Source organism: Antechinus flavipes, chromosome 1 (genome assembly GCF_016432865.1).
Source record: "Antechinus flavipes isolate AdamAnt ecotype Samford, QLD, Australia chromosome 1, AdamAnt_v2, whole genome shotgun sequence".
NCBI classification, from domain to species: domain Eukaryota; kingdom Metazoa; phylum Chordata; class Mammalia; order Dasyuromorphia; family Dasyuridae; genus Antechinus; species Antechinus flavipes.
Genome location: NC_067398.1, coordinates 381,753,916 through 381,826,004, shown reverse-complemented (window position 1 = coordinate 381,826,004; position 72,089 = coordinate 381,753,916). Strand labels below are relative to the sequence as shown.

The 72,089-nt window shown below is 34.7% G+C and overlaps 1 long non-coding RNA gene across 2 annotated transcripts; it reads left to right on the top strand.

Annotated features, from left to right (window-relative positions):
* The first annotated feature begins 32,788 nt into the window (after positions 1 to 32,788).
* On the top strand, positions 32,789 to 65,816 carry LOC127561164 (uncharacterized). Of its 2 annotated transcripts, none has more exons than XR_007953477.1 (4): positions 32,789 to 32,917; positions 64,241 to 64,318; positions 64,745 to 64,969; positions 65,611 to 65,816. It is a non-coding gene; the product is annotated as an uncharacterized LOC127561164 (long non-coding RNA). The 2 variants fall into 2 exon arrangements; XR_007953483.1 differs by lacking the exon at positions 32,789 to 32,917 and adding an exon at positions 35,168 to 35,223.
* The last annotated feature ends 6,273 nt before the right edge of the window (positions 65,817 to 72,089 follow it).

Sequence of the window (72,089 nt, the reverse complement as noted above, 5' to 3'; positions counted from 1 at the left end):
ATAAGTATCACAGTCTCATTATAACCCTAATCTCTTCTTCTATTACTCTTTCCACTACACCTCTTTGCCTCTCAATGGTTCAGTTCTAGAGGGTATTTGTTTAAGATTTAGTGGGCTAGAGGGAGGATGCCTTTCTTTCTTCTTCTTTTTTAATATGTATAAAATAAATCCTCTTTTATTCTGAACTTGGCCCCAAATACAATGCGCCTTTAGACGTGGAAAGGACAAGGGAGAAAGGGTTGTCCATGAAACTGTGACTCTTTCTAAAGAGTCTGGTATAGATTTTTCATCCACTTTTACCCAGACACATCTCTCCATTATGCCATAAGCTCTTGAAGGATAAGGACTATGGGACTGGGTCGTATGTTTCTGAATATGATTCACTGGAACAGGTAGGTGGTACAGAGGATAGATTACTGGGTCCTTAATCAAGAAGACCTGAGTTCAGATTTGGTCTCATTTATTTACTTGTGGTGTGACTTTGGGCAAATCACTTAACCCTGTTTACCTCAGTTTGCTCACCTGAGAAATGAACTGGGGAAGGAAATGGCAAACCATTTATCAAGAAAACCCCATAATGTGTATAGTTATATATAAATATATAGAAAACATACCTATTATAGATTCATATGTTTACTTGAATTATACACATACCTATTAAACATACACATAAAAAATTGGACATAGCTAAAACAACAACATACAAAATTAATTTAACACTGGCTATATGCAAAACACTATGCTAGACTTTGAACCAAAGAGGGAAGTAACCTTCATGAAATGAGGAATAGCATGATGCAGTGGGGAGTGAATCAGTCAACAAGCATTTATTAAGCACTTACTGTATGCCAGGCAAGGTTCTAAGCACACTAGGAGCAGCAGGATGGGTGGAAAAGAAAAACAAAGGAAGTAAAAATTAGTCTTTGTCCTCAGGAACTTACATTCTAATGGGGGGGGGGTAAGATAAAATACAACAAGGATCTATAAGTAGAGGGGGAGGATGGTAGGGAAAATCCTAGGTGAGGCTGGAGTGCAGCCTGGATCAGAAAGAGGGTGTGCATGGCTTGGACCTCCTCATTAAAACAGTGGTACTGTAAGGAGCCATCCAATCAGAGGAAGAGGCTATAAGGATGGAGGGCCCTTCCAATGTCACATGGTAGAGAAAGTCCTGTGGAGACAAGCCGGCAGTGTAGCTTGTTCAGGAATGAAGAGATAGGGCACTGGACCTGGAGCTGGGAAGACATGTTCAAATCCAGCCTCAGATATTGAAGAAGCTGTGTTATTCTGGGAAAGATATCCAACCTCTCTGGGCCTTAGCTTTCTCAATTGCATTATAAGGGATACACACACATGTGTGCATATTATATATTCATATGTATATTTGAATTATACATATACATAGTAAATATTACATAATATTACATTACATATTACATATACATATTCCACTATGTGCATGTACATAGGAGCATACAGGTACGCACATATGCATATATACATGCAATATGCCTATTATATGTTCGTCTGTATATTTGAGTTATATAACATATATTAAATATATGTTCACATTATATATTATATATACATATTACATTATATGTATATATTTGTATGTGTGTACATGCATGTACATGCATGTACATAATGTGTATAGTTATATATAAATATATAGAAAACATACCTATTATAGATTCATATGTTTACTTGAATTATACACATACCTATTAAACATACACAATACATTATACATGCATATGTGCATATATGTATGTACATCTCTACTACATACATATGTCTATTACACATACATATGTTTGAATTATACATATTTAATACTACATATAAACACTACATTGTATATTCCAAATATGCATTGTATTATGTGTATATGTATGTGCATATGTGTGTATATATTCATGTGTATATATAAACACATATGCATATCTTTATATGTATATTTGAATTATACAGAAACCTATTATATGTTGCATATACACATTACATTATGTATATTTGCATATGTATGCAATGCATGTGTGTATGTATGCACATGCATGCATACATGCAAGCATACAATCACATATCTTACATATGGTATCTGAGGTCCCTCTAGTGCTACAGTTACTATGGTATATCTTTCTAAATTTAAGAATACCTCAGAATGGGGACATGAGAATGGACTATTACTACTTCCAGGTCTGCTCCCTGCAGGGACTTGGTCCCATGTAGATTGACAGGGACTCTTCAAGCACAAACAGGAAGTATTCATGAAAGAGCTTCACAATTCTTTTCCTAGAGAGGAGAACCTATCCTTACAAAACCTCTAGTCCCAAAGAATTTGTTTCTTATCTAAATTCTGGTATCAATTGTTATCCCTTATTTAATTTAATTTAACTTCATTATGTTGTCCTTTATTTGTGTCTTATGTGGGTGTTTTGTCTCCCCAGATTAGATTGCAAGCTCCATATTTCTTATTTCTTATTTTTCTTCATAGTGGCCTGGTACATGGCAGATAGTGGACCCTTAATCTTTAATAATGCTTTGATATAACACTCAGTTGAATTCTTGACTGCCTGCCTGAACTTACTGGATATATCATTTTCTAGATCTGGGGGTGGGGTGATAGGGTAAGAATCAGGTTCATCTTCATATCTCCAAAAGAGAAGGGGGTTTGTTTTAAGGAGAGACCACTGTTTCATAAAATCAGCATAGCAAGATCTCTCTTTTGGTTTTTGTTTTTACTGATGCCAAATGAAGATGTTAGCTTGTAAACTTGTTGAAGCTACAGATTTGCTCACTTGTGGGACTTTAAAAATGTGTCATAATAAAACAGTTTGGAGGAAAACATCTGTGATGAGACATTTTTAAACCTCATAATTTACAGAGAAAGAATGTACAATATTATCCCTTTGTTCTGAACCAGATGTGGAGTGCCATCTGGAGAAAGTGAATGAAGAGGACAGTGTAATAAAACTTTTTTGGAGAGGGGAGGAGAGAAGGAGATTTCTCAATAAGGGCTTGAAATTTTCTTTTTCAAATGAAAAAAATAAAATCTGTCAACTCTGACCTTGCATTAGGGTAGTTAAGTAACTAGTAATAGGCTATCACATTCTTCCAGGTGCACAAAAACAGCAGAGATTTGACCAGGTGTGTTTTTGGAGGGGAAAATTACTATGTATTCTTATCTTTGAGTTACACAAGTCCGTTGGGAAATACTGGAAAGCCTATACAATTCACATGGATGATCAAAATATTTAACAGTGCATCATGCCAAATAGGCAGGGAAAGAGTGATTGAAAAGCAGGGTTTTACTTGAATAGTTTTAGTGATTATCTGCAAAAACAAAAACAAAAACGGGAAGTTTGCCATCTTTTTTCCTTGTCTTAGGAGACAAATAGGGCATAATTCATGGGCCAGTGGAAAAAACATTGGTTCTATAGTCAAAGGACCTGGGTTGAAATTTCAACTCTGATGATTCCTTTCTATGTGACTTTGTATATGTGACTTTCTATCTGACTTGTCCTTGTAGTACCTCATTTTTCTCATTTGTTAAATGAGGGGTTTGGATTGGATGGCCTTGAAGGTTTGTTTTTTCTAGCTTTTCTAGCTTTAGATATAGGATTCTCTGACTGCATATCATCTTTGGAGATACAGACACTAAGGTAGAAAACTGGAGTTTAAAGGAAATAGAAACCACAAATAACACACTCTCCTTAGTGTGGCACGGAAGAAAGGTTTCCCCATTCATCTGATTTGGAAAAGTTCAGAATTTATTCTGTAATTGATTGAAGGTTGCTGACTAAATCACTTTTTTTTTTTTTTTTTTTTTTTGTGGGAACTTTGAGGCAATAACTATGCAGGCAGTTAAATAGAGTTTATTGTCAGATTGCATGAGGAAGTTGTTCTGATTCTTCATTCTTTCAGGAAACTGCTGGTGAGGTTGCCTCAGTCACTCAGAGAGGTAGCCTTAATGTTCTTGTAAGGCTGTACTATGTCAATCAATCAACGTTTATTAAGTACCTCCTATGATCAGTCATTGAGCTAAACACTGGAAATTTAAAAAGAGAAAAAGCGAGGAACTTATAATCTAATGTAAAAAACAACATGCAAACAAATCTATAAAAAGTCAGCTATGTACAGGATAAATGGGAAAAAACAGGGGGAAAATACTGGAATTAGAAGGCATTGGGAAAGGCTTCCTATAGAAGTTGGGATTTTAATTGGGCTTTAAAGTCAGGAGGTCAGCGGTGAGAGTGGAAGAGGAAGAGCATTCTGCTGTAGAGGACAGCCTGAAAGTGTCTGGAGCTAATGGATGGAGTGAATCTTATTCATGGAACAGTCAAGTTACTAGTATCACCGGATTCAAGACTACCTGTTAGGGAGTAAAGTGTAAGAAGACTGGAAAGATAAGAGGGGGATAGAGTTATGAAGGGAGTGAATACCAAGCAAAGCACCCATTATTTTCCAGGAACTGTGCTAAGCACTGGGGATGCAAAAAAAAAAAAAAAAAAAAAAAAAAAAAAAAAAGCAAAAGATAGTACCTGCCCTCAAGGAGTTTATAATCTAATGGGGGAGACAACCTACAAACAAATTTATGTAAATCAAACCACATACAAGAAAGACATTAACATTAAGAGGGGTTGGTGAAGACTTCCTATTGAAGGAGGGGTTTTAATTAGAACTTAAAGGAAGTTAAGGAGGTCAGTAGCTGATGAGGGAGAGGGTTCTAGACTTGAGGGAAAACTAGAGAGAATGACTAGAGGTGAGAGATAGAGTATATTATGAAGCAGATTCAGTGATCTGGGCTGACCAATGAATAAGATAATAGAGTCAAAAAACAATCTTAGTGGCCATTTAATACAACTCTTCCTTTTTTGTTTGAGGAATCCCAGACCATGATTTCAGAGACACAATATTCTTGTCCATCTCTCACTCATGAATTTCATGTGTCCCTAAATACATGGCATCTCTGTTTCTTTTGTATTTATTCTCTATTGATTGGACAATTGAATATCCAGAAAGGAAAGTACTCATGTGGCCAGTAAGATGAGAAGAACATTAGTAACAGCATTGACTGAGCTTAGGGAAGAACCTTTATGGGAATGAAGTTAATTCTTGGATCCAGCCCAGAAAATAATTGACATGTCAGATAGGACATGGCCTCTTTTAAAGAGTCAACCCAGTTGAGAAAGAGGAGACATGTCCAAAAATGATAAATTGCCTTGAAGTAAACTTGATGGGGATACTGAAGAGAGAAAAGAACTTCCAATGCAGAGTCATTTGTTCCATCTTGTATATTCCTTACATGTATACTAATTCTTTTAAGCTTTAATATGCTCTTCAGAGACCTTCCATATGTAAGAGGAGAGTATACTTCCTAACTTGGGGGTGGGGGGTGGGAATGGTTGTTTCATAACTATTGTTTCATATACCTTCTCAGTAAATAAGTAACCCCCCAAAAAACAAACAAACAAACAAACAAAAACCCTGATACAGTTGTACTGGTTGGTTGATATTTAGAGAGCTTACCATGGTGGAGTTCATGGACTATAGTACTAGAAATTCCTGCCCTTCAGAATTACACCTAGAATTCTGAGAAGTGATTGTGCTTTGGAAAACTAAACTACTAATTGTGTGTGAATTGAGTGAATAAGTTCAAAGGGGATGCTATACTGAGTAGAGTCTTTAACCAAATTTTCTTTAAATTAGTTTTACCTTCTACTGCTTCTCATTATATTATGATTAGATGCTTCCATAATCATCCTTTTCTGTAGAATTTTATAGCTAGATTCTAGACAGATGTATCCCTAGCTATCATACTTCTGACTTGGGAAAGAGTTAAATTGGGCTTGTTGACTGGGAGTTTTTTTTTTTTTAAGACTTCTTTGTTCTCTTCATTAGATCAACTAATTTATGCCAATTAAGCTTCTTTAGGAAGTTACACGGAAAATCAAATACAAAGCAATTTCTGGAATGAGGATCCTGGCAACTGGAGAGACAACATTTAAGCTGAGCTTTGCTAAAAGCTAGGAATCTGGGTAGGTGATATGAGAGACTGCATTCAAGTGTATGAGACAATTTGAGATGTATAGGGAATAGCAAACAGGCCATTTTGGAAAATAGTGTGAAAAAGAAAAATATTCATTAAGTCTGGGAAGATAATACAGAGTCAGATTATGAAGAGCAGCAAAAGACATAGAAAAATTTGCATATTTTCTAGGTGGCAAGAGGGTGTATTGAAGTTTCTTGAGCAGAGCAGTGATATCGTTGGACATGTGCTTTAGGAATACTGTTGGGCAATTATTTGGAGGATAGATGGAGAGAAAAGAAACTTAGATAGGAAGGCCAGTTTGGAGGCTATGGCAATAGTCCAGGAGAAAGGTGTTGACTGCCTGAAGTAAGCGAGTTGTGGCGTGAATGGAGAAAAGATGACAGATGTGAGATATATTGTTTTGGGATGGGGGAACCAAAATGAAACATTAGTTTTAAAAGGTTCCCTTTTCCTTCTTTGCTCTTCTCCCACTGTCACTAAAGAAGCAGAAGGGGTGGCTTAGGACTGATGATCATTGAACATTTTTCTTCTGTTCCACTGGCTATTCGAATGAAACCTCTCTCTAATAATCCTCAGAAATCAGATATACTGCATAGCTGGAACCATATTTAAATCATTTCCAGTATGAGAGATTCTACTGGGATCGGAGCTCTCTTAGCAAAGTCTTTAAGGTCTCAGGATCACTTCTACTTTATTACGAGCCATTGCAATAGAACTTTGTTAAAAGCATCAGTAGATGAGGGAAACTATATTAGATGGCTTTGAAGTTTTCCAATAAGTAGATCTTATTTGCTGTTTGGGAGATTTGAAATCAGGATGGCGAGGGGGCAGGGGAAAGAGAGAGAGAGAGAGAGAGAGAGAGAGAGAGAGGAGAGAGAGAGAGAGAAGAGAGAGAGAGAGAGAGAGAGAGAGAGAGAGAAAGAGAGAGAGAGAGAGAGAGAGAGAGAGAGAGAGAGAGAGAGAGAGAGAGAGAGAGAAGGCAGACAGAGACAAAGAGGAAGACAGAGACAGAGACAGAGACACACAGAGAGACAGAGACAAGGAGAAATAGAGACAGAGACACAAAGTCAGAGAAACAGTGAGAAATAGACAGAGACAGAAAAACAGATAAAAACAGAGATAAAGAGAGAGACAGAAATATAGAAAGAAAGTGAATTCGGGAGTTTATAAGAAAGGAATGTTATTTCTTTTTGAGAAGAAGTAAGAGCAAATTTTAAATTATACAGAATGAATCTATATGGTAGTGCGTCTTCTTCCAGTAGTATAAAGTCTAAGAGCTGATGTAAAGGAAGTAAAGAGGAAAGTCTGATTATGAGTTAAAAGCTAACTCCTTAAACTATTTAGTAGACTGAGGGAGTCTGATGTCATGGAGAAGATGAAAGAGAAATAGCCTGACTCTGAGCTCAAAGGTGATAAATAAATCTAGATTCTTTTGTTTTCTTTTCCCTATGTAAATAAGTATGAAATGATTATATTGGATCTAAAAATATGGTGCCTTTATACATGATTGAATTATAGTTGTGAAGGCAGCTTGGTAATGCAGTGGACAGAGTACTGGAGTCAACCTCAGGAAAACTTGAGTTTAAAACCTATTTCAAATGCCAACTGTGTGACCTTGCACCAATTACTTAATTTCTTTCAACTTCAGTTTCTTATCTGTATAATGAGAATAATAATAGTGCCTGTCTCATAGAGTTATTATGAAGATGAAATGAGATTATTAATATAATATGGCAAACAAAACATAATGGAAAGTAACATAGCATTAATGGTACGATATTTGACATGGCACAATATAATTAATATAACAAATGGAATGTAATAATATATGATACTATACCATAATAATGAATATAAATATTATATAGTGAATATAATATAAAATTACAACGTAATAGTATGTGATATCATGTAATATAATACTATACCATACTACACTTTAACATAATAATGAACAGAATATAAAAAAGGTAAAATACATTCTGAATGGTCAGGATGTCTTTTGCAGTGGTATCTTATACCAGGTGGTACAGTCTCAGATAGCAGGTAGAGGGGTAAACTGGAAGATTAGGATGATAATTTCAAGGAGTGAGTGTACTGCTTAAAGAATATTCATGGAAGTAGCAATATCATCAGGAATATGGAGTGTCATATCCCTGTTTCTTACTTCTGTTCTCACCATTTCCACTGAATGTGGTCACGGCAGAGTTATTTTCTAGTTTCTCTGCCTGCTGATTCTCGTATGCCTTTTTTTTTTCTGGTTTGTGTCTAGGATGGCTGGCCCCACTTTCTTTTCCCAGTTACTCCCTGGTGACTGATGAAAAATATTATTTTTCAATGTTTGAAATCATAACTGTATTTTTGTGTCAAGACATCTGTTAAATTATTTTCCTTTTTTCTGCCTTTAAGGTATTATTCTTTTGTCAGTAGGGCCTCTCACAAGTTGGTCCTGAAGGTCAGGTTAATTTTCTCACCCAAAAGAGGACATTTCCATATCCAGGCACAGAGACAGATGAAAGACTAAAGAAGAAAGAGAAGGGGTTACTGCTTAAAGTTTGAACGTGCTGGTTATTTTAAGTTTCTGGAAGCATTTGTGATTGATGATAATTTCTCAACCAATACTTAAAAGGAACAAGTGGTGGCTCAAAGGAGTTGGTTTTCCTTGTCCTCAGAAGAACGTCAAGGGAATGTAGAAAAGAAAGTTTTGCCAAGTCTTCTTATTTTTTATTTTATTTTATTTTTTTGCCAAGCTCATTTCTTGTTCACTCTAGCATTTAGGCTTATAATAGAATTTGACAAAAATCACAGAATCATAGAAAAGTTTGACAGAGATGCACCAATATGTGTCAGGGTTATGGAATCTAGCACCCTATCACTGGACAATAATGGTGGAAATTTGGCACACTAAGATAATACCCCTTGTATATACTGGGGGTAGATAAAAAATTTAGTTAAGATGTATTTCCACTCCTTGTGAGTTCACATTTAGATAATCCCTTCACATGATACTTAACAAGCATTTTAAACTAATGATGGATGGTACTGACCAAGTCCTTCACCCTATTCAGTGAAAAGGTTAGGTCAGTCACACATTCACTCCCAGAGTTATGTCCTTGACCTAACACCAGAGGGAGCTCTGGGCCAACATCAAGCTCTCTAAGACTCTCAACAAGCTGACTATCTCCCACCTTTTTGTAGGTATCAAAGCTAATCTCACCAGTCTAAAGCTATGACCTACAAACTTTTTTTGATCGCACATCCTATTTCCTGCACATGTTATTTTGAACTTATAACTCATGTAAACATTTATCTTTACATTAAATTAATGCACACAGTTTTAATTTGTTTATTTTGTTACTTGTTTTTAGTGATTGCTATAGCTAAGAAAGTTACCGAAGATGTATCACTCAACATCGAGGAAGTGTATCATTAATTGAACTTAAAAAATCATGATACTCATTTTTCATTCCCATCTATGAATTGTGTAAAGATTTTTTTGTAAATTTAAAATTTAAAAAATACATATAGCTAGTAAAGAACATGCTCAACCGCTCTTAATTAAGAAATAATGAACTCAGTAGATAGAATGAGATGTATACTTTTTGGCCATAAGGAATATAGAACTTTGCTTGGTTTTGCTAGGCATATTCATTGTAAGAGTTTTTTTTTTAAGCAAATAGATTTTAAGCCCATTGAAGCTAATCATTTGGAAGACTTTTAACAGGTTAGAAAATTCCATCCCCAAGATTAAGTGTACCTATATGAAAATTTTAATAGATGAAATATACATTATTTTTGGTAACAAAAACCCTTCCTTCACATAATGATGATTTCCAAACATCTTTAAACCCTCTCTCTATAGCACTCTTCTCTTTCAAAGGGTAGTTTCTTTCTCATTTTTGAAATGTTACCTTAATCTGATATTTAAGATATATGAAACGTTAATACAAATATAGGAATAGGGACTGGGCTTATTATTTCATTAGTGAAGACTTATTAGATGAAAAAATTCCTTTTACAAATGAAGGTCCACCTCTATATCCTTTGACTTGTTCAGGATTACTCAGCTAGTATGTACCAGATGTGGGTCCTTGAGCCTAGATATTCCTGGATCCACATCCACTTTCTAACCACTGCTGCTCCTACCTTGGCTGCCTCTGACATGAATCTTTTTCATCAAAAATCATTCTTAATGAATAAAGAACTATAAAGTAGTATCAGACATAAGAAAGCTTGCTCTTAATCATGAGAAATGAAAATCAAATTTGAGATTTTATCTTAAATGCGGCACACTGACAATGATGATGAGAGAGTTATACAAAGACAAACACACTAAATGCACTGTTGGCAAACCTCTAGATTGACCAAACTATTATGGAAAGCAATTTGGAATCATGATAAGATAGTGACTAAAATGTCCAATGCTAGATATAAACTGCCAAAACAATTAAAGATATAGAGAAACACGCAAAATATTTGTAGCAATAGTTTTTGTAGAAACAAAAAAAAATTGGGAGCTAAGTTGATACCCATTGAATTGGAACTATCTAAACAGACTAGATTAGATGAATGTGAGAGACTTTTATTATGCTGTAAAAAAACAAAAACAAAAACAAAAACAGAATGAAGACTGTACAGATGGGCCAAAAGACTTAAATGAACTAATGTTAAATAAAGTAGAACAGGAAGAACAAAATATGCAATGTCTACAACTATGTAAATGGAAAGAACAATAACAACAAAATTAAAAGTTTTATTTCATTATAGCCTGAATCCTTTGTAAGTGTTGAATGGAAATAATTATTGATGAATTCTACAATGCATATACTATTGTGCTTTGTTGACATTGTTGGTTACTTTTGTTGTGTTGTCTTTTATTCTTTTCTATTTTTATTCTTTGTCACAATGGATGGCTCTTCATGCAGAATATGTTGGGAAATGGAAGGGGAATAAAACAAAAATATGTATATCATTTAAAAAGATTTCACCTTTACCTTGAAGATATACATCAAGTATCAATGGTCCTCCTCAAAATAAAGTACAAACACATTTAGTTGTTTATACTTTGTTTTGAGAGGACCATTAACACCACATGGTGATATTTTGACTTGCAGGTGAATTGAATTTAAGAGAAATGGAATTACACAAAGTTGTTAACTTTACTCTCTCTTCTAGAGTCATCAAAGTCCAATGATAACTCAAAAGTCTAGACAACTGGAGATAACCCTATTGTATGGGCATGACCTTGACATCTTTGATGTCTGACCAAGCTCTAAGTGCTCTCTACACCTGCTTCAGCCCTATTCATAGCCACTGGAACAAACTGTTCTTATCTGCACATTCCAGTAGGGGAAGTCTTCACATGTTTGGGGTAGATACTCCCTTAACTCACCAATGTGTTTGAGAATGGTTGATCACCACCAACCTAGTTTAGCCCATCTGCTGAGGCAATTTATCAGAGCATGGCCTCTGGACATTCTACAATTTCTTGGAGTTACAGGTGAAAAGTGGGTAGCAGATAGACACCAAAGGTAAATAAGCAGCCCAAAGGGCTAGACAAGCCCTCACACCAGAGGTTCTAGTCCTTCCTGAGGAGTGAGGGTGGGTAGGGTGCATCAGCTAAATAAATCTGCTAAATAAATATACTATTGATAGTCACTTGCCATCATAGAAAAGCTCAGAAATTTCTGAGACACTTGTCTTTTTGGAAAAGAAAAAAGGAACAATACCCTCAACTGCTATCTTCATCACTTTTTTAAAAATAGACAGTATGAAGAGATGTTGCACTTCTTTCAATGTGTTCTCTACTCTTCTTTTCTGTACATTCTCCTTGTAGTCCACTCAAATTCCAAAGCATGGATATTTCTTTGCCTCGGGAGATTATTGCAAAAGCTCTGAATTGAAGAAATCTATGCAGGTTTGGGTCATTCTTTCCCCCTCTAGAGGAGGCAATATATGAGAATTATATTAACTATTCTGCTTTTGACAGAGAACTCCAGCAAATACATTTGCAAATAGCAAATGCATAACTAATCAAAATCCCCCATGACTATGATATTACTTTTCTTTGCCAGGTTTGTAATTAATTTCTTCTTTTGGTCTGGGTGGTCTGTAGTATGTTCTCAGGAGAATATAATTTTTGTTTGTTGCTCTTTTGATTTTTACTAGGTGGCATAATGGATAGAATGCTGGATCTAGAGTTAGAAAGACTCATCTTCCTAAGTTCAAAGCTGGGCTTAGACACTTAATAGCTGTGTGATCCTGGAAAAGTCACATAACTCTATTTGCCTTAGTTTCTTCTTCTGTAAAATGAGCTGGAGAAGGAAATGGAAAATGACTTTAGTATCTTTGCCAAGAAAACCCCAAATAGGGTCATGCAAAATCAAATACAACTGAACAATAGAGTTGTTCAAGTCTCTGTGTATTTACCTATCCCCATCAAAGAAACAGTTTATTAACAATAGTAGTTAGATTATCTGGAAGCTTTCAAAGAAGATGTGAACTAATGCTGGAAAATGATGCATCAAACCTATGTGAGGTCAGTTGTTTGAGATGACACAATATAGAAATAGACACAAAATCAAGGTCAAGACAATAGGTGAACTCTCTCTCACAAGGTTGTCTTCTAGAGATAAGGCTTGCTATCAAATACTTTCTCTTAGTAAGGTATTCCTGGATTTTCTGCTTAGATTTGTTATTTCTACTGGTTAGAGAGCCTGTGAAGTTGAATATTCCAGGCAGCCCTAGGAGATTTCCCTTTTAAAAGAGGTAAAGAGAGCTGGGGCTACTCTGCATTTCCCTTCTACCCTTGCAGCAGGTCATTTCTCTCTCTTTCCCTCTCATTATCTATCTTTATAACTATTATTATCTAGTGCTGTCTCTATTGTCTATAATTGTCATCTACCTCTATGTATGCTTTTATACCAAACCACCTCTTCACATATACACAACAATGCTCTTGCACACATACACATGCAAACATATGCGTATGTATTTTTTGGGTAAACTACTCTAGTGCAAATTCTATAAATTATCTTTGTAAAATTGGTCTTACATAAAATATTACTTAAATGGATACCTTTGTTAATTAGTTTATTTATTTTTTGCTGGAGCAATTGGGGTTAAGTGACTTGCGCAGGATCACACAGCTAGGAAGTGTTAGGTGTCTGAGGACAGATTTGAACTCAGGTCCTCCTGACTTCAGGGCTGATGCTCTATCCACTGCATCACCTAACTGCCCCATTGCATAACTTGATTAATAGAAATTTAAAACACTATAATTCATCATTGAGTTACAGTTATTGGTAGGTATTTTATTTCTACTATATATCTAGCCATATTGAAAATCTTTGGGGAAAAAATCCATCTCCATGTAGAAAAGAAGTAATGAGGAAAGTTCCTCCCCTCCCCCCGCTTTTTTTAGAGGGGACTAACTGATGCCCTTCTGTGATGCTTTTTTTTTTCTTTCTTTGCAAGAAAGCCTATGGCAAATGACTTTTGGGATCATTGGTTGCATTCCTTTTCACTGAGTTCACTGAGACAAAAACAGAAATAAATAGAATAAGAAACACGGAGACATTTTCTGGAGCCTAAGAGCAAGACTGTAGTATATAATGCCAAAAATTGAAAATTGATATTTTTGATATTTAGATATCTGTGTACATCTGGATATTTGTGAACATCTGGATTTTAGATGGTGGAATCTTTGAGCTTTCATCCAGATGTTTGGCATCATGTAGACATAGCCTTATTCTCCCACTTTTTGAAGGTTCAAAAGAGAGATGAATTGCAGTGGCCAGGCCTTGAATCCTGAAGGAGTTAAATAACCAAATACCATGTAAAAAAGTAATTTTTGTATTTCCTCTAAAAATAGAGGGGGCAGAAAAGCACACTGCAGATGGAGAAGAGAGGGATCTGTTGGCTACAGCTTCAAGGAGCAGTTTATTCACTTTTCAAGATGGCTTTATAAGTCAATCTGCACAAAAATGTCAATTTTTCCATTCCAAGTCATGCTGGGAAGAGGGCACATTTTCACCTTTCACTAAGAAGAAAGGAGGTGGAGAACTTCTGGCTGGGCTCTGAAGGCAGTGAGGATTTGTTCATATTCAAAGACAAATTACATTAGATGAAAACTACCTTTTCTTTTTCAATCTCTTCATTTTGGTGTGCTTTTGAAAAGAGAGAAAAAGATTCTGGAGGGAGTACTCCAAAAAGATTTAGAGAACTAACTAGTTGGTATTCTCAAACCTCCTGATTCTGTGTTGTTTTTTATTTCTATTTCTTGGTCTACAGAGAAATTGAAGACAGAAAGGAAGAGGCTAATATTTTAGTCTCCAAGGCCGCTTTTTCACAAGCTGCTGGGGGAAAAAAAAAGATGCTTTTCCTTCTTTGAAATCTGTAAGACAAAATAAAGAAGTTAACTTGCAAAAGACTAGCTACAAAACCTTTTTCCTGTGAATTGCCACTTGAACAGTGGGTCAATGGCTGTTCCTTTGATTTAGGACCCCTAAGAGTAATTCTGATGACCAAACCCTATCCTTTAAAGAAATTTCAACCCAGTTAGACCCATTTACCTGATGATCAATTTTTCTTTTCTGGAAGGGTTTGTTATATTAGAGATAACTTAAAAATTACAAGTGTCTGCTAGGCAGTCATGAGGCTGATTGATGACTTTACCAGAAGTCTGTTTCAGAGACTACAAAACACTCAGGTTTTTTTTTTTTCTTACTCAGTTTTATCATGGTAGAAAAGGGGACTCTTGCTTTAAGCCCTAAACAGTAGTTGAATCCTCAGTCTCCTCATGAGGTTTAGAGAAGATAATGACAACTTCTGTCCTCTCCTTAGCAAGATCCAGAAGAAATTGTTCTGCTCCTACAATATATGATGACTGAAAATATCTGGGTATACTAATTGCTGGAATATCTTTCTCTCTCAGGGTTCCATTGAAAATTGGCTTACTAGATGGTAAACCACAGAGAGATGGATGTTTGGGTTCTTTAACAAAAAACAAAAAACACTCAATCCTCCCACCCCCATTTCAACTGTTTGGATTTCAAGATAAAAGAAGTAAAACCATTTAAAGAAGGGAAAGAATGAGGAAGGGATTGGTTGGCAAAAGTTTAAAGAAGTCAATTATTCAGTTACCATGTGAGTTCTGTAATGGAGTCTGCCTTCATTTAGATGAAGCAAAGGAGGACGAGAATAAAGAGGGTTGGCAAACATCAGTTAGTAGTTGTTGTTTAATGTCACTTCATGTTTTGGATGAGGATCTAAAAAAAAGCCTCAATTTTCACATGGAAGAAGAGGAGGGAGACAGATAATATCTTTTCACAAAAACACTGTAAAAGATGCCCTCTATGGAAGACCAGAAAGAAGAAATAGCATTGGAAGAGTTGACATAAGCAACAAATTTTCACACTATGCTTGCCAGAAAACCTTGTATTTGAGGGGAAGAAAACAGTTCTATATTTTTACTTTAAGCTCCACTAATTTTTTTGGTCTATGAGTAGATGCCATAGTTTTTTGTTTTTTGTTTTTTTTTAAATCTAGAGGAGAGCATACTCCTCAAACAGCATTAGACAAAAAATATAAATGAGTTTTGGAAGAGGAAAAATGTTGCCCTATAATATTATTTTAACAGAAAATTACTGGTTTAGGAGAAGTAGGAACCTCAGAAATCATCTTATCCAACCCATTCATTATAAAGATTCATCTTTATAATGAGTTCACTCAGGCATAGGGGCATAAAAGTGACGATTAAAGTACAGCAATTAGTGGAGCTGAAATTTGAACCTAGGTTTTTTGACTCTAATTCCAATACCCTTCCACTGGACTACACTGTCTCTAACAATCTAAGCAAGATGTATTTGTAAAGAAGACAATAATTTGCCTTTTTATGATGAAAAGGGAATCTTGGTATTTTAAGCTAGAAGAGACCTTAGAAAAACCATCCAGTCTAATCAGCTCCTTTATATATGAGGAAAATAAAACCTAGAAATGGGAAGGGCCCTGTCCAAAGTCATACAGTTAACAAATGGACTCAAAATCAAATATCCTGTCTCAAAGTGCAATACTTTTTCTCCATAATCGTCATGCTGCTAACTTCAAATAATATGCTTAATTTTTTTTATTGATATCTTTTGTTCATACATCATCTGTATTTCCCAATGTCTATCTCCCTCCACTTTTCAGAGTGGAGAATTAACCCTTATCAGGGGAGCTGATAATCTTAGGTTATCAACCCTTAGGAGAATTAAAAAAAAACCTTCAGCAAAATTAACCAATATTTCAAAAAAGTATGACAATACGTGAAGTGTTATACTTACATACCTCTACAAAGGTCCAAGAAAAGATTCCTTTTGGTATCTTATTTTAGAAACCAATCTTGGGTATCACAATTTTGTAGCACTGTTTCAATTGTTTTATTCTTACTGAATTTTCCATTTACATTTTAATAGTCATTGTATATGTTGTTTTCCTGGTTCTTCTTACTTCACTTTGAATCTATATACATAAGTCTTCTGTGTTTCTTTTTACTTCCCATGCTTTCCATATGTTTATCAAATATATCACTTCTTACAGCACAGAAAATTATATTACATTCATGTATCACAATCTGTTTAGCCATCCCCCAACTGACGGCTATTTACTTTGTTTCCAATTCTTTGTTACTACAAAATAGTTACTGATATAAATACTTCAGTACATATGGGGTCTTTCTGTTTGAAAGTGAAGGTCTTGAAATGGAATCTCTGGGTCAAAGTATGTATGGACATTTTACTCATTTTTGTTTTGGATGTAATAGTTGGAACAATTTATAGCTTTTCCACCTGTAGTGCATTAGTGTGCCTATCTTTCATAATCATCCAGGAACATTTTTTGAAATATTTTTCTATTCTACATTGTGCTACATGTTGAGACAACTGAAAGAAAAGAAAGCAAAATTATGTTTGATTGATACAATTGTGCTTAGTACTTAGGTCAGCTTAAATACTGAATCAAGTGATAAGAGTTTATTTGTCATCTGCTATGGTGCATTTGACTATGATATTTGAACATGATTTTCTTTACTTCAAATAACTGTGATTTCATAATATGGGTATTCTTCCCATTGATAGGGATTACAGTCCTTTCCATGATGCCTTAGCAGATGTTTTTCATGAATTACCTTATTGGTAAGTTTCAAATAAATATAAGGAATTGCTTTTCAACAATTAGAATAATTAACAAATAACTAAAAATAATAAATAAGCAAGTAAAACACAATTTCTCAAGTGCTCATTCTATGTCAAGCATTGTGCTAAGCAGTGGGGATAGAAATACAAGAAAGTAAGAGAATCCCAGTCATCCTGAAGCATAAATTCTAATGGGAGAATTACATGGGGACTCAAGAGAGGAGATATGCACATGGTAGCACATTCTGGAAATATTTGAGAAGTAAATGCCTCTATTAGGGTAAGATAGAGTGAAAGCTCACCTATCAAGTCCAGGGTGATCATAAGGTCAACCCAAGATTCTGGAGAAGGGAGATAAAAAGGTTAAGGATGAGTTGTTACACTTTAAAAACCTCCCATTATTTGGCAACTAATCTTTTGATAAGAAGGTATTTATTTTTAAGCTTAACATACTTTTTATGTTTAAAACATATATATTTTAATATTTTAACATGTTTAACATGTATTGCTAACATTTTAAAAACAAGTTTAACATATATTGTTATTACTTGCCATCTAGGGGAGGAGGTGGGGAAAGGGGGGGAAGTTTGGGACACAAGGTTTTGCAAGGGTCAATGTTGAAAAATTATCCATGCACATGTTTTGAAAGTAAAAAGCTTCAATAAAAAATAAAATAAAAAGTAAGGCTATTTTTTATATATGGATTAGTCACTCTGTTTCTGTTTGGTTTTGACACCACTGCCTTACAACATTCTTGACAGATGATTATCCAGACATTGATACTTCTAGTGACAGGGAACCCTTTACTTTGCAAGCCAGCTCATTCCACATTTAATTATTCTACTTAATTAATTCTAATGGAAAGTAATTTCTTATGATTCCTTTTGTACAATTATTCCTTTTAAGCAATTACTTATTATTCCTTTTGTGCAATCATTCCTTTTAAGCAATTTCTTATTATTTCTTTTATGCAATTATTCCTTTTAAGCAATTATTTATTATTCTGTTTGTGACATTCTAGAGAGATGAAAGAGGATCAATGTATATGATTCCCTCCAGAATAGCACAAAATACATTTATTCCATATAAAATCTTTCAAATAGTTGAAGACAAGTATCCTGTCTTTTCTCTTGTTTAAACATTCCTCACATGAAACAATTTCTAGATCAATTTGGTCACCCTCCTCTGGACCAATTTCCAATTGTTGACGCCCTTGCAAATACTTTTGGACTGATGTCTTAGGAGGTCCCATGGGACTTAAGGTCTAGGAAACCAAGAGAAAAATCAAAGGTAATACAAATGTAAAAATTTGCACTTGAGCAAATTGATCAAAGTTAGAGATTCTTAGAGGTGGTGGTGATAATGTGTATTCTAGGTGAGAAAGGTGGTCTGTGCAAAGGCAAAGAGGTAGGAGATGACATTTTATATACAGGATAGAGTTGATAGGTCAGTTTAGTTGAAGTGTAAGGTATTTAGATGACGGTGTTCAGAGGCATGTCTTGGGCAATAAGCATGAAAACAATCCTGAAACTAAATAGTGAAGTATTTTACATGCCAAAATGAGAAATTTGCATTTTATTTTAGGAGTGATCATGAGCCACTAGAATAACTTGAGCGAAGAAATAACATGGGTTTTTGGAACAAAGTGGTTGAGTGGAGAATAGACTGGAAAGGGTAGCGTGGAGTTGAGGCAGAGATATCAATTAGTAAATTATTAAAATAGTCCATGAAAGAGATGATAAGGGCATGAACTAAAGTTATGAATGTGTGTTAGAAAAAAGTGATAGATAAGAGACAGAAGAATCATTTTGTGGAGACTTTGGAAATTGATTGGGTACAGGGTTGAGGGAGAGGAAAGAGTTGAGGATGACTTTGAATCTGTAATGTTAGTTTCTAGAAGAATAGAGGTGTCCTACAATAGTAGTGTTCAAATAGAGAAGTTAGGAAGAGGGAACTATTTGGACAGAAAAATGATGAACTCTTTCAAATAGGGTGAATTTGAGATGTCTATGAGACATCCAAATGAAAATATCCAACTGGTAGTTGGCAATATGGAACTGATGTTCAGGAGAGAGAACAGAACTCTCTCATTGTCTTTCTCTCTCTCCGTCTCTCCCTGTCTCTCTGTTTCTCTCTGTCTTTCTGTCTATCTGTCTCTGTCTCTGTCTCTCTCTCTCTCTCTTTCTCTGTGTGTGTGTGTGTGTGTGTGTGTGAAAATCTTTTATATAGAGATGATAATTGAAGCCATGTGAACCAATGACCTCAGAAAGAGAGAGGGAGAAAAAGAGAGTATGAAAAGAAAAAAAAAAACAGAAGAGGCAGTATTTCAATCATAGTAAATGAGAAGGAGCACTATTTTGTTGAGACCTAACCTAAAGAGACCACCCAAAAAAAGGGTATACATATAATGCTGGAGAAACTGAGTCAAGATAGAGATTAGAGAGTATTTAATAATTTATTTAAAAGGGAGAGACCAAATGGGTCCATGGTTTGGTCCCAGGGCTGATGAGACTATGGTCTCCAAGAATCCAGCAAACAATGTGAGTTTTCAAGGACCTATATACACATGGCTCAGACTCGGGGTAGACTGAGGCAGGGGCATAGTCCAGATGCTGAGAGTGGGAACAGGACTCTGACAGGATTTCCATCAGAGATGGGGGAAGCATCTTGATAAGACAATATCTGATATTCTGATAACTTGGGATGGGGAGAGGCATTCTAATATTCTAAAACCTAAGATCTTTTATCCTTATCAAATATTCTAATAAAGAGGGAGGGGAGGTTTTGCAGGACTCAGCCTTGAGCTAATAATTATAAACTGAAACAGAACACTTAGAGAAACTGAGGCAGGACTGGATCAGGATAATTAGGGAAACTGAGTCTGGACAATAAAAGAGAACTGTGGCATAACATTCCACACACTCTCTCTTCTGAATATTCAAATCATTGAATTACCTTCCTCTAGATAGGCCTGATATCAAAATGTTGAAATACTAATTAAGGGACTGGGGTAACAGGAATGGAGAAACAGATCAGAGAGACTGCCAGCCCCAGGACAGGTATCTGATTTCTGATTGTTTCTAAAAAATATTCCGCAAAACTGAGTCTGCCAAGGCAATTCCAGCAGAATAAGAGATTTCAAAGTTAAAACATAACTAGCAAATCATAGTCCAGTAAATTTTAAGCAAGGAGTAAAAATGAAAAGGACAGTTTAAATAATTTCCAATTCAATCTGAACTAATGAAATAGGGCACAGAGAAAAATACATCTGTTTTGTTTTTCCCAATTTCCTGACCAGTTTCAACCAGTTTCCTTCCTCCCCCCTTTTTTTTAATCAAATGATGATTCCACATAGAAATCCCAAGAGTGAATCAAAATTCCTATACATAACAGACTAGTACAGTAAGTTTCCTAAAAATCCCTCAAACATACAGCAATAGTTAAACAGTTTTAACAAACCTTAAACATAGTAATAGACGACCCAATCAGGGTTCCTAAATTCCCCATATCAGTCCATCAGGGGTAAGGGACGAAAACTGCTTCAGGCTGGGCACTGGCAGGAGATTCTCAATCCATGCAGAGGATACATGTGGTGTGGCCTGGCATGCTGACAATCAAAGCTGATCAAGGTCCTAGAAGCAAGTCAATACCTGTAATTTGACCAAAAATCTAGAACAAAAAAGCACAAATCTAGAAATACAGGTTAGAGCAGACTGATAACAAAACGTGAAGAGACCAGTATGAATTGGCCAGCAGCATCCCAATAGATAAAATGGCAGTTAGGCTTTTATACTTTCATTAGTTAGAAACATTAAAAAAAAACCCTGAATATCCAGATGAAATATCCAGTAACAGATAGATGATCAGACTAGATATTTATTTGCCCAAGTATTTAGGAAATAATGATTACATATAATCAAATTGGAAAGAGCAAGATATGACATATAACCAGATTGGAAATAGCAAAATATGACATAATTGAATTGCATTAACAGTTTCTATTGACCATTACTCTGATCATAGAAATTAGTTACAGGAGGAAAAATGCAAGGACACAACCATAACATAAGCAGTTAAAACTTAACTTTCAGCAAAAGAGGATAAAATAGCTTTAATTCATTTTTACTCCAGTTAATTGTCCTACTAACTGTGTAGTTTTAAAATTCCTGAATAGTATTAATTATAAGCCCAAGGAATTTTACTTCTAATAATTCTATTAATCAAGTTTCAGACAAATCCTGAACAGATATTTTCCATAATCTTATATTTATAATAGTAAGATTTTGTCTCAGTAAGTTCACTTCTTTCATATCTAAGCATATGTTCCCATAAGTGAACATTATACATACAAATCAGTTTGCTTTTAAAAATACCCATTACATATACAAATATTCCAAAATACATATTGTCCATAACAGAAACATTTTCAAAAGGACAAAAAAATATAAATTTCAGAGACTCTTCAAATGACCTCAGGATGACCCAATACAATCAATTAAAACTTAAAATACCCTATACAGAATATCCTAATATCACATAAAAGAATCCAAGAAGTTCTTAAAAATATTAAACTTTTAGAAATACCATAACCTTATATTGATAACAATAATAACTTGATTTCAGTAAGTTCACAAGTTATCTTTCATATTTAACAGAAACATTTTCAAAAGGACAAGGAAAAACTATTACTTTCAGAAGCTCTTTAAATGATGGGCATAACCTCAGTATACAATCAATTAAACTTATACAGAATACTCAATTCTGCAGAAAAGAATCTGAAAGATTCTTAAAAATATCCTTTAAACTTTTAGAAATAGTCCTACCAAATTATAGATCAATCAATTAATTTAAAATCGGGCCTACTCTTGAAATCTTTTGCCAAAGCAAAGCTTCTACAAAAAAAGGCTGGAACACACTTAGTGGGGGTGCGGGGGGGGGGATTCCATGTGGCCGCCTTTCCCCCACTCCACCTTCAAAGAGGCAAGGGGCAGGGAAGGAAAGCTAACCTTCATCCCAGGCTAACTAGGCATTCCATAGCTGGAGTAACAGAGAGCAATGGGGGACCGAGGGAGTTTAATCTACTCCACCCAACCTTTACTCTAGTAGGCTCTGAAAACCTGCTTCAAGGAAAAACAATCTGCCTTTTTGTTCCTTTTATTCCCAAATTAGTACAACAGGTTAAAAAATTTAAAATCACAAGCAAATTTTAACCAATTTCCAAATTTCTTAATTTAGCAGAGCTCTGAACCAAACAAGTCACATACAAGTGACAGATAAACAAGTCACATAGAACACACAGACATGACTGCATAGAAAAAAACAACACACAAAAACAAGGGCTATATGGAAATCTTAGAATAGCCCTGAGGGAAGTTGTCAGTTCCAGAGTCTTCCCTCTCAGAATCCAAATGGAACATTTGTTTTGTTTGTTTGTTTGTTTGTTTTTTAGACAGATGGTATCTTAAAAAAAGACGCCCAGATTTATACTCTGGAATGCCCAGAGTTGTGCCAACTGGCACACAGAACCAGATGTGTCTTAGACCCCAGGTAGTGCCCCCTGTGATCAGAGGACCCTACTCCCAGAATTTGTGCCTGTCAGCATTTCATTATTCTGGGAATCCAGATACTAGCACAGACAGAACATAATAAGGTCTTAAGACATCCAGACTTACTCTCCAGTAGCCGAAATGAAGTTCTACTGTTGTGCACAGTTGTGGCTGGAAACGGCCCTTTCCCAGAGGCTTTTGGAAAAAACCCAGAAGGCCAGCCTCTCCAAGCAAAGAACCCAGATCTTCAGTTGCCCTGAGACTCAAAAGTGGAGACCCGAAGGTCTCTTATCTCTAATCCTGCTCATTTTCTAACATCTCAGTGGGAAGCCTCCAAAATCTGATATTCTAAAACATAACATCTTTTATCCTTATCAAATATTCTGATAAAGAGGGAGGGGAGGTTTTGCAGGACTGAGCTTTGAGCTGATAATTATAAACTGAAGCAGAACACTTAGAGAAATTGAGGCAGAACTGGGTCAGGATAATTAGGGAAACTGAGTCAGGACAATACAAGAGAACTGTGGCAAAACACATATAATAGCTTCATGTTGTTTGATTTGAGCATTTCAACTCAATTAGAATCAAGACAGTGGTATGTATGAATAGTTTTACAAATGGGCATAAAGATTCTGTTTGCAAACAACATTTTTATTGTTTGCATCAAGTCCTGAGATGTTGTAGAATCTTCTGAAAGATAATTAATTACTCAAATGAATTTGACTTATCAAACTGTGTGGGTCAGAAACCATTGATAAAACAACTGGATAGATCTCTAGAAGCAAAGCAAAGTTTATTTACGTTCTCGCGAGAATCGGGCGTCCCACCATCGAGCAGTTGAAGGGAGGAAGCACCGTAGGGGGTAGGGTCGGCGCTTTTATCCCAAACGCAAATTCCCCCTCCCACCACTGACCCTCATCCTTATTGGCTGAGGATCTTACATTCTAAACGCGGGAACTATCCAAGAAATTGAACTTGGTCAACAAGTACATAGTTGCCCATATTTGGCTGAAATAGGGAGGATAACAAGAAGGGGACTTGAGTATGCCCTTGACCTTAAAGTCCTTCAGGCCTACTCAAATTTTGAAATAAATGAAGCCTTACTCAATTTTCACAACTATCTTGAGAGATCTCATTTTATCTTGTTCACATCCACAGAGGAAACTCTCAATTTTGGGAAGACATGGATTGTAAAAGAAGGCTGTACAAAGGCAGTTTGCATTTTACATTATTTGGAGGGAACTTCCAAATTGATGCTATTATGGATTCAGTTGAGTATTTAAGATCTAAATGAATAAATTAACAAGGACTTAACCTTCGTGGGAAAGAAGTGCAGGATGCTTCACAATACAGGGTAATGCCAATATTATATTTAAATTTTAGGGAAAACAACAAAACAACCAAACCACCACTGCCACCACCATCACGTCCTATGTTAGAAAGCTTGGGTTTAAGTGCCTGCCTCTTCACTAGCTGTAGAAAAATCACAGTTTCACAGAAACTTTCCTCATGTGAAAAATGAGGATAATAATTATTTTCTCTCTTTATGATTTAGACTCCCAATTTACTCCCATGCATACAGCATAGAAACTTTTCTCATAACAATAGAAAAAAAGTTGTGTAAAACCAACCAACATAGCAACTCTATCTGGCAGCTGCAACATTCTATACTCCCATCCCCAATCTTTTTGCTGAGAAGAGGGAAGTGTGTTTTATCAGTTGCCCTCTAAAATCAAGACTAGTCAATGCAGGAATAATAATTCTTGAAGTACTCATCCTGTGAGGCTGAGGTCCAGAAATTAGGCATAGCATTCACCAGCACATATTTGGAAGAAGTTGATTTGTTACTCAAACTGACTCGGCCTTTTTGACCATCATAATCATTAGTTCCACACTAATCAAACAGATTAAGCAGTGACCTGAGTCAATTATTAAAATGGCCTCAAATGCCAAATCACCAGCACCATGGTCCATTTAATTTTACCCTATTTCCATCCAGAGAACAGTAAGGGGCCTGAATCCAAAGGAAAAATAATAAACATTTTAAAAGACCTGAACCAGAGGACTAATTTCTTTTAAATTTTCAGTATTGCCTATTACAAAGAATTTTGGAAAACAGTTATTTTCCTGATTGCATTTGAAAATGCAGGGGAAAAAAGAAGAAATGTCTGCAGTTTCCTAACTTAGAAAACATGGCAAAAAGGCAATATTTCTGCTGCTTCTCCCCAATAGGAGAAACATGGACAAATTATGGACTTTAGAGAGAAGTGACCAATAGGTTCAAATGTATGATGCATTTTTGCTAATGATATAGGAAGAGGAGTCTATAAGGACTAGGAGAAGGGAGTTCTAGTCCCAGCTCTGATACTCAGTTTTCTGTGAACCTCTGTTTCCTCATCTGTGAAATGGGGGAAGCAAACCCCTTCTTCCCTAGTTCACAAGGATGTTGTGATGCTCAGTTCTGAAAGTGCCTTCAAATCTGCAAGGTGTTTTGCAAATGCAAAGGATCATTCATTTCCCAACTGTTCTGCAATAGGAACTACAAAAGCAACCTCAACAGAGCTTGTTTAGGAAGGGAAAAAAATTGTGGGCGAACTCCAACTGGCAGGATTTCTTCACAATTTGGAAGGGCTTTTTGTAAGAGCCTGGAAAACAGGCCTGTTTTGATTTCACTTAGAATGAAAAGAAAGCTGTTGGCAGAAGTCTTAAGAAACTGATTATTTAGGTTCCCCAAAGGCTTTTGTAGTGGGAGTAGACAACTTTTCTACTCTCATTTAGGAGGAAGGAATATTAGCTTAATCCTCTAGGAGTTGATTTGGTACCTTTGGTGAGGTTTGCAAAGTCTATGAAAAGAAACTCACCAACTTTTGGGCCCCCACTGAGTCTGAAAAGGAAATAAGCAGGAGGTGATTGGCTGTCATGCCTGAAGGAGTCCTTTATCCAGACTTGTAGGAAGAGTTAGAGAAAGAAGGAACCACTTTGAAAAATTTTTCTTCCTTAGAAGTTGAAAGAAAATCCAGAGGAGGTGTCAAGGTAGAGACCATTGGACTGACTAGTCCATTTTCTCGTCAAAGGTTTTAGGAAGCCAGACCTGACACCCATCACAACTCAGCTAAGCAGGAAAGAAACAATGGTTGTTTTAGCTTTTGACAGCACTTTCTGATAATCTCTTGAAAAACAAAACAAAACAGGGGAAAAAGTCTGTCTTTTCCTTTACACCCCCCAGTTCACATCCCCAAACCACCCACACACCCTTCCTGCTGGAGGAAGGTGCAAGGTAATATATTCATGTTTCTTTTATGCTTTTTTTTTTTTTTTCTTTTTAACAAAGGGCAACGTTTCAGCTGCTGGTTAGAATGAGTGAGGGAGAGAAAAAGGAAGCTACTGGCGCTTAATCCTAAAGGAGCTGACTTATTATCCTAATGAGCTTTTCAAGAGAGCTTAGAAAAAAGCCGTCCCCCACCCCTTTCCCCTTTTCCTTGGAGGAGAGGAAGAAAGAAGGGCAGCACTAAAGACTGACATTTTAAAAAGCTAATTATGGCACATCTTAAAAGGCTTTTGGGATGAGGGAAAAGAGCAGCATTCTAGGCTCATTCAGCAAGAAGCTGTTGGCTAAAGCTTGAAGGAGTCTATTATTCAGGATTCCATAAGCCTTCACGAGAGGGGACTCTTCAAAAGAAGATATTTCTGTGTGCTCTCAAGGAGAGGAACAAGATGGGAACTTCAGGCAGATAAGGCTGAAAGCAGTGGATTAGCCAGTTCTCAGAAATTTTGGCAAGGTGGCAGACATATGGAGACATTTCTGCCCTTACCCAGAGTGGCAAGAAGAGAAAATCATCATTTAAAAAGCTTTTTGACCACTGGCATTACAATTGTTGACTCTACTTTAAAATTTGGGATCCTAGTGCAAAAGATGTTATCAGAAAGAAATCCCTTGTTAATTATTAAATCAACAATATAATATAGCTGAGTCAGAATAACAGTTCTATTATTGACTATGTGTGTGATCTTGAGAACAGTATTTTACCCCATTTGGACCTCAGTTTTCTCATTTGTAAAATGCATGTTTTGGACTGGATTGGATGGCCTTTAAGGGCCATTTCAGCTCTAAATCTATAAATTTATGATATCCATATGTTATGGTGGAGAAGATCAGGAAATCCCTGATCAATTAATTTCATTTCCTCCCTTCCTTTAGTCAAACTGAAGAAATTACAGAAAGTACCAGAGACAGTGAAGTTTCAATATCTTAAAGGAAGTACAGAAAAAAGAGAAAGATTTGCACTTTGCTACCCTTTTATAAGATATTAAGTGTTCAAATTTATTTGAAGTTTGATGGAATTAGTAGGCCAAAGAGTCTTTCATGGCTCTTTAAAAAGTAGGATATACTCTTGAGAGAGCCAAGAGAGCTCAAATCAACGAACATATATTAAGTGCCTCCTATATTTGAGGAACTGTGCTGGAAAAAGTTAAAAGATAGCCAATTAAGAAAGAGGAAGAAGAATCCAATCCTTGAGAAATATTTCAGAATGGGTGGGAGTAGGAGTTCTTTCTTTTTTTCTCTCTTTTCCACACACACAACACACACACACACACACACACACACACACACACACACACAATTGGCCAAGACATCTTGCAATTCACCCAGTAGAAGATATCATATAAGGGAATAGGATCAATCAGTAAAGGCATGAAAGTAAAAGAGTTTTGTGAGGCTAATGAGAATTAAGCTTGGCCATCTCCAGGAATTGAGCTTCTAAGAGAAAAAGACCAGGAAGCCTAGCTGAGAGACTTGTTCATCAAAGATGCTCTGCTCAGAGTAAACAGCACTTCGGAGACAATAAGAAATGAAAGGACATTGGGGTTCTTCAGTGCCAAACTTGTGAGTTGCTTAGACCACATATGTTGTCCCTCATTTTTCTACTATTAAGCATATTCCCATTCTTCCCACAGATGTGGTATGTAGAGGAAGAGGGTGCTCCTGAACTATAGGTAGACTTGTATTGCATTGGATAGAGCACTGGACCTGGATTTGGGAACACTTGAGTTCAACTTCCTAGCTGTGTGACTCTGAGAAAGTCCCTTACCTTGTCTGCCTCAGTTTCCTTAAGTATAAAATGGGGGAAATGATAGAACCTACCTCCCTAGATTTTACGGGGATAAAATGAGATAATATTAAATAAAGCATTTGGTGCAGTGTTTGGCACGTAGAAGATATGAGTTTAATAATTTTTTGTTTATATTGTTCTTATGGTACTATCTCACTTTGAGCTAATAACCTTCTTGCTGTCTTTCATTCTTGAAAAGAACTAAAATGACATCACTGTTAGAGTTGAGTTACAGTGTGCCCCACTGTGACTGATTTTCCCAATATGACCTCAGAATGTTCTGCCACAGAGAGGACACAAATAATCCACATGAACATTTGGAGTGGCTTCTCTAATTTGGGGCTTTTTTTTAAAGGGCTAATTCATTTTTTGCTCACAGAGCATAGTACTTTTTCTGATGAGGGCATGTTACTCTGGGCGGTCCTGTGCAAGTGTTTCCCATGTCATACAATAAATTCTAAAGTTCTTAAAAGATTCCTTGTATTGCTTTTTCTGATCACCTTGTGAGAATTTGTCCTGCGTGAGTTCTCCATAATATGATGTTTTTGGCAAGCATTCATTTAGCATTTGGACAATGTGGCCAGCCTTATGGAGTTGTGCTCTCTGCAGTAGAGTTTGAATGCCTGACAGTTTAGCTAAACACTCAGTGTCTAGTAGCTTATCTTGCCAGATGATTTCTAGAATCTTCCTGAGATGATTCAAATGGAAGTGATTCAGTTTCCTGGCATGACACCGGTATACTGTCCAGGTTTCACATTTTAAAAATTAAATTAGGGTCAGGATCAAGAATTACTGTTTAAAATTTGGAACTAGAAAGGATCTTAATTTAATACACTTATTTTACAGAAGAGGCAATAGAGATCCAGAGAGTCAAAATGATTTATCTAAGTTTTACAGTTATATAGTGGCATAATTGGGCTTTCTAGTGGTAGATTCAGTGATCTTTCCCCGTACTATACTGCCTGCCTAATGACTATTGGTTGTGGGGATAGTGACATGGGGAAGTAGTTGGAATTATTTGTGGATAGAGGGCTGCTCTTGCATTCAGGAAAATCCAGTTTTAAATTCTTTCTATGACAAATGTTAACTGTCCATGAATGTCATAGCTTCTTTGTGGTCCCTGGATCATAGATTTGTAAATTTAGAACTGAAAGAGACTTCAGAAGTCATCTAGCAAATGTTTACATATAAGGAAACTGAGACTTGGAGAGTTTAAATGACTTGCCTAGAGTTTAAATGGTAAGAACAAAATTATGCCCATGTCTTCTAAGATTATAAGTTAAAAATGAGTGGACAATTTATATGGGTGGTAGAAGTTTTCATGTTGGGAGATCTCTATACTTATGAAATCATAAATTTAGCAGTCATTCACTTATGTCCCTTTTCCAAAAGGCAGATTTGTATATGTTTGGACTTACTAATGATTGTGTTCCTGAAAACAGATTATGTTTTCTTATTTTCCTCCAATATAAATCTAAGGAGAGAAATTTGTATGAGGATGAAGGAAGGCACCTCATTATTTTCCATCAAGGATAACCCTTATAGGGGATTCACACATAAGATGTATTATGTTGGGGACTATTGGGAGAAAGGCAATAGTCCCTAAAAGAACTCACCCTCTCAGGGTATAATTAGTTTGTGTTTATTTTCCTATTCTGAACAATCTCCTAGTAATATTTCTTAGGAGGTTTTGATGGGCAGACATTTTTGTTATGTTGCTAAAATCAATAAAGACCTTTAAACTACCTCTAGGAAGCAAGGTAAACATGGGAACTTTTCTCATACCCAGCTTCTGGCATGTTTTGGATGCTGCTTATCTTTGCTATCCCAATTAAGCAATCTAACCATGTTTTCCTTTGTTGTTGAGGGTTATCTGAAACTCCCATTTGTCTTTGTGCTCTCATCTCTTCTGTTGGAAGCATCCTGCAAGGAAGAAATATGGACTATGCCTGAGACTGTCACTAATCAATTCCCTGTACTGCTCCTACTAGGAGAACCATCTATCTATCTCTATGGGCTTCAATTTGTTTTACTTATAATATTAGAGTGACGAATTTGATGATCTCTAAGCAACTTCCAGTCTTCATATTCTATATATTCTAGAACAGGATTTCTTACTTGTGACCACTTTTGATTTGAGAAAATTTTATGAAACCTCAAGCACATATGTACATAAAAGAATTACACAAACCAAACATTTACTGATAATAAATCATAATTTTTCCTCCCCCACATTCAGTTATGTGTCCCTCATATGGGGTTGTAAAGCCATTAAAAAAAACTTCATTCTAGACCAAATATTTTAGGTACTGGGTGTTTCTACTGTCACTAGCCACTATGCTACCTGGATTCCTGATGTCCATGAGAAGGCAGTTGTCCAACTTCTTTCTGATTCTGTTACCCCTAAAAGAAGTATATAATCACTTCTTTAAATTTTTACTAGTTATAGCTACAAGGAAACTACCAGTAGGTATGGAGTATGTTGTGATGGGAGTCTTTGTCTCCATTTTCCATGCCTTGGCCCTAGGAGGACATTGAGAATTTGGGAAAGACAGAGTATCTCCAAAAGGAATACTTTATCAAAGATACTTCAAGGCCTACCTCCTTATTTATAGATAAGGAAATTGAGGGTTAAAAAAAAGATATTGGTTTAGAGTTACATAAGTGGCAGATCCAGGAGTCAAATCCAAACTAAGCCTTTTTTTGTTTACAACACACTGATTCCCACTGTCTTTGGTTCTCTCTCTCTCTGTCTCCCCATTCATCCTTCCTTCCTTCCTTCCTTCCTTCCTTCCTTCCTTCCTTCCTTCCTTCCTTCCTTCCTTCCTTCCTTTCTTCCTTCCTTCCTTCCTTCCTCCCTCTCTCCCTTTCTCTTTTTCTTTCTTTCTTTCTTTCTTTCTTTCTTTCTTTCTTTCTTTCTTTCTTTCTTTCTTTCTTTCTCTCTCTCTTTCTGCCTTCCTGCTTTCCTTTCTCTCTCTCTCTCTCTCTCTCTCTCTTTCTTTCTTTCTTCTTTTTTTATCAACTCCATAAGTAAAAAATATGGAAAAATAGGACTACATAACAGTTAATAAAAATATATAGAATTTGGAACTAAATGAAAACTTTGAGAACATGTGGTTCAGTCTCTCAAATTTACACAGGAAGAAGCTAAGATCCATATCCTTTATTTATTTATTTAGATTTTTTGAAACTAAGTAAAGTAAGAGATTCTTTGCATCAGATGCTACCTACTCTTCATCATTGAATGGGTGTGACCTCAGTCAACTGAGATCTCTTAAGTTAGCTTAAAAAGGCCAAGGTCTCCCATTTCATCCAGGTCCATCTCTATATCTTGTCACTGGATTCAGATGGCTCTGGAAGGGAAAGTTAGACAGGTGACCTTGCACAGTCTACCCTCACTTAAATACAATTTATTTACATATCATGGCATCACTTCCCTGATGTCATGGTCCTCTTTCAGAATGAAGGACAAACCACAACTTGATCAAAGTCAAACAACTGGAATCAGGGCTCTTTCTTCTGAGACCTTTCCACTTTAGCCAACTGCTTTCTGTGATTATTATCATCCACAAGAAACATTTATGACCAGTTCCTGCTCTGTTGAGAATTTTGTACTAGGTACGGGGGCTAGAAAGCTATAGAAAAGTATTTCTCAGATACAATTAGAGTGAGTTACATTCTCTTGAAAAACTATTCTGCCCTGTCAGAATTTCTTTAGCACCCTGATGACTCAGGGATTGATGAATGAACTAGGAAGGGGCATTTGGGGCAGATGGGAGAAGCAGAATGCAGGGTTAAGGAGGGGGAAAGAGAGAAACTAAGTTTTAAAAATATTTTATTTTAAGACTTTTAGTATTTATTGGATTTGAGAACCATTAAAAATGTCCAGAGTCTTCCATAAACTGGAAGCTGAAATATTGATAAATTAGGAATCATTCTTGCTTTATTGGAGTTTATAATTTAATTGAAAGAATGTATGTGTGTGTGTGTGTGCATGTATGCATGTATGTGTGTGTGTGTGTGTATGTTTATTATACCAAACCAAACCAAAGTAAACTTATGCTAATGGCCAAATGAGTAATAATATAAGAGTTCAAATGAGGCAGTAAGCACTGAGGCCTAGGACAGCTGGAAAAGTTTTGTCAGCCTTGGGGGGTTGTATGGTCGAAGTATTAAATGAAGGAGGGTTAGGACATAGATAAGAGGAAAGGAAGAAGAAGGAAGTACTGGTTGGGAACGTTCTATAAGCAAAATTATGAAGTAGACATTGCTAGATTGCTTACAGGAAATAATGAATGAATAGATTTGTTTGTCTGGATTCTTTTAGAATAATAGAGAAGATATGGTTGGAAATTTAGTTATGAGCCATTCAATAGACAGTTTTAAATGCTTAAGAACTCTAGACTTTATCTTTTAGGTAGACCTCTTAGCTTCTGAGGCAACCTCAAGGCAATCATATTACTTTTATTTGTAACACCCTTTAGTGAAAGCATTAACACAATGCATGCTCAGTGTTGATGGACATCAGAGTCTATGGCTTTGCTTTCTTTTTCCTCCCCTTATTCACTTAGTTTTGAATGGTAAAATCCCCAAGCCAAGAAAGACAGTTTATTTTAATAGAGACAGACAGTCTTTAACTTACTATATGGATGAATTGTTTTCCTAAAGTTATTTGTAAATCAGTTTGAAACTCAGATCATATTTTCCCCACAGAAACAAAGTTAAACATGGTGGTTAGGTTCCCATACCAACCCACAAAAGCCTACTTAACCTATAATGTAGCTGAACTTGAGTTCTGTAGAAGAAATTCTATAGACTATAACCACCATATCTAATGGTGTTTCCATGGAAAAATTAATTCTATGTTCCAACTTAGATCTTTAGGCAGTAGGGGCAGGGCCTCCCTCTCCCTTCCCCCCTTTCTCCTTCTCCCCATCTCTTACATTGGCCAAAACAGACTGAGTAGAATTCCAGAGGATTTAGGGAATGGTACCTAGGTATGGGGGAAGAGCCTCTGGGTGGAAAGGATGAATGGTAAGTATGGATCTTGGAAACAGGGTTTGGATTTGGTGAAGAGCTGTTCAGTGGCACAAAACTGGGAAGAATTTGGGTCTCCAGTAATGGTGGCAACTATGGGATTAGTGCAGTGGCAGAGAAGAAAGGAACGAAGGGAGACAGGCAGTGAAAACTGTCAGTCATGCTTCCCCAGAAGTGGTTTCTTCTTTATGGAAACTGTTCGAAAAGGGGGGGAGATATTCATAAATATTGTTGACAATTTGGAATTGTTTATAATTCTCTTTTGGCATAAGAGGAAGGATTCCTCTTTGTCCTGGATAAATCAGACTAGGTCTATCCCATCTTTCCTCCCAATGCATTCTCCCAATTATTTTGGGACCAAATTTTATTAATTTCTTATGTCAAGAGCTATATTTTTTTAAATCAAGCCTCAGCTCACTCTCTGTGATAATCTGGATCCTGAATTTGCAGAAGTAGACAGATAAAGATATTACTTATTAACTCAACAAATCTCCTTGACCATCTATAGACTACCTGCCAGTGATTGAAAATGATTCATTATCTGGTAGGGGTCTTATGGCACTCACCTCTATTATTACAATATCTTTAATTTCCTTGACATTATTTTGTCACCTGATTGCCTCCTCTTGAGGTCCCATCCCATCAGCTTGAGATCTTGATTTAGTTCCACTTCTCACTTTCACATGGGCCATTCATAGGTTCTTATTTTCTAGGAGCAACTCAGAAAACCCTAGCTATGGGCCATTTTGGTTAAAGAGAAGAGGGAGGAAATGAAGAAGCATTTATTAAGCTCACAGTGCATCAGGCACTGGGTCCTGTTCTGGAGATCAAAATATAAGTGAAAAGGATAGTCCCTGTTTTCGAAGAGCTTACATTGTAACAAGGGTAAACACCACTGAAATATTGAATGAAGATAACCAGGGTGGGACGCAATTTTGAAGTCCAAAAGCTACAAAATCAGGAAGGGAATGAAAGTGAACTTAGATATCTCTTTAAAATAGAGGAGGAATTCACCACTAGAAGAACATGAGCAGTTTAGTAGCTGCCATGAAGAATGAATTGGAGTGAGGAGAGTCTTTCAGGGATATCAGCCAAACTACTTGAATAGTCTAGGTGAGAGGTGATGAAAGCCTTCATTAGGGTTCAGGATTTGTAAGTGGAAAGAAGGGGAAAGATATGAGAGAAATTATGAAAGTAGAAATGACATATTTTGGCAACAGATTGGCTGTGTTTGGATGAGGAATCAAAGATAATTTTGATGTTGCATGCCTAGGTGACTGGAAGGATGGTGGTATCTCAATCATAACAGGGAAATTTTGAAGTGAGGATGATTTGGTAATAAAGCTAATGATATTAGTGTTAGATAAATTGAGTTTGAGATGGGTATAAAATACCTAACTTGAGATGTCTATTAGTCAATTGGTGATGTGATATTGGAGGACAGCAAAGAGGTTAGGTCTGGATAAATAGATTTAAGAATCATCTGAAGAGAGATGGATTTCATTTCTATTTCTGAATCTCTAGCACCTAAAATGATACACAAGTAAATACTTAGGAAATGCTTATCATAGATTGGTTTCCTGATGGTATCTTGAGAGCCAAAAGATTGCCATCACCCTTGGATTATCAAATAGATGGAATTCATCTTCTTGTGACCTCAACTCCCATTTCTATGAATCTTTTCTTCCCTGGTGATGTCCACTCTATAAATTATTTTTCTGTTCCCTCTCTTTCCATAAATTTCCTTTTTAACACCTACTTTTGGAAAAAAGATCATCTGATGGGATTAAAGAAAATAGGAGCAAGACTCAAGATGGTGGATCTAGATCTAGAAGGGACCTTAAAGGTCACTTAATCCAATATGCCTGTTTTTGTAAATGATGAAATTGAGGTCAAGAGTTTGAAGAGCTTGTAAAAGGATATACAATGAATGGAAAAGACCAAATTCAAACCCAGGTCATATGATTCAAATTCCAGCCTTTTTTCCTCAACATCCCTCTGACTTAAGTCTTATTTTTCAGATATCCAGGAGTGTGTGATTGATTATATATTGACATACAACTTGTATGTGATGACCAAAAATCAGAACCTTAGCCTGAATTTCAAAAGGCAAGAGTTATCTCTAAGAAATTTTTCTGGGAAAGGAAATTATCAACAACTCAAAATAAAAGTGAATTGTAAAAGAATATTGTATAATATACGATTATTATTATTTAATACTTATAATATGCCTTTGGCATAGGCAACACTGCTTGGAGATTCTCCCAAAGCAAAGAAAAAATACCTGCCCTGAAGAGCTCAAGGTAATGGAATCATTATTTTAATGTAAGAATAACATTTTAGAACAAAGAAGAGTCATATTGGACTTATTACCAAATGAGATGCATTTAGGTTCCAGAATTGAGAAGTAGTAGGGGCTACTAATAAACCTTAATTAGCAGAGTGTTCAATTCCTGGAGGAGGAGAGAAAACCCTATCATCAAGAGCAGAAAAAAGACATAGGGAAAGGGATCCTCTTTCCCCACTTCACTCCACTGATTTAAGTGAAATTGATATGTATTAACAAACATGTCAACTGATATCTGGTGAATTTTGTGTGTCAGCCCTCCAGTTAAAATAAAAGCAAAGAGAAGATTATATGCTGTATTAAAATTCAGACACCCATTCTCCTTCCTTTGACTTCATTATACAATGTCTTTTATACCTCTCTAATACCAACTACTTTTCAATGTCCTCTGAAATTACTATGTCCTTTTAGCTTTTACCTTGAATTTATTCCCAATTGATTTAGTGAGCAAATACAAGTAAGGAACTAGTTTGTATTCAGTGATATATTGTATATTTGAAGTAAAATCGTTTATGATTATCCATTATGAGCTGTGAAGTAATCTCTTTTTCTATATTCCTTGTTTTCCAAGATTATTTAAGATGAATTGCTTTAACATTTTCAAATTTTTTTTACTGATTTTCTATATCTGGCCATTCTCCTCTGACTCATCAGTCCAGTGATTTTTACAAGGGCATCAGCAAATAATTTTTTTTCTAGAAGAGAAAAAAGCACTATATATAAGAGTTAATCAGAGGCAAATTTTACTGTAGTGGAAAGATGAATGGAAAGGATGGATGAAAACAATGAAATATTAAAAAGATGTCAGATTTTGCTATTGGAGAATAAGGATGTCATTGAAAGCTCTAGCTTAAAGGATATTTTAAACTAAGGGGAAGTATGACCCAATATCATGAGATCTTCTTCATGTTAAACTGTTAAAATTACAACATTGACATGAAACAAATAGAAAAGAAGTATAGGAGTTTAATTGCTGCCATTCCGGAGGTTATAAAAGCCCTTACAGAATTTTGTCTTCATATTTGGGGTCTTCCAACGAACCTCAAGGAAGGATCCAGAAGCGGCATAGTACTTGAGAAGTAACTCTTGATTTGGACTTAAAACCATGGTTTTGGCTTTCCCACATAAGTCTCAAATAGTTCATCTATAAAAAAGTCAGATTACAAGTCTTTTTTTAGCTCTAAATTTCATCATCGTGTGATTCTTGACTCTTTAAAAAAAAAGTCTATTTTTCATTCTGAATTTAACAAACATCCCCAAATAATATTTCTATACAAAAAATAGAATGGAAATGGATTATGTATAAAATAATGAATATTTATCCAAATCTTTTTAGAAAAAAGATTTTTAAAAAATCAATTTTGCTTTCAAAGTAGACTTTCCTTTAGAATTTCCTTCTTTTTTTAATGCACTTTATGCAAAAATTCTCCAATGACCTTTTTCTCCCCTTTCCTCTCCCCTCCCCTTACCTCTCTTCTCACCTCTCCTGTCCCCTCCTCTCCTCTCTTTTCCTCTCTTTTTCTCTCCTCTTTCCTCTCATCTTTTCTTCTTTGGTCTCCTCTTCTTTTGCTCTCCTCTCTTCTCCTCTCATCTCTTTTGCTTTCCTCTTCCCTCCTCTTCTATATTATCCTGTCCCATCCTCTCCTTTACTTTCTATTCTCTTTTCTGCTCTCCTCTCCTCTTCTCTGTCTCCTTTCTCCTCCCTTCTCCTCCTTTCACTTTCCTTTTCCTTCCCTTTCCTTCCTTTTCTTTCCTTTTCTTTTTGTTTCTTTGACAATCTCATTACTAACTACTTCTTATTACTCAAATAAGAAGGGAAACACCCTGTAAGAAATAAGCATAGACATGCAAAACAAATCCACACCACTTGCTTTGTACAAACATGGATGTCTAATTTTGCCCTTTGAATCCATTACCCCTTTGTAAGGACATGATGAGTAGCATGGTTTCCTCATTAGCTTTCTGGAGTTATAAGTTGGTCATTATATTGATCACCTAAGTTCTTTGCAATAATGTCTTTATCAAAACAATGTTTTTCCTCTGGTTCTGATGACACTTCCTTTCCTTTTTTGATGACTTCAGTACTTAGTTTACAGTATTTTTTCCTGCCCCTAGGAGACTTCAACATACATATTCCCTCAAACACCCTATCCTCCCAGTTCCTGAATTCACTTATTTCCCATGACCCACTTCTCACCCCTATCTAAGTTAAACATACAAGAATGTTCATATGCTTGATCTTTTACAAATTCCTTATTTATGCACTATCGCAAACACTACAAGTTTCTTACAAACCTTTTCATCCCTATCCAAATTTTCTATGGCTCCTCTCTCTTCCTCCCCTTGCCAAAAATTTAAAAAATAAAAACAAACCCCTCCCCAAAATCTTGGCTGATATTTTACTGAAAAAATTGAGGTCATTCGCTGAAAGCCCTTCTTTATCTTATATCACCTAAATGGTTTCTTCCATGATCTCCTTTTTCATCTTAGTTTACGAGATGAGGTGGTATTTTTCCTTCTAAAGCTAATCTGTCCACATGTATAGGTGATCTGATTCCATTCCATCTTCTCAGAAATTTTCCTCCTTTATCAATCCCACTCTCTCACTTATCTTCAATCTTTTTTCTGTCAACTGTTGCCTTTCTATCTACAAACATATCCATATTTCTCTCATCCTCAAACACCCTCACTTAATCCATCTATCTTTTCTATTATCCCACATGTCTCCTGTCTTTTATGGCTAAACTTCTTGAGAAGGCCATTTATAATAGATACCTCTACTTCCTCTCTTCTTAACTCTCTGTGGTCTGGTTTCCGAATTCCTCATTCCACCCAAACTACTTTTCCCAAAGTTACCAACTATCTCTTAAATGTCAAATTCAATAGTCTTTTCTCAATTTTCATCATAATCTCTCCATGGCCTTTGATACTGTTGATCACCTTCTTTTCCATGATTCTCTCTTCTTTCTATGTTATTTTAGTCTTTCATTCATTTCATTCATTGTTCTTTTCTCTATCACAAATTATATAACCAAAGAGTCAAGGTTTATATCATTTCTACTCTAGCATTTCTCTCCATCAAGGAGAATCAGGTATAGGACAGAAGTTCCTTTTGCTAGTTTCTCTAATTTCAAAAATTATAATTACCATTAAGATAAGAGAGAGAGTTCTAACAAATATCTAGATAATTGAAGTGTCTCTATTGGGCTTGTGATTTGCTTCTTGAATTCATTATTTATTTCTTCTTTCTGTCCAGGTAGTATCTCATAAGATCTGATGACATTATAGCTTTTGTTTTTGCCTCCTTTGATTCTTGTTTACATGGGCTCCATATTGCTTTCTATATTGCCCTCCATCCCATTTTTCATTCCTGAATTTCATCAAATGAGTATCTTTTTAAAATATATTTTATTGATTTTTTTTTACCTCATCTACATTTTTCATTGCATCTCCCTTTTTTATTTTTGTTATAATTTCGCATCAGTTCATGCAGTATTTTCATACTTCTTTGCATTCATCATATTCATTATTTCTTACAGCAGAATTACATTCAGAGACCATATTTTATTTAGCAATTCTACAATTGATGTTTAATTGCTTTGTTTTTGGTTCTTTTTTCATTACAAAAGTGCTAATATAGGTATATATGATACCTTTCCTTTTGTCATTGACCTTGTTAGCATATATTGATAAATCCTATTGATAAAAAATCAATGGGATTTTTGGGTCAAATAATATGGAAATTTTAGTCAATTTTTTTTTTTGCAAAATTCCAAATTGCTTTCCAAAATGGTTGAATTCATTCATAGTCCTGCTAATGGTATATAAATGTGATTCTCTTTTCACAGTCTAACATTTATTGTTCCTACCCTTTATCATTGTTGCCAATTTGCTGAGTAGAAAGTAAGACTTAAGATTTGTTTTGATATATATTTCTCTTATTGTTATTTGGAACTTTCATGAAATTATTAATAGTTTGCAGTTCTTTTGAGAACTGTTTATATCCTTATCTATTGAAAAATGGATTTTTTTTTCATATTTGAGGCTATCCCATCCAATTTTGGAACTGTATTGTATTATTTCATTGAGACCTAGAGTCACAATCAAGGCATAGCTCCCATTTCATTAGGACTAGGTAATACCTCTGTAGTCATATTTTCCTTTTTGTATTAGGAACTCTTGTTCAAATTGTGTATTGTCATCTGCAGCCATGCATTTTTGTTTTAATTGATTCCTTTTTTGGATTTTGTTTCCTGTGAAATGCCTCTGTTACTCCTCTTTTTTTCTACCTTGTAGGTACTGTCTATGGCATCTAGTTTGTGGATTTACTTATTTTTCTCTTTCTTCCTTTTTTTTTTTTTTTTTTTTTTTTTTTTGTTTAAGGACCTTGTGGACTTGATTACAGGCAAGAACATTCTTACCAGCTCTTTTTCACTGTGCTCCATCTCTGGCCAAGAAGCTTTTGTCTCCCAAATGTCCTATTAATACTTTTCTTGGAATGTAGGAGAGATGGGAGAGAAAAACGAATCTGCTTCTCAGACATCAGCTTCTTAAATAACTTCCTAAACCTGTCTTTCTCTTCTTGCCTGACTTTCCATCAGCAGCAGTGATGGAATCACCACCTAGCCCCTGAAGGTGTTCAATTTCTTACCCAAGATTTAGTAATCCTTAGAAATGCTTTCTAGATTGCTTCTGGCAGTATCATTTGATCTTATATGAGTCACCAGAAATGCTAAGCATTCATCAGGTTTTATAAGTTTGGGGTGGTTCTTTGCTATAACCTGGATACATGCCCCAGGAAGTCTGAAAGCTTTCCTATTGTTTTCAGAGCATCCAATTGCTTCCTTAGTATAAATCAGAGGGAAGGCACAGTTAATAAAGACTATGAAGGACTTGGGTGGGTTCTCAGGGATGATATGATGCCTACTTTCAAGCACCTATACGAATGTTTAAGGAAAGAAGATAAGCTATGATTTACTTGACCCCCAGTAAACAGAAGTCAACAAGGATGCAGATTTAAACTTATTGGAGTGCAAGGGATAATGTTGTAAAAAATTACCCTGGCATGGATTCTGTCAATATAAAGTTATTATTAAATAAAATAAAATAAAAAAAAATAAACTTATTGGAAACTTGCAAACAGAATCTACATTGCCAAGGGGTTTCCTGTTCAGGTATGGGTTGGACTAGATTAGAAGTGTCAAACTCAGCTACAATACTTTGCAGCTTCATCAGAACCAAATAAAAATGTAATTGGAAATGTTTAACAAAATAAATAAAGATACATAAAATCTTAATTTGTGGCTTTCATCTGTATCCTTTTCTATTTGAATTTGATATCATTAGAATAGGTATTAAGTCCCTTCCTGCTCCAGATTTAATGAAGAAAATGATTTGTATATACTTTTACTGGATCTCCAATTCTCACAATGCTATTTCATAGAGAATGTAGAAAGATATGGCAGAGACAGCACTAATTTGGGGATTAGAGGGCCTAAGTTATCCACTTCTTTGCTGTATGACCCTGAACAAATCACTTAACATCTCTTACATCTTAATTTCCTCACATATAAAAAGAGAGATAATTATATAGTAATATTCACTTTATAGAGTCATTAAGATAAAAAAAAAGTCGGTGAATTTTACAACTACAAAATGCAGTACAAATGCAGGCTACTACCATTAATATTATAATTATTATTATTGAACATAGCCAAGTAAAATCTATAAAACTTTGTAAAATATTTTGGCAAAGTTACACTAGGAATCACTGAGATACCTTGAATCCCAGTCCTAATGTAGAAAATTACATTTGATCAATAATAAACTATAATTGAGGCCAAAGTCAATATATTTTGTGCCATATAAATTTTGAGTTGATGCTTTTCTCAGCTGCATAACTTTAATTTGTTTTTTTACATTATTATTTTAATTTAAATTATTAAATATGATATCTATATAACCTATCCAGCTTTGTCTTTTCTTTTCCTCTCTCTTTGGTATTCCTAAGATTTTAACTTGCTGATTGTTAGTCCTCAGCTCTTTGACCTTGAACAAATTACACAGGTCTTGATTAGTGAGAATTATGAATACCTTGAAGTGATCCTATTGCTTGAATTTGTACTGCATATTTCTATTTGGCTGGAACTAATGACCATTTTCTTTATAATTCTAATTTCAAACAGTGCAAATTTAAATACAACTAATTATTTCAGGGAGTTTATTATTCACATCAATCAGGGCTTAACTATTTTCCCCCTGCACCTTCGGTTTTTCACCTGTCAAAGGAGGCAGATCTAGAGATTTAGATTCCCTTTGATCCATCTATTCCACAAGACTATCATAGTAATCAATGAAAAACAGTTAATGGAGTTGTGGCCTGGAAATGGGAGTGGATGGAAGGGAGAGAACATTTGACTGTGAATTAAGAGATATGATTTATATTTTTATTGTGTCACTAACTTTCTAAGTGTTTCTGAGCACATTGCAACCTCTCTGGCAATGAGATGGTTAGATAAGATTTTCTATTAAATCTGCATTTTTTAAAGTTACTGAATTTCATATGATTACAGTTATCCCCAGTATCTTTTTTTTCTTTCCAAAGAGTCCTCCCACATAGCAAATAATATTTTTATGACCAAAAAAAAAAAAAAGAAGTGGGGGTAGAGAGGGAAGTGCAATTGATTACTACAGTGACAGAGTGTAATCATGCGTAACATTTATGGACTTCTTACTTACATGAAGGGGTGAGTTTGGGGTTGGTTTCTTCTCATAGGTTTTCATTTGAGTTCTGCTTGTTCTTTATTATTTTCTTGTATTATCTTTTAATTTTTAATATTTGGTTGTTCTTTCCATATACATTATAGTTGTTATGGTGGATATTGTTATCTTGACTCTGCTTACTTTATTCTGCATCAATCCATATAGATATTTATGTATTCATCACATTCATCTTTTATTTTTTGCTAATTTGCATTTTTCTTATTACTAATGATCTGGATTCTTTCATTGGTTGTGAATAATTTGTGGTTCTTCTTTTAAGAACTGTATATATATATTTCCATGCAATATACATCCGTTTCTGAGAAATTCACATCAAGATATTTTTTCTCCACTTCCCTTCTCATCCTAGGTGCATTAATTTTATTTGTGAAGAAGTTTTTATGTTTCATGCCTTTAGACACTTACTAAGTAGATGGGGCAAATTCTTTAACATGTCTCCTGTTTTCATTTTTTTAAATCTCTAAAATTTTCATTTTTTTAAATCTCTAAAATGAGAACAGTATTAACTACTAACAGAGTTGTAAGGAGGATAAAATGAAATAATATTTATAAAACACTTTGCTAATCTTAAAGCATCACTAAAATGCTATTATTATATACATGTGGGTATATATGCACATATATATATATATATGCACACACACACACACACACACACACACATATTTACATTCATTACCTGAGCTCTGGACATTGCTATATAGACACTGGATTTTGTTTAAAAAAAAAAACTCACAAGTTTGGTAATGTTGGGAGAAAAGCTTCCAGGAAGTTTAGAGAAGAATAAAAAAGAACACTTACAGGAAGGATGTGATCAGACTGAAATGGGTCTGAGTGATGAATCCCACTAGTAGATACACTTCCTCTGTGGGTCTTTGCCCTGAGACTCTTCTTGACTATTGTTGTAAGACAGAAATAATCAGAGCAGTGATGTATGCTGGAGAAACTTTTGAACCCTTTCCTGACCCACCCTAACACACCAACCTCCTTATAATTTCCTTTTCTATTTTGGGTGAAACAGGGAGAGAGGTTAACAACTCTCTATTAGCTGCCCAAACTATCCAATTTCTGTTCTTCTCTACTGGAAGAAGACAGAATAATGGGGGAAAGTTCATTTTATTTCCTCTGAAGTAAACTCAATTTGTACAGTTCACTTATTATTTTGTTTTTTCCGTCAGAGGTGTCAAACCTCTAGACCATAAGCTCCACGAAGCCTACAACACCTGAGTACAGTCTCAACCAGATTAAAATGTAGTTCTTAATTGATTTTAATATGTTGATGGATTAATAAAAAAGAGAACTATATAAACATATGTGGTTTTCTAAAAAGTCATTGTCTTATTTCTGTTTGAGTTTGACACCATTGAGCTAGGTGACTCTACAAGATTATAAACTGTATTTGAGATAGTGGCTTGGATTTGTAGAGGGTTCCTTATTCTAATGAAATCATAGGTCCAATGCTTGTTTCCTATTGTTACTTCTGATGAATTTATTCCCCACTTTATATTAATTACAAGAAGGAAACCCATGAAAATCCATCAATGGAGTGAGATTTAGGAAAGGGAGCTTCTTTTGTCCTTTAAAAGAGAGAAGGAATATCTTCTCAGAAGAAGCTGAAAATATTTTTTTGGCTTCTCTGAGAGAGAAAGTGACCCAACTGATCATTTTGGACTTCAGTCCAAAATGTATTACTAATGAGAAAATAAATCTCATTGATTCAAAGAAGGGACTAGAAACTGGCCCCACAATAGCTGAAGCAGAAAGTTTCTTTAAAATGAAAGGATTTAGCATCCAGCCCTCACCAAACCTTGCTTATAGGATCAGATAAATGAGTACGCAGTTAGAAGGCATAGTGGATAGAGTGTTGAATCTGTAATCAGAAAGATTTGAGTTCAAATACTGCTTTGGCACTTATTACTAGAAATAGCTAGCATTTATATGGTATTTATTATGTGCCAGGCACTGTGTTAAGCACTTTACAAAAATCACCTTATTAGATCCTGACAACAATTCTGGGAGTTATTGCTATCCCTAAGAATTATTATTTTAGGTGTTATTATTATTCCCATTTAACAGTTGAGAAAACTGGAGTAAATAGAGATTAAATGATTTTCTCAGGTCACATAGCTATTAAATGTATGAGGATGCTTTTGAATTTAGATCTTCCTAATTCCAGGACTGGAGTTCTATGTATTGTATCACCTTGTTGCTCTCCCTGCCCCCTCCCAACCATCTTATTATTGTATGACCTTAGGTAAGTAATTGATTTCAGTTTCTTTATATGTAAAATGGAGGAAATAATAGTGGTCACTTCCTAAAGTTGTCATGAAGATAAAATGAAGTACTTTTTGTAAAGGGCTATGCAAACCTTAGGGTACCATAAAAATGGAAGTCATTATTATTCAAAGATTATTGCAGATTTCTGTACTAAGATGACAGTGAAGAAGGAACCCTCTGAAGCACTTCCAAAGTCCCCTCTAAACAATTAGAAAACCACTTCAGAATTTATCTAGAAACAGGGAAGCAGCTAATCAACCTGATAGGAAAAGTTTTGTCTCATTGCATGGGAGTGAGGTCCAAAAGCAGCTTCATAGCAGGAGGACTTCAGCAAGGCTCTGAATCTGGGGCATTCCACCAATGAAGTCTACTCTCCTAGAAACCAGAAGCCCCCTAGGTAAATGAAGCATTCTGTACAGCACAGCAATCTTGCATGTCAATGAACCCACCCCTAGCACACTAGGCTATCCTTGACCCCATTGCTGACCAGTAGTGAAACTCTTATCCTGAGAGCTAACCAAAAGCTAAACCCTATCCCTGGGACTCATCAACAGGGAGGCCCTATTTTAATAGCAACCCAGCAGCAGAACCCCCCACTTCTGGAGCACATCAGCAGCTAAATCCCACACCCAGGGAAGACCAAAAGGGAAGGTCAACAAGGAGGCCTCAATGCCTAGTACAAGGCAAAAGATAAACCTATCATCTAGAGAAAGTAAGCAGCTAAACCTTGAAGCTCAATGAAAGTTAGAAGAAAGACCCTAATCTCAGATCAAGTAAAATCAAAAATAGGTCAAATTAAAAGAGATAAGGGAAGAAAATACATCTTATTTAAAGGTACCATAAATAATGAAGTAATATCAATACAAAACATATGTGCATCAAATGGTATAGCATGCAGATTTCTAGAGGAAAAGTTAAGTGAGTTGCAAGAAGAAATAGAAAGCAAAACTATACTAGAGGGGGATCTCAATCTCCCTCTATCAAGAACTAGATAAATGTAACCACAAAACAAACAAGAAGTTAAGGAGGTGAATAGAATTTTAGAAAAGTTAAGTATGATAGACCTTTGGAGAAATCTGAATGAGGATAGAAAGAAATATATATTTTTTCTCAGTAGTAAATGACATATAAATAATCAGGGCACAAAAACTTCACAATCAAATGCAGAAAGGCAGAAATATTAAATGCATACTTTTCAGATCATGATGCAATAAAAATTACATGTAATAAAGGACCATGGATAGATAGACCAAAAATTAATTGAAAACTAAATAATCCAATCATAATGAATGGGTCAAACAACAAATCATAGAAACAATTGATAATTTCATCCAAGAGAATGATAATAATGAGACAATATACCGAAATTTGTTGGGTGTAGCCAAAGAAGCTCTTAGGAGAAATTTCATATCTTTAGATGCTTACATAAATAAAATAGAGAAAGAAAAGATCAATGAACTAGGCATGCAACTAAAAAAGTTAGAAAAAGGACAAATTAAAAACCATCAATTAAATATCAATTTAGAAATTCTGAAAATCAAGGAGAGATTAATAAAATTGAAAGTAAGAAAAATGTTGAATTAATAAACAAAACTAAAGAATTGAGTTTATGAAAAAAACAAAACAAAACTAATCTTTGGTTAATTTGATTTAAAAAAGGAAAGAAGAAAACCAAATTACCACTATCAAAAATGAAAAGGGTGAATTTCCCACCAATAAAGAGGAAATTAAAACAATAATCAGGAGCTATTTTGCTCAATTTTATGCCAATAAATCTTATAATCTAGGTGAAATGGGATGAATACTTAGAAAAATATAGATTGTCCAGATTAAAAAATGAGGAAATAAATTACTTAAATAGTCCCATTTTAGAAAAAGAAATAAAATAAGACATTAATGAACTTCCTAAGAAAAAATTTCCAGGACCAATGGAATTAAAAGTAAATTCTAACAAATATTTAAAGAACAATTAATCCAAATAATATATAAACCAAATTCCTTTTATTACACAGATGTGGTGTTGACATCTAAGCCAGGGAGGGCCAAAATAGAGAAATAAAATTACTGACCAATTTCCCTCATGAATATTGATGCGGACATTTTAAATAAAATATTAGCAAAGAGATTACAACAATTTATCACCAGGATAACACATAATGACCAAGTGGTATTTATACCAGAAATGCAGGACTGGTTTAATATCAAAACTATTACCATAATCGGCCATATCAATAGCCAAACTAACAGAAATAATATGATTATTTTAATAGATGCAGAAAAAAACATTTGACAAAATACATTACCCATTCCTATTAATTGGTTAATTTAATTAAAAAACCAAATTACTAGTATCAGAAATGAAAGGGATGAATTTGCCACCAATGAAGAGGTAAGCTAGATACTTTTTAGGAGTTATTTGCTGCTAGGTGAAATAAGCAGAATCAGGAGATCATTATACATGGCAACAAGAAGATTATACAATGATCAATTCTGATGGATGTGACTCTTTCCAACAATGAGATGATTGAGGCCATTTCCAATGATCTTGTGATGAAGAGAGCCATCGACACCTAGAGAGAGGACTGTAAGAACTGAGTATGGATCATAGCATAGCATTTTCACTCTTTTTGTTATTGTTTGCTTGCATTTTGTGTTCTTTTTTCATTTTTTTCCTTTTTGATCTGATTTTTCTTGAGCAGCAAAATTACTGTATAAAATGTACGCATATATTGGATTTAACATATATTTTAACATGGTTAACATGTTTTGGATTACTTGTCATCTGAGGAGGGGTTGAGGGGAAAGAAGGGAAAAATTTGAAACACAAGGTTTTGTAAGGGTCAATGTTAAAAAATTATCCATGCTTATGTTTTGAAAATAAAAAAAATTTTTTTAATAAAAATGAGTTATTTGCCTAATTATATGCCAATAAATTTGACAATCTCAAGGAAAGGGATGGATATCTATACAAATATAAATTATTGAGATGAACAGAAGATAAAATAAAATACCTACATAATCCAATCGTAGAAAAAGAAATTGAACAAGCTATCAATGAGATCCTTAAGAAAAAATCCTAAAAATCAAATGGGATTTACAAATGCATTCTGTGAAATATGTAAAAGATTGATCCCAATATTGTATAAACTATTTAGAAAAATAGGTGAAAAAGGAGTCTTATAACTCCTTCCTGATATGGTACTGATACTCAAAACAGGAAGAACCAAAATTGAGAAAGAAAATTATAGATCAATTTTCTTAATAATATTGATGCAAAATTTTAAATAAAATATTAGCAAAAATATCGTAGCAAAATATTACAACTATAATACATTATTATCACGTAGGATTTAAACCAGGAATAGGCTACTTCACTATTAGGAAAACTATTAGCATAATTGACCACATCAATAACCAAACCAACAGAAATCATATGATTATTTAAATAGAAGAAGCCTTTGATAAAGTACAGCACCCATTTCCATCAAAAACATTGGAGAGCATGGGAATTAATGGAGCTTACCTTAAAATGATAAGTAATATTTATTTAAAATCATCAACAAACAATATCTGTAATGCAGATAAACTAGCTTCTCCATCTTCAGAGATGAAGTGAAGTTGCCCATTATCAACTCTATTAGCAAATATTATACTAGAAATGTTAGCTATATCAATAAGAGAAGAAAAAAATGAAAAAATTAGAATAGGCAATAAGAAAAAAAAACTATTCTCTTTGCAGATGATATGTTATATTTAGGAAATCCCAGAGAATCAATACAAAAAAACTACTTGAAATTATTAATAACTTTAGCAAAGTTGGAGAATACAAAATAAACCCACATAAATCATCAGCATTCCTAAATATTAGCAACAAAGTCCAGCAGCAAGATATAGAAATAGAAATTCCATTTAAAATAACTGTAGACAATAGAAAATACTTGAAAGTCTACTTGCTAAAACAAAGGCAGGAACTTTATTAACATAATTATAAAACACATTTTACTCAAGTCAAATTTAAACAATTGGAAAAATATTAATTGCTCATTAACCAATATTATAAAAATGACATTTCTCTCTAAGTTGATCTATTTATTCAGTGCCATTCCAATCAAATATTAAAAATTATTTTATAGAACTAAAAAACAATAATTTGTCTAGAAGAACAAAAGCTCATGAATATCAAGGGAGTCAGTGGAAAAAGAAATATTAAAGGTGGTGATGTAGGTATCAGATCTCAAACTATATTATAAAGTAATATAGCAAATATAACCTGTGCTGACTAAGAAACAGACTGATGGATTAGTGAAATAGACTGGGTACAAATTACCTTATACTAAATGACCATCATAATTAGCATATGATAAACCCAAAGAGCAAATAATTTGGTACAAAAACTTATTATTTGACAAGAACTGCTGGGAAGACTGGAAAACAATATGGCAGCAATTAGGTATAAACTAACATCTTACTCTGTTCACCAAGAAAAGGTAAAAATGAGTATATAATTTATAAATAAAGGGTAATATTATTAGATGAAATTAAATATCAAATTAAGAGAGCATGGAATACTTTATCTTTCATATCTATGTATAAGAAAAGAATTCAGTATCAAAGATAATATAGAGAACATTATAAAATACAAAATAGATAATTTTGATAATAAGAAATGAAAAATGTGTTTTGCACAAATCATGTAAGGAAAGTAAAAAAATGGAACAAATTTTCTGTAACAAATATCTGACAAAAGTCTCATTTATCAAATTTATAGAGAATTTATAAAAATTAAAATGATTTCTCGATTGACAAATGATCAAAAGGTATGAATAGGCAGTTTTCAGAAAAAGAAAAAGCTATTTGTATTTATATGGGAAAATGCTCTAAATCATTATTAAAAAGACTTTAATATTTTATTTCCCCACAATTACATATAAAAACAATTTTATCATCCCTCTTTCCATTTGGTACTGGCTAAGAAATAGAGTAGTGGATCAATGAAGTAAGTTAGGTACACAAGATGCAATAGTCAGTGATTTTATCTACTATTTGATAAACCCAGAGACTTCAGCTTCTGGGATAAGAACTCAGTATTTTACAAAAAATGAGGGGAAAATTGACAAATAGTGCAACAGAAATTAGGCATATACCAACATCTTACATCATATACTGATGAGTTCAAGATTTAGATATAAATGGTGATACTACAAGAAAATTAGGAGAGCAAGGGATAGTCTTCCTGTCAGATCTTTGAAGAAAAGAGGAATTTAAAATGGATAATTTTGATTACATTAAATCAAAAACCAGTGCAGCTGGAATTACAGAGGTAGTAGAAAGCTGAGAAACAATTTTTACAGCCAGCCCATGTTTCTGATAAAGGCCTCGTTTCTAAAGTATATAGAGAACAGAGTCAAATTTATAAAAGTACAAGTCATTCCTCAATTGATAGTCAAAGGATATGAATAGGCAATTTTCAGATGAAGAAATTAAAGTAGTCACATTAAAAAAAATTCTCCAAATCACTATTGATTAGAGATGCAAATTATCACAACTCTGGAGTACCATTTCATCCCTATTCAATTGGTTAAGATAACAGGAAAAGATGATGATAAATATTGGGGGGAGATGTGGGGAAACTGTGACATTAATACTTTGTTGGTAGAGCTGTGAACTGATTCAATCATTCTGGAGAGCAATTTGGAACTATGCCCATAAAATTGTTCATACCCATTGATCTAGCAGTACTAGTACTAGATCTGTATTCCAAAAACATTATAATAAGGGAAAAGTACTTAAATGTGCAAAAATGTTTGTCATAACTTTTTTGTAGTGGCAAGGAGTGGATGACCTTCAATTGGTAAATGACTTAAGTTATGATATATGAATGTGATGGAATATTATTGTACTGTAAGAAATGATGAGCAGACTGATTTCAGAAAAGCCTGGAAAAACTTTCATGAATTGTTGCTGAATGAAATGAGCAGAACCAGAACATTGTATACAAAGACAGCAAGATTACATGTTGAACAACTATGATAACTTATTGCTTCTCAGCAATATGGTAATCCAAGACAATTCCAATAAATTTAGGATGGGATGGTATATCTGCATCCAGAGACTAGGTGTGAATTGAAGAATAGTATTTTCACTTTTTTGATTTGTTTGCTTTTTCTTTTTTGTGTTTTTTTTTTTTTTTCCATTTTGGTCTTTTTTTTTTTTTTTTTTTTTTTTTTTTTTTTTTGCACAACATGACAAGTAAGGAAATGTGTTTAAAAGGCTTGTACATGTGTAACCTATATCAGATTGCTTGCTCTTTTGGGCAAGAGGGATGTAAGGAAGGGAGGGAGAAAAAGTTTGGGTCATATCTTACAGAAATAAATGTTGAAAATTATCTTTACATGTATTTGGAAAAATAGAATACCATTTAGAAAAAAAATTCTTTCCCCCCCAAATTTTGAGTTCCAAATTCTCTCTTTCTTCTCCACACCCCCAATTGAGAAGGCAAGCAATTTGACAAAGATTATATGGGTATAGTCATTCAAAGCTCATTTTCATTTAACTCATTCTGTGAAAGAAAATACAGCTCAAAAACCCTCCCTAAGAAAAATAAAATAAAAAGTATCTATGAGCTATGTTCAGGCTCTACCAGTTCTTTCTCTGGAGACGGCTAGCACTTTTCAATCATAAGTCCTACGGATTGTCTTGGATCTTTGCATTGCTGAGAATAGCTAAACTATTCATAGACAATCATCATACAATATTGCTGTTTCTTTGTACAGTGTTCTCCTGGTTCTACTTATCTCAGTTTGCATCAATTCATATTTTTTCCATGTTTTTCTAAGAGCATCCTGCCCATCATTTCTTAAAGAACAATAGTATTCCTCACAAACATATGCAACTGTTTGTTCAGCCTTTCCCCAATTGATGGACATCTCAATTTCCACTTCTTTGCTGCCACTAAAAAGGCTGCTATAAGTATTATTATTATTATTTTTTGTACACATAGGTCCTTTTTCTTTTTCTTTTCTTTTTCTTTTTTTTTTAAATCTCTTTGGGATACAGAACTAGTAGTGATATTGCTTGGTCAAAGGGTTTTGCATGGTTTTATAGTCTTTTGGGCATAGTTCCATATTGTTCTCCAGAATGTTTGAATCAGTATACAACTTCACCAATAGTACAGTAGTGTTTTAATTTCCCCACTTCTTCTCCAACATTTATCATTTTCTTTTTTTGTATTATTAGTTAATCCAAAGGGTGTGAGGTAGTAGCTGAGTTGTTTTAATCTTCACCAATAGTAATTTAGATTTAAATATATATTTAATATTAATCTGTCTTTCTGGCAATATTAAATGATGGAATCATGGAATACTACAGTCTCTGAAGAACTGAAATTCAAGATCGTCTCTAGAGCTATGAAAAGCCTTATGATAGATGCAAATAGTCTGTAATACATTACAAGCACAGAATTCCCAGGCAGAGGGCAGTGGTTATCAAAATTTTTTATCTTAGTACCCTTTTATAATCTTAAAACTTATTGAGGATCCCAAATAAATATTTTATATTTGCTACATAATACAATATTGTTATATTTATTGATATTTATTGTATTAAACATCAAAATATAAAATATTAATTTATTGATTGATCTATTAATTAAAATAAATTTGATAACTTCATTATACAATAACATAGAACATTTTTATTAAAAAAGCTCCATTTTCCAAAATGAAAGAAATTAGTGCTTTACATATTTTTGCAAATCTCTTTAATGTCTGGATTAATAGAAGACAGCTAGTTTCTTATATCTGTTTCTGGATTTAATTTGTTGTGATATGTTGTTTTGGTTGCAGTATATGAGGAAAATACAGCTTCACAAAGAAGTAAATTTGGGGGAAAAAGGAGTATTTTTATAGGCAGATAACTTCTTTGTATTATAATGATATCCCTAGAAGGGTCTCAGAGACACCCTGAAATCCTCAGACTACATTTAAGAATTATTGGTGTAGCATATGCCATCACTGAAATATGTGACTGAGGAAAAATTGGGGTCAGTCACATAGTGAGAATGAACAATATTTGATTGTAAGTTGGCATGTTTCTGTGATATCCGTGCAATATAAAGAGAAAAGAGAATGGCTACCAGCAAATTGAGTAGTGCTTCAATATTGAATTCATGGGAGGGCATTGATGAGGGTGAAACTGGACTGACAGGACAGAATAGGGTATACTCTGCATTCCTGGAGAAAGTACTGCATTGATGAGCTCACAGATGCATTACAATATTATTTTATCATAATAAAGGAAAATTCCAGAGAGCAATAAAAAGGAAGGAGAATGCCATTTTGTGGTAATAAAGAGGCAGGTGAATCAAGGTCAGGCTACAAAGAACAAAAGAAGTAGATGAGGCAGAATAATATTTCTACGGGTGGGTCACCTTTCAGGTATTGCTAGCTGGTGAACCACATCTTGGCAGTGCAGTGATGTGAGACCAACCACAGCAGCCATGACGTGCTTTGCTGAAGCCAGGTGGAGCCTTGGCTAGGGAAAAAAATGGAAATGAAGTCTATTTTTCCACTACAGTGGGCCAGGAAAAACCATGTCATTACCTTTAGCATCAGTCTAAAGATGGTACTTCTTCTAACAGAAGTGAGTCTGCTTTAACATGGGGATGCTCAGTAAGGGAGGTTGGATTAGATTGGCATTGGTTGCCAGGGTTAGTCCTGTGGGGAGGAGAATATCAAAGCAATGTGAAGTCAAGCTTTCCTACCAGCTTGTCCTAGCATTTTTAATTAGTACAATTTAATACTGTTTTGGGGCAGGAGTATTTTCTGTAATTAGTTCTTTCCCATTCACACAGATTGACTTTGTACACTGATCATAAAGCTGGGGAGGGATAGGGAGGACAAATACTATTAAATGGGCAGGAGGGAAGACAGTATTGGGGTATCCAAGGAATATGTGTAGCCCAGGGGATACTCCTGTGAATGTATAGCTAATACTAGGGTACACATTTGGGAAGTGAGAGAGATGAGATGTGTGTCTTGGGGGAGGGGCACATGAAGGGAGAGAACATAGTGGGGCAAACCAATCTTTGTCAACTTAATATTACTTAGAGCTTGACTATTTAGTTAAATAGATAAATAGGGACCATGTTATGGATACATAGTGTAGGTAAGCTACTCTGCCTCCCAATCTTTCTTTCTTCTTCCCACCCCTGGCCTTTTCTGATATAAGAAATTCCTTAAACAGGGTATGGAGCCATTCACTTTGTACTAAATGATAGAAATCTCAACATAATATTCTTTATGAGAAAGAAATCGTTACTTAAATTCACTTGTACATGAATGATACAAAGTGCCTTTCCTGAGAGGAGATTTTAATGTATTTCATGGGGCAAGGGGTAGAACAGGAGAGAGAGTAGAAAAGCAGAAATAAATTGGATACTTTAAGGGGAAGAGAAGAAAAAAAAAAGAGTATGGGGGCATGCTTTTTTAAAAAGACAAACGTCACATATATGTGTGTATATATATACATATATGCATATATTATATATATATATGTATATATTTTGCTGAGGCAATTGGGGTCAAGTGACTTGCTCAAGGTCACACAGCTAGGCAGTGATAAGCGTCTGAGGTCAGACTTGAAATCAGGTTCTCTGGAGTTCAGGGCTAGTCTTCTATCCACTGCCTCAATTTCACTTATATTTCAATTTTGTCTCTAGCCGATATGTTGGATATAGAGACAAGAAGACTTGAATCTGAATCCACTTTCAGATGCTACTATCTCTGTGATCCTGGACAAATCACTTCTGTCTGCCTCAGCTCTGAAAAATCGGGATAATAGCATAAGGTAATTGTGAGGATCAATGAGATAATATTTGAAAAACATGTTGCAATCCTTAAAGTATTATATAAATGTTTATTAGTATTATATTTAATGCTATAAAGTGCTATATAAAATTTATTAATATTGTTATTGTTACTTGTTACTTTCACGTTATTCAATGGGAGTTTATCTCCTAATAGTAATATACATTATTGAAATATTTCCTAATTTTTCTAATCTATTAGATTATAAATTTGAATTGTTTTTTGATTATAAATTTAAAGAGGACTGTATCTTAAATCAACTTTGTATCTCCCTAAGCATTCAACAACAGGCCTTGCATGGAGGATCAGACATTTAGACTTGGAAGGGATTATCTAACCCTATTTTACACATGAGGAAAGAGAGGCTCAAAAAGCAATATGTGACATTTTAAAAGTTAGGAAGTTGACACAATCAGTACTTGAATTCATTTCCTCTGTCTTCAAGTCTCAGATTCTTTTCCCTATCTAGATTCTCAATAAATGTTTGTAAATTGAAGAATAAAGGAATATCCCAAAACTCATTTTTAAAAATCCTATCTCTGAGGTGCTTGCTTACACATATGATATCCAGGAGACAATGGTACACCCTCCATTAATAAGAGTTGAGTGAGCACAAAATGGATCGTCCAGGAGTCAAGTTTATTGAAGGTTTTTTTTGGAACATCCCAATCCTCACTTGGTCATTGTTTTTGGTTTTGATGGCTCAAAATGAGTGTAAATTATATTTGATTCTGTTCTGACCAGAAACCCTGAGAGTCTTCTCCTCCCAGATTGATTTTTTTTTTTTTGAGGAGGCAAACTAGGTCAGCTTTTGCTTTATTTCTAGCCTAGCCTTAAATCATTGTATGAATGTAGTCTCAGGCAAGCTTAGATCTGGAAAAGACCTCAGCTTAAAAAAGGAAGAAGGAAAGAACAGAAGAAAGGAAGGAAAAGAGAGAGAAAAGAAGGAAGAAAGAAGAGAAAGGAAGAAAAAAGAAAGAAAAAAGGAGGGGGAAAAAAATGAAAGAAGAAAAATGGAAAAAAGAACAAAAAGAAGGAAGAGAAAATTCAACTATGATATCTCAATACCCCCACTAGCTTGTAATGTCTTGAGAATAGGTATGTATCCCCAGTGCTTAGACAAGGTCTTGTCCATAATAAATGTTTCAGCGATTGTTGAATTGAATTCTGTTTTCTCTCCAGGATGTGAACAATAGGGCATTCTCTATATTGAGTACAAACAACTAGCTTTGTGGGTGTAGCAAAAACACAGGAGGCTCTCTTAGGAAGGATGCCAGCACAAAAGCATGAAGTAAAACTACTAATCCCCACCCTTAGGTGAAACAATTCATGAACCATTAGAAAAAAGCCCAGAAGCTTCTTTTAAGTCTTTCTTCCCACTATTTCTTAGTCATTTTTTGAGTCTTGTCTTACTGTGATCCCCATTTTTCTTAACAAAGTTACTGGAATGGTTTGTCCATTATTAATATGTTATACTTGAATAATTAATTAATAGTTATACTTGAAAATTTCTTACTATTACAAAATAATAAAAATATAAATTAAGATAACATAGCACTTTTAAAGTAAAATGCTTTTACATATATTATCTTCTTTGATGCAATAATCTTAACTATAACATCCTACAAAATCATACCTTCCTTTTACAAGTCACTTTTTTCATAGTAGTACATAATTTTTCATCATCTCACTTTTCTTCTAGTGTCCATTACCTATATATTCAAGCCACATAACTTAGTATTTAGTCACACTTAACGTTGCTGCTCTTCTCACATCACAGCTTCCCTTTTCTCCTTTTCCCTAGGTCATGATCTTAACTCTGCCCAGTTTCCATTTGCTTCCATTCATCCATTTCTGAACTTAATCTCTCTTTTGTAGCCTTCCCATCTCCTGCTCAGAGCTTCTGATAAACCCCTTTTCTGATTAACTCCTAAGTCACTCCAATACCTATTATCCTTAAGAAAGCTCTCTTTGGATTCCATTTGATTGCCTGGCCAAATAACCACAACTACATTTTGCTCTGCTTGTCATAAATCTAAAGTTAGAAAATAAATATCTCACCATTCCTTTGCAATCCATCCAAAATTTCTTACTGACAGTTTCTGAAAACCCTTCTGAATTAATTTTTTTTCATTTCACCATTGAAACATCCATTTCTCCCTATTCTAATTTTATTGATTCTTTTTTCAATGTCCTGCTGCACACACACCATTGGCTACAGCTTCCTGAGATGGTCACCCTTAATCTCAATATCTGGGAAAGGGGAGATGCTACTGTCATGGTGATAACAAAAGACAGCAGTATCATAGACAAAAGAGGCAAAAGACACAGAAGAGAAAAAGTTAGTGAAAGGATACAGAGATAGGAATAGCCAACTTTTCCACACCAAATAAAGATGAGACTGTTAAAGATGAACTATTTTTAGCCTCAGACTCTTGTCTAACATGTCATATCACCATTATTTCTTCTGCCAGCAAATGTGGTCAGCAGTTATGGTGGCATTTGCCATCTTTGAGACAGGATACTTATACACATGGCTGAATGGTTAGATGGAGTTGGCAAAATATAGTTGACTTGCTTGTGTTTGTGAGAATTCTAGGTCTGCAAATGAGAAAGGCGTGTATTGTATTATGTCTGCCATGGGAAAGGATTGCACCTTTTGGGAGCAATTTTTTTTTCCCCTGAGGGAATAAGGACTGTAAGTGAACTACAATGCCTAAGTCTCTGCCAGCATTGCAACACTTCCTCTGGGAGGAGAGATGGCATTTTTCTTACATTCAAACAAGTTCTTACTTTGGTACACTTACATATTAATGCACCAAGCCCATGAAAAACTTAAAGAAACATTATAGTAAAGACAGACACCATTAAAAGTTATAAATGCAAGCATAGTACAGAGAAATGCTAAAGGTTTCTACGTGTATAGGACTTAGATGTACAGTTAGATTGTACAGTGGATAGAGTGCTGGGCCTGGGGTCAGGAAAACTCATCTTTGTGAGTTCAAATCTGACCTCAGATACTTCTTAGCTATGTGGTGCTGGGTGAATCACTTAATCCTGTTTGCCTCAATTTCCTCATCCATAAAATGAGTTGGAAAAGGAAATGGCAAGTACTTCAGTATTTTTGCTAAGGTAAGGTAACCCCAATTGAGTTCACAAAAGTCAGTGACTGAAAAATGATTGAACAAGAAAGCTAATAAGAGTTATCCTTGTGAAGGCATGAAAAGTGTTAAAAGTAAATATAGTATGAGATATGTATACATATACAAACATATAGTATACATATGTAAGAATATTTGCACATATGTATGTATGTATATGTAAGTATACACACACACACACACAAATAAGTGTCTGTGTATAAAGGTAAATATGTGTGTGTGTGTATACGTTCAAACATAAAGGTAGCCATCCTATACATTAGATTGGAGTTTTTGTCCTGACCCTTTCCCATGGGTCAGATTCTTATTAAAATACATACTGGATAAACAACTTCATGTTGTTGTGGGTGCTGCGCTGTGGGGAGCTGTGGTAGAGTCATAACAACCAAACCAGAAAGAATCACTTCCTCTTGAATTGAGGAAAGATGACTTCTTGTCTCTTTCAAGAGGACTTCTTTATTGGAACATGACAAATACCAGCTCCCCCTTAGATTTCCAGTAACGCATTAAAGAAATTTCATTTTTATCTATAGCTATTGCTAGAGAGGCTATGTGATGGCAATGAGAATATATGTGTGTCTAGGAAAACCTACTCCTCTCTCCACCCGCATCTTTTTCTTTTTCTCTGACTGCTGTCTCTCCTCTCCTTATCTCTATCTCTGTCTCTCTTTCTTTCTCTGTCTCTCTTGTTTCTTTCCATTTCTGTTTTTTTTCTGCCTCTCTATCTCTATCTGCCTATCTCTCTCTATCTCTGTGTCTTTCTATCTCTCTGTTTCTGTCTCTGCCTCTATGTCTCTGTCCATCTGTCTGTGTGTTTCCCTCCCTCCCTCCTTCTCTCCCTTTCTTTAGTACTATTTTTTATTGTAATATATTTTATTTATTTATTTTTATTCCAAATTCTTTCCCTCTTCCAGCCTTTCCTCCACCTGCTAAGAAGGCAAGAAATATTATGCATAAAATCATGTAAAATATCTATATTAACTAACTCCCGAGCAAAAAAATAAAGGAAAAAATATGTTTAAATCTGTGCTCTCAGTTCATCAGCTTTTCATCTAGACTCTAGAAGTGAATAGTATTTTACATTATGTAAGTCCTTTGGTGTCACGGTGGATCATTGTACTGATTGAAGTTACTTCTTTCACAGTTGATTATCTTTACAATATTGCTGTTACTGCACAGATTGTTCTTCTGGTTCTCTCACTTCATTTTGCATCATTTGATATATTTCCCCACATTTTTCTGTTACCATCCTTTTTTATCTTTTCTTATAGTATAATATAGCATTAATATGCCATAACTTGTTCAGTCATTCCTGAAGTGATGGACATTCTCTCATTTTTCAATTCTTTGCCACCACAAAAAAGCAACTATAAATATTTTCCTTTTTTCTTTAATCTCTTTAAATAATCCATATTCTTTTAGGAATATAGATCTAATAGTAATATTTGCTGGATCAAAGGTTTTATACAGTTTTATGGACCGTTTGCATAGCTTCAAAGTATTCTCCAGAATGGTTGGATTCATTTACAGCTCCATCTACAGATTTAGTGCCCCTCTTTTCCCATATGCCCTTCACTATTTATCATTTAACTTTTCTTTCATGTTAATTAATTCAATGGAAGTATTTTTTTTTTCATATGACTATTGATAGTTTTCATTTTCTTTGACAAAAACTGCTTGTTTATATACTTTGACCATATATCAAATGAAGAATAATTCCTATTTTTATAAAACTGGATAACTTCTCCATATATTTAAGACAGGAAATTTTTATAAGAACAACTTGCTGCAAAATTTTTTCTCCATTGCTTGCTTGTTTTCTAACTTTGGCTGCCTTTGTTTTATTTGTACAAAACTTTAAAGTTATACCAAATTGAAATTATCCATTTTACCTCCTCTGACTTTTTCTGTCTCTTGTTTGGTAATGAATTCTTCTTCTATCATAGATTTGATAAGTAATTTCTTCCTTGCTTCCCTAATTTGTTTGTGGTATCCCTTTAAGCTAAATCAATTACTCATTTTGAACTTATCTTGGTAAAATGGCATGAGATGTTGATCTATCCCTAGTTTCTGCCAGACTACTTTCCAGTTTTTTTCCAGTAATTTTTGTCAAATAGTTAATTCTTGCCCCAATCCTGGGATTTTTGGATTTATCATATATAATATTTGCTTCTATATATTATGTACCTGGGTGTAACTGAGCAACTATTTTATTTCTTATTCAAATCATTTTATCTAATTTTTTATCCAAATTATTGATTTCTTGTTTTGATAATTACCACTTTGGATTAGAGTTTGAGATCTGATACTACTACCCTCTTCTCTTCACATTTATTTTTATTTTTCAGTGATTCCCTTGATATTCTTGATCATTTTTTCCTCCAGGTAAATTTTTTTTCCTAGAAGAAAATTTCATAGAAGAAATAAATATTTGGTGTTTTGATTTATATAGTATAGGATAAGTGAAATTAATTTAAATAGAATGATCATTTTTATTATATTGATTTGGCTTACTCATGAATTATTGGTATTTCTCCAAATTATTGGTATTTCTCCAATTATTTAGATCATTATTTGCATGAAAAGTATTTTATAATTTTTTTTACAGATAGTTCTTGTATTTGTCTTGGCATGTAGATCCCAGGTATTTTATACTGTCTTCAGTTATTTTAAGAATTCCTATTTCTATCTCTTCTTGCTAGGTTTTGTTAAAAATGCTTGTGATTTGTGTGGGTATATTTTATTTCCTGCAATTTTATTTAAGTTGTGAATTACTTTGATTACTTTTTAAAGTTAACTCTCCAAGTCAGTATCATATCATCTGCAGAAAGGGATAATTTTGTTTTTTCATTGCCAGGCCACCTCTTTTGCATTTTACTTTTTCTCTGAGTTTTAGTGACTGGACAGTGATCCTGAAGTGCTTTTTTCTATTCTTTTTGAAAGGAAAGGGGCATGATACTGAAAAAAAAAATGGCAGAAGTTGAAAATTCAGATTTTTCCCCGAAATGATAGGGCCTCTCATATCAGACATATGTTAATTCTGTCTTATAGCTTTATGTTTGTATTTTTCAGTTCTGAATGCTAATTGAATGAATTTTTAAGGATCATGTTAAGAGGTAAAACAGATTATGATCTAATGGATGGGAGTTACAATCCAAGTGAGTTATGAATTATTGTTGAAATAGTTGTACATCTACAAAGGAACCCAAAAAAGCACTTGGGCGTGTATATGGAGATTAGGAGGCTTGTATGACAGGTGCTATACATACATGTGCATCTTAAGTGAGCTATTAGCTGAAACTTGGGGGTGTCTATGCAAATTTGTTTATGCCCAGTTGACTGAATGCAGTCAGTTTAGAGTGCCACCTTGTGGGTCACACAAACAAAAAAGCTAAAGGAATCCAAAACGTTTATAAATGATCTTTATGGATTAGACCAATGAGGCAAATTTAATAAGATTAAATTTAATAGGGATAAACATAAAATCATATACTGGAGTTCAAAACATCAACTTTAAAAGTACAAAACTGGAATTATATGAAAAATATCTGGGAGTAACTGGATTAAAAACTCAAGATAAATCAAGAGTGATGTGGTGGCTTTAAAAGCTGGTACAATCTATCATTAGTAGAGGCATAGTATTTAGAACTTATCAATGGGATGGTGCCAGGATAGGGAGTTTTTAATTATAGTAACTTTCAAAGGCATCTACTTAGTTATTAAGATGTTGTGATATGTGTCAGTAGACATAGGCATGCTGATAAAATCGTGCCTTTTTGAAAATTTGTTATACACTTGTTGGATTGGACCAGGGAAGTGATTGTACTCATTCTTGGTCAGATATCAACTACTTTTTTGTATTCAACTCTATGCTACACATTTTAGGATAGAAATTAACAAACTAGAGAATATCCAGAAGAGCATAAGCAGGATAATGAAAGTACCAGAGATCATGTCTCATATAATTGAAATACTTAGGCATATTTACTCTGGAAAAAAAGAAAGCTTGAGGAGGCACAAGGCAGATGTCTTCAAAAATTCAAAGGATTTTGATATAGCAAAGGAACTAGATGAATTTTATTCTCAGAAAGCAGAATTAGAAGCAATGTATAAAAGTTTCAGAGAAGACGGCTTCAGCTTAGTTTAAGGGGAAATTCCATATAATTAACGCAGTCCAGGAGTAGAATGGGCCTCCCTGGAAGATAATGTGTTCCCTCTTGCATGAGATCAAGCAAGGGGCAGATACTGCATCATTCTCTCCACTCCTAAATAGATTAAAAAATCTTTAAAAACTATCCATGCTCCATTGGGATCTATACAAGGTCAAGAGAATGACAAGAGGGCTTTATATGAGAAGACATGGTCAAGTGTTGTGATCTTTTTCTTCTCAAAACACAGCCAGGTGATAAAAGTTCAGATCTTTTATTGTCCCAATATAGCCCGGTTAGCTTAGAGGCCTATCTCTCTGCTTGGTTCCAAGAGCTCTCTCCGAATGTCACCAAATCCAAAGGTCTGGTCCTTCAGCCTCTGCCTCAGTTTTCTTCAGCCTCCAGCCAGCTCCAACTCTTCATGTCATTCCGCTGAAATCTCGACTTGTAGCATCTTCACTCTCCGAAGAACACTTCTGCCACCAGCCAGCCAAGTGGAAAATATTCTGCCCTGCCTCGGAGAGAGGGCTTCTGGCGTAACTCTACTGAAATCTGACCGAGAGCTTCTGTCTGTTTCTTTTATCCAAGAGGGAGGAATTGTGGGATACGAGAGAGAGGGATTATGGGTTTTCTCCCATAGTGCTCTCTGGCCCAACGAGCTTCAAGGGAGGTGTGAACTCATTGAACTTAGTTCTACTTAGTACCTTGTTTCAGGTTCTGCCAAAACATCTTCTTGTAAGATTAGATCAACTCTAATTACTTAGCAGTTAGTAAGGATTCCAACATCTCCCCCTTTCTTTTGTTTTAAAACATAGGGGGTTTCTGAGGGAGTACACATAAATCCATCAATATAGGCCAGAACTTTGTAACAGATATACATGGTATACATAAATCCATCAATATGGGAGGCATTATACATAATTTACATAAGCACATAGCAATATAACACAGGCTAGTAGTAATGTAACAAATAACATGAATCATCCTGAAAATTTACACATGTCCATAAGTCCTAGAAACAGTCCAATAGGATTCCATTGTCCATTAGTTCATGTGCCAGGAATCCAATAGTTCCTGTAAGCTCTGAAGTACTGCAAAAAGTCTCATCAACAATTTTTCATCTTAAGGAACCCAATGATTCTTGCTGGTTTTTCAGGAACTGAAATAGTTTCATCTTGTGTTAGGAAATTCAAAGATTTCTGAAGATTTTAAGAGTCCTTTTGACAGTCTCATTGTCAGCCATCTGATTCTTTCTTCATCAGTGGAAATATAAGCAGATCCTCTTCCCCAAGCAGTTAATCTAATTCCCTTCTATTTACCACTTTTGGGATTTCTCCTCATCATCTGGTAATTACATTGGAGCTGTTTGCATTGGATATTGTCTTGTTGTCTTAAAAGGCCTGTATTCTTCTTTTTCTTCTCAAAGCACAGCCAGGTGATAAAAGTTCAGATCTTTTATTGTCCCAATATAGCCCGGTTAGCTTAGAGGCCTATCTCTCTGCTTGGTTCCAAGAGCTCTCTCCGAATGTCACCAAATCCAAAGGTCTGGTCCTTCAGCCTCTGCCTCAGTTTTCTTCAGCCTCCAGCCAGCTCCAACTCTTCATGTCATTCCGCTGAAATCTCGACTTGTAGCATCTTCACTCTCCGAAGAACACTTCTGCCACCAGCCAGCCAAGTGGAAAATATTCTGCCCTGCCTCGGAGAGAGGGCTTCTGGCGTAACTCTACTGAAATCTGACCGAGAGCTTCTGTCTGTTTCTTTTATCCAAGAGGGAAGAATTGTGGGATACGAGAGAGAGGGATTATGGGTTTTCTCCCATAGTGCTCTCTGGCCCAACGAGCTTCAAGGGAGGTGTGAACTCATTGAACTTAGTTCTACTTAGTACCTTGTTTCAGGTTCTGCCCAAAACATCTTCTTGTAAGATTAGATCAACTCTAATTACTTAGCAGTTAGTAAGGATTCCAACAGTCAAGAGTTAGGATGAGTAGGCATAGGAAGGTGTGAAATCTGCTTTCCTGAAGGGAATACTCAGAAGGATGAAATCACAGATATATTGACATAGCTGGGATCACAAAGAAAGAAAACTCATCTATCATACTTCTTAAAAGTCTTTGAAATGGTAAAGATCTGACCAAAGAATAAAATCTTTGTTTCAGAGACAAGTCATGTGATTTTACCAAGTAGTTTTGTTATGCGTCTTTTGAACTTAGGAAAAATGTATATTTTTCTATTTATGAATATAAATTGGGGAGATTATGTCATTTTGAATAAATTCAATTATTTCCTCAGAAATGATATCAATTTCTATTAATAGTTTGTGATTGCATAGTGATGCTTTTAATTAACAAGGATTTATTTTCTCTCTCTTCTACTCCCATTCTCTCTGATTAAAAAACTACTATATTAAATATAATTCACACATTAGCCATATACAAAAATGTCATTCTGAATCTTGAATCCACCATTTCTCTCAACCAGGAGTTAGATGGCAGCATCTCTGAAGTTGGTCATGATTGTTGGGATAAGAGAAGGAAAGTTTAAATGAAAGCTTAAAAATATTTGTGATTCATGGATTCTCTTATCTTAAATAAAATGAAATTTGTTCTTTGTGGGCTATAACTAAAGTTTTATTAAAAAATAATAGTTGCCTTTATTGACAATATGCTTTCTGATAGGTTTAGATATGCTGGCATAACTAAGCAATTTGGATTAATTCTTTCTTCTTACACCTTTCATAGGTATGGTTCAATTAGAGATGGAAAGGAGTTGAGAGAAAACTAAGAGAGAAGTGAGATTATTTGCCCAAGGTCACATGGGTAAGTGATGTGAATTTCCAAAGTCTAAACTTAAAAGATTAATTTTAGGTCTTGCTTAAGAACTTAGATCCTCTAAGAGTTTATAATGGCAATAAATAATTGAACAGGCTAATTATATTATCATTAAATTAAGGATAATTACTTCCATTTACTTATTACTTTGTGATTTATAAACTAAATTACTCTTCTCTGTCCTTGTCAAGTAGATAGCTTGTGTCATTATTTTCAATTTACAGATAAATAAAATAAGTAGTATGAAATGGAGAAGGCAGCATCAGAATCAGGAATACCAGGGTTCAAATCTTGTCTCTGACCCATACTTTTTCTGTGACTCAGACCAAGTTATTAAACTCAGTTCCCCAGGCAAGTATCTAAGGCTGTAGGTTAATATATAATTGCTGATTTATAATTTTCTTTTTCATCTAGAGTTCCTTAAGCCAATGGAATTGCAGATTTTTTCATCAACTGATACCTTTTCTCAAGAAAAGAAAACAAAAGCAAAACACAGAACAGTATGAATGAAGAAATTGAGCTTCAAAGAAGTTAATGTGTTTCCAGTTATATATGCGATCTTGCTGGAGTGGGGGCTCAAAGCTAGCTTTTCTGTCTCCAAATATAGTGATGTCTTTTTTATGCTTAACCCTGTCCAAGGTACTAATGAGTTTGCTAGAAATCTTCACTTGGTATCTTCCCTCAAGGAGCTCACAGTGTTATAGAGTATAACAAACATTTCTACGCATGAAATAATTAGAAAACAATTATTTATTAATTTTTTAATTGATAAGATTTCCATTATATTAATACACCCTGAAAAATTTCAGAGATATTTCTAATCTCCATTACTCAGGTTTTTTTTTTTTAAACCTATATCCAGAAGTGTAGTTACATTGTCTTTTGCCAACTTCACAAATCCAACCTGATTTCCAAAATTACCAATTCCTGGAAAAGGTCAATTTAAATCTCTTCCTTGTGGTATTTATTCTATTAATGCTTTTGTTTCCAAAAAAGTATCTATACCTATGTTAACTTCCTCTTCATTTAGTAAATGCATCACTAGGAGGGTAACATGAAAGGAACCACAATTGGTCTTTACATTGGATAGCCATTTGTCTTGCTGTATTGTTGTGTTTTGTAGAGTCAGAATTCCTCTTGTAATCTCTTTGTTGGTGATAGGAATAGAAAGGAAATAATCGGGTTAATAATCTTTTTTTTCCTTTTTAAATTATTATTCTTCATTGGGTGTTCTTTTCCTGAATCCCTATTTTTCTCTCTCCTCTTGGAATTTATTTCAGGTTCAACTGGTACTCTACTTCCTGGAATTTAGTTTCCTTCTGTGGCATTTAAAAATCTTCAAGAAAAATAATTTCTAGGTAAATTAAGTATTTGATTAATAATGCTAGCATTTTAACAAAAGAATGATTACTTGGCTCTTAGACTAAAGATCTTAAAAAATGTTTAAAGCAGTTTGTATTTAAGAACTAATATATATTTAATAAAAGAGCACAAAAATGAACAGCAATGGTTTTAGAAAATAAGTGCTATAAATAAGATGAAAAGGAAGAGATCATTGTTATCTAAAATATAGCTAGAGTATTGGATATAGAGTCTGGAAGACTTGAGTTCAAATCTGAATTTAGATATTTATTAGCCATGTATTCTGGGCAAGTCATTTAATCTTTCAATATCTCAGTTATGTCATCTGTAACATGGAGATAATAAGTATACCTACTTCCCAGGGCTGTTATGAGATTCAAATGAAATGGTATCCACAAAGCACTTTGCAAAGCTTAAAGTGCTATATAAATGTTAACTATTGACTTATTATTAAGAATAATGAGAAGGCCAATTTAATTGAACATGATAAATGTAGGATGATGGCCCAAGTAGAAAAATCCTGAAGAGAAAAAAGATTATATTTAAATGCTGAAAAAGTATTAATGAAGGAGAATTTTAAGGTTCTAGAGATGGAAAATATTTTGTTGGAGAAAGATCCCTATATGAATGAAATTTAAAGCATAGAAATGGAGAAACTAGATTTAGAACCAAGACAGGTTAATACTTTTCTTGAGATTGGATGAAAAAATAAAGAGAGTATATGGTGATAGATGTGCTTAGGGGGAAGTGAAGATACATCTCACAGAAGAGGGCCTTGATCTCACTGAGAGAGAATGGAAAGACAAAAGATGGTATGAGAAGAGATGAAAAAGGGGAAAGAATTAAAGGCTGGAGGACAGAGATATTCTACTAAAGAAAGTTCTGGAGTATTGAGCGATTACTACTATAGTTGTGAAATAGTGTTTGGTGTTACATTAAATTTATGTGAACAATGTCCTTATCTGAAGATTACAAAGGGATGTTAAGAGCCTTCAAGAATAATATTCCTGATTCCTCCACTACATTGAAGAATCACACGAGAGATGTATTAAATTATCCTGGTCACCTACAAACTGAATGAAGGTTTCAGCAGGATTAGAAAAGGTGCTCCAATTTCCTTTCCTTCCTTTTTCATTTACTTGGGGAGACAATAAAGTTTTATTCCTAAATCTACTCCCACTTTTTTTTTTAACCAATCTTCTCCATCAGTCTAGTAATTAACTGTCAAGGTTAAATTTGTTGAAGATCTTCATTGGTAAGTACTAGATATTTATTCTAAGCATAAACAACCAATCCAATAAATGTCCAACTTTAGTGGATGTTTTTCCAAAAAGATTTGCTCTATCCTAGATAGATTCCTCCCGCCCATTGCCATGTATTGCAGACAATCTCTGTCCATCCCCAATGAATTGTTTCAGCCAAAAAGCAAAGACAAATAAAGGTTTATTTTACTTTAGCCTTCCTTCACTGAGACTTAGGGTAAGTTCAAAGAAGAATTCAAGACTAAAGTAAACAGTGCCAGGCCTAGTTGGCATCTTGCTTTAGCCTGGAGAAAGAGTCCTCCCACACCACGTACTCTACTAGCCCCAGAAACAGCACATTCAACAGAAAGTCCTTTATTAACTGCTATGGTTTCTAAAAGCTTCCTTTAAAATAATAATGCATTGTTTTCCAATAAAATATTTAATGAGGTTCACTCGATGGCAAAGCACAAGAGAAACAAACAAGGTACAAATGAACCCTTTATTGTATCTTTTTTATTTGTTAATTTCTAGTCCCACTATTTAAAAAATGTTTTGGCACTAATTCCTTTCCCTCCTCTCCATTTGCTTCGCTTCTTTCTATTTTCACGGTAAGCAAGTTGGCACTTCCTTTTCAAAAGTATATTTATCAAATATCTATTGCAGAAACAAGAAGAAGGGACTTTGATCAAAACCAAGAGGGAAAGAAAGAATATAAAAGAAATTGAAGCATTTAAAAACACCTCAGTCTTTAAGAGGAATTGTAAGAGAAAATGTCAAAGCCAAAAGGCAGGGCCCACAAAAATAAAACAAACATTTGATGTGATGAGCCACAGAATAAATGGATTTTTCAGCTAATGTTTCTTTTGCAGAAAAATGCCAGGTTGGTTTGTGAATAGGTTTTGTTATAGTCATCTTAATTAGATGGCGCCTATGCCATTTATAAATAAAATTGTTATGATGAAAACCAAATGCATAAAGGAAATTAAATAAATAGAAGCATCTACCATACTCCTAGGAGCCATATTAATGTAGGAAACTTCACCTAATAGTTGAATGCATTCAGGCCAGGTCTTCATGACCATGGCCAAATCAGACTAGGACCAAAACATTGAGCCCATTCAATTCCTCAGGGCCTATCTTGCTGGCTTTCGTTAAGCTGAATCAATATTTCTGGTTGCCCACCACAAGGGCAAGGTGTGACCAATTGCTCAGACCGAAAATTTTGGTCCCATTCAATCTGGTCATGCTTATTTAGGCATGACATGTGTCTGATATGTTTCAAATGGAGGTCAAGGTCTCAGCTCAAACTCATATCTGCACACCTACTCCAAATGTGCTGGGGGAAGTTGGGCCATCCCATAGATTATTAAATTTGGAAAGAACAGCCAATAGTTTGCATGCGAATTTTTCTCAAGAAGAAATTTAATCTCATGAAAAAAATTCCACTAAGTTTAAAGTATGAGAAAGTGGATTTGTAATTTATTGATTTGATTTTTTGTCAAGCAGCCATCATCTAGGCCTCTAGGCACATTAACAAAATATAGTAAAAACAACATCATGTCCTTTCATATCTTTTGCCAGGGTTCTGGAGTCTCATAATCAACCTAAAGCCAGAATATCAAGCATCAGGATCTAACAAACCCAAACCACAATGAAACATGGCCTTTCACTACTGGTCCAGAAAGTAGTTATTGAAATAATTAAAGGGAGATGAACATGCTACTGACATATTAATGGGAAAACAGTTTTCACACAGGTGATGACTTTTTGTGTTTTTGCTGTCTCCTGACATTGGCGAAGTATATGATATTTTAAATATAACAAATGTAGTAATAAGCTGAGAAAAAGTGTTATAACTTTGGTAAAGTTTGAATGCTTTATTGAGCATGTTGGTAATACCATTTAAAAACTTGTTAACATTTTATTCTTTGTTTGAAAGTCTTTTTAAAGATATTCAAGGAAAGAGAGATTTTGATTCTATATAAAAAAGAGTTTAGCAAATGCAGGTTATTAAATTTGAAATTTTGCCCCAGGAATGAATAAGTACTAATTGAATATTAATAAAGCAGAGGATAAGATAATAATTGAGTTAATAAGCTTATGGTCTAGGCACCTGGCTTTCTTGTCAAGATACAATCCAGGATCTGATCTGTTGAAGTTGCTTTGGGACTAAGAGACTTCCGCAAAAAGGGTGGACTAGTTAGTGATGCTAAAAGGCACAGTCCTTTATTACAAAAACTTTTAACTTATCTATGTGAAGACATGAGTACATTATTTGAGCAACTAAGGTGATGAAGAAATCAGGATAAAGAAAAAGACACAAGATAGATTACATTTATATCTAAATAATCAAAGAGGAAGAATGCAGCTTGAACTCTATCACAACCAAAACACATTATTAAGCAATAGATGTGATGATGTTCAGGCAAAAGAAGAAGGCTTCAATGATAGCCTTGCCAGAAGCTTTCCTCAGGATGAAGTGAATCCAGGTTAAGCCACAGTATGAATCTTCAGTTCCTAAGGCAGTGCCTGGATTCCTTTTTCATTCCAGGTCATCTGTATTAAGCAAGCCAGGACCATCCCTCTATTTATTTATTTATGCATTTATTTATTTATTTATGCATTTATGTATTTATTTATTTATTTGTTTGTTTATTTATTTATTTGTTTGTTTGTTTATTCATCCATTCATTTATTCATTCACTCATTTACTTATTTATTCATTTGTTTATTTACTTATTTGCTTGTTCATTCTTTATTTGTTTATTCATTCATTCATTTATTATTTAGTTTGCTCTATAGTCCATTCACTTTATTTTTGAGATTTTCAATATTTTATTTTTCAAATACTTGTAAAGATAGTTTTCACCATTTGTTTTTGTAAGACTTAGCGTTTCAAATCCCCACCCCCTTTTTTTTTTTAGCTAACGCCTCCACAAGACAGCAAGTAATCTGCTATAGATTAAATATGTGCAATTCTTTTAAACATTTCCATATTTGTCATTGGTGCAAGAAAAATCAAAACGAAAGGGAAAATAAAACCATGAAAAAACAAGCAAACAAACAAAAGGTGAAAATACTATACTCTGATCCATATTCAGTCTCCATTCTCTTTCTGGATGTGTATGGCATTTTCCATTCCAAGTCCATTGGAATTATCTTGAATAGGACCCTTTCTGTAAGGAGAGATAGATTCTTATTCAAGTAAGTCTGACCAGTTTTCTATTTCTGATGTCACAGGTACAGTCTGGTTGGATGTGGATGATTCCAGCATGGAAGTCTCTAGTAAGAGCAGGAGCATTAGGCAAGAGGAGGAAGGTGGGAGGAGGATCTGTCTAGAGCAAAAGTGGCTTGTTATAAACCTTGTGGACCTGAAAGGGGAACTTTATTTCCTCCACTTCAAAAAAGCAGAGGATCATTTGAATTACCACAATACCTCTTGTTTATGCCTATGGAGATCCAACCATCCCTTTTGTTCTCTTCCTTCAGAACTGAACAAGTAGGTGAGTGTGAATTAGGGTGTAGTGGAGAGGGGAGTTTATGAGTACTGAGGAGGAAGAAAGCCTTCTCAAAATGCAAGATCAGTATTATACTACCTCTTTGAAATAAATTCCCCCAATCTGCATCATCCTGTGCAAATTACACCCTGCATTGACTCTTGTTTCTCTTTTCTTTTCTTTTTTAATTAAAGCTTTTTATTTTTCAAAACATATGTGTGGATAATTCTTTATTAGCCCTTATAAAACCCTGTGTTCCAATCCTCCCTTCCCTCACACCCTCCTCTAGATGGCAAGTAGTCCAATATATGTTCAACATGATAGAAATATATGTTAAATCCAATATATGTACACATATTTATACAATTATTGTGCCACACAAGAAAAAAAGAGAAGCAAAATAAAATGCAAGCAAACAACAAAAGAGTGAAAATGCTATGTTGTGAATCACACTCAGTTCCCACAGTCCTCTCTCTGAGTGTAGATGGCTCTCTTCATCACTGAACAATTGGAACTGGTTTGAATCATCTCATTGTTGAAAGAGAGCCATGCCCATCAGAATTGATCATTGTAGAGTCTTGTTGTTGCTGTGTATAATGATCTCCTGGTTCTGCTCATTTCACTCAGCATCAGTTCATGTAGGTCTCTCTAGGCCCCTTTGAAATCATCCTGTTAATCGTTTCTTACAGAACAATAATATTCTATAACATTCATATACCATAACTTATTCAGCCATTCTTCAACTGATGGGCATCCATTCAGTTTCCAGTTTCCTGTCACTACAAAAAGTACTGCCACAAACATTTTTGCACATGTGGGTCCCTTTCCCTCCTTTCAGATCTTTTGGGATACAAACCCAGTGGAAACACTGCTGAATCAAAGGGTATGCACAGTTTGATAACTTTTTTGCTGACTCTTGTTTTTCCTCTTGAATCCATCTCACATTACCATTTTCAGCTACTTTAGCATTTATGTTAATGACCCATTAAACTTTATGTATTCACAATTTCTTAACTCCTTTAATTTTGCAGACATATTTCTAGGACAGTGTTTCTCAAACTTTTTTTTTTCTCAGAATTCCTTTATACTTTTAAAAGTTATTGAAGATCCTAAAGACCTTTTGTTTATTTGAGTTATATCTGTTGGTAGTTATTATATTAGAGGAATATATGAACTGTTCCAAGAGGACTAGCACCCTCAAATATGAGGGCTTTCAGAGCCCTTTTCAGGGTTACTCATTTACCTTTGGTGTCCATCTTCACCTAATTCTCACTTGAGGCTCCAAGGAGCTGTAGCATGTGTAATAGCAACAGCTCAATAAAATCATCTTAAAATAGACAATAACATCTACCTAAAACCATCAAGAAGCATCATATGTAATGGGAATAAACTGTAAATATTCCCCATAAGATCAGGAGTGAAACAAGTTTCTCTACTATCCCCATTACTATTCAATATTGTATTAGAAATGTTAGCTTTAGCAATAAGAAAAGAAAAAAAAAATCAAAGGAATTAGAGTAGGTAATGAGGAAACCAAATTATCACTCTTTGTAGATGATATGATATATTTAAAGAATCCTATAAAATCAACTAAAAACTATTAGAAAACTAAAAATTATTAGAAATAATGAACAACTTTAGTAAAGTTGCAGGATA